At 36.4% G+C, this 72,089-nt stretch overlaps 3 protein-coding genes across 5 annotated transcripts; all 3 read left to right on the plus strand.

Annotated features, from left to right (window-relative positions):
* Positions 1-23,045: 23,045 nt before the first annotated feature.
* Positions 23,046-25,631, plus strand: LOC131662022 (F-box/kelch-repeat protein At1g22040). 3 transcript variants are annotated; one of them, XM_058931698.1, is made up of 3 exons: positions 23,046-23,343; positions 23,481-23,568; positions 23,854-25,631. In XM_058931698.1, the coding sequence occupies exon 3, from the start codon at positions 23,875-23,877 to the stop codon at positions 25,327-25,329; it is 1,455 nt and encodes a 484-aa protein (XP_058787681.1). In that variant the 5' UTR covers positions 23,046-23,343; positions 23,481-23,568; positions 23,854-23,874; the 3' UTR covers positions 25,330-25,631. The 3 variants fall into 3 exon arrangements, with proteins under 3 accessions (XP_058787681.1, XP_058787680.1, XP_058787679.1); XM_058931697.1 differs by having other exon boundaries at positions 23,046-23,301; XM_058931696.1 differs by lacking the exon at positions 23,481-23,568 and having other exon boundaries at positions 23,047-23,301.
* A 667-nt stretch (positions 25,632-26,298) lies between these two features.
* On the plus strand, positions 26,299-28,567 carry LOC131662023 (protein MAIN-LIKE 1-like). Its single transcript, XM_058931699.1, has 3 exons — positions 26,299-26,885; positions 26,978-27,640; positions 27,711-28,567. Exons 2-3 carry the CDS (start codon positions 27,041-27,043, stop codon positions 27,942-27,944), a joined length of 834 nt encoding a protein of 277 aa, XP_058787682.1. The 5' UTR covers positions 26,299-26,885; positions 26,978-27,040; the 3' UTR covers positions 27,945-28,567.
* A 5,199-nt stretch (positions 28,568-33,766) lies between these two features.
* On the plus strand, positions 33,767-34,657 carry LOC131658399 (uncharacterized). The gene is made up of 3 exons (XM_058927695.1): positions 33,767-33,892; positions 34,016-34,261; positions 34,406-34,657. The coding sequence occupies exons 1-3, from the start codon at positions 33,767-33,769 to the stop codon at positions 34,655-34,657; spliced, it is 624 nt and encodes a 207-aa protein (XP_058783678.1).
* Positions 34,658-72,089: the final 37,432 nt, after the last annotated feature.

Here is a 72,089-nt window from a genome sequence, read left to right on the forward strand (position 1 = left end):
AGTTGAAAGCTTATTATGTGAGTGTTTTAGGGTAGATTATCATAGCTGGAGGAGTAATCTTATACATTGTATTTTGTTTGATATTAATTAACTGTTGAGTTTTTGGTGTTTTTGACATTCTTAGAGTAGATGAAACCAGTTTGATTATGTGTTAACTTTTGTTAGTCTTTCAAGTGCGTGAAGGATTTTTTTCGGTTGGTAATAAAGTTATTTGATTTCTTTAAAAAATAAAAACTATCACATTTATTTTACATGTCTTTTTTTTGTTATATTTATTTATTTAACTTAAACTAATTTAAGAAACTAATAAATAATTAATTAAATACAAAAAATTAAAAATTAATTATGTATAAAATAATGATATAAAGTCAAAAATTAAAAAATCAATAATTATCTTTAAATAAAATAAAAAATTAAAAGAGAAATGACATTTTCTTTAAAAAACTTTATGCTGAAATCAAATTCAAATTAAACAATTATTAAATTAAAAGATTGAAAATGGAAATAAATAAAAAGGAATAAGAGAAAAAGTTCATAACATAAAGAAAAAATAATGAAAGTAAAGGAAAATAAATTGAAATGAATAGAAAAAATCACCATGTTTTTCCCGCATATTTAATTTGCTGCTGCAGAATATCATTAATAATATTTCTATTTTATATTTTTTAATAATAATAATATCTATTATTATTATTATTATGTCTCATTCCTCTTTCAATTTTATATTTTTTATATTATTTATTAATTTTTAAATTAATATAAGTTAAATAAAAAATTTTAAGAAAAATGGAAGCAGGTAAAATGATATGTGATAGTTGGTACTTTACATGTCATACAAATTGCTCGAATTTATTAAAAATTAAAATACCACATTCAAACAATCTTATCTCTATTTATAAACACTATTAACAATACATTTTTCTGCAAAACATTGTACAATACTCTGTATATTATTTCAGACTTACATCATTATTACTTTAATAATATTAATACTATCAAATGTTTAAAATATACCATTTACTATTAATTAATAGTAAAATTTAAAAAAAATTAAAAAATTGTACATATAATGGGGAAATTATATTCTAAAGTTAGAAGGAAAAACATAAGAATTTTTTTCAAAAGAAAATCAATTAAGGAGATAATAAACATTTATCTATGATGATATTAAGTAACAAAATTATTTTAACTCAACCTACACAAATTAAAATTTAAATAATTATGAATTAAATTATGGGTCATGCTAACAAGAATTCTAGAAACACTATTTTCTAAAAAATAAAATATTTTTTAAATAAATAAATTATTTTTATTTTTAATACATTGAATATAATTATTTTTAAGAAAATATATATTTTTTTAGAAATATTAATCATTTCAATATTTAATGTGTTGAATTCAAATATTTAAATAAAACATACTATTTTAAGATCCTCGCTATCATTCTCTTTAAATTAAAATTTGAACAAGAAATTTAGCAACATAAATAAGTTATGGCAACAACAAACATAGTTGAAAAAACAGAAAAAAATTGAATTGCGTTAATTTCGATTAGGTTGTTCTCACAAAAAACTTGCCTGAAGTTACAAATGCTGAATAAAATATGTAATACTCAATATTTTAAAAAAAATATAGATATGTTCTTAATTTTTGTTGTTTCGTATTTTTTTAATTGTAGTAAAAAAATCTCACAAAATGAAATTAAATTTTTTATTTATTTAAAGGTCAAATTTTTAAAAAAAAAACTAAATGATCAAAATTTTATTTTATTTTACCATCATAATTATTCTTGATTTATATTGTAAAAAAGATTTATTTTAATCTTTAAATTTAATTCATCGTCATATTTACCATTTGTTTTTAATCTTATCATAAAAAATTTATTAAAAAAAAAAAACATGCATTCAAAATTATAGTGTTTTCTAATAAAAATTTCAAATCAAAGGCACAGGAAAAAAAACTTTAATCATGATCAAAGACAAATTAGAGATTTATCAATTAATTTTTAACATTAATCAAAGAATTTTTTGTTTGATGTTAGTATTTTTTACTTTCACACTTACCCTTCTTTTGTCTAACTATTTTGATGATACATTTATTGTCTTGCATGATGCATTTTGGATGATTTAGGGACCAAGTCTTGACAACTCTTTTACCTTCTCCAAACCTGCATTTTTCACCTCCATTGTTATCTCAAAAAACTAACAAAGTTTGTCATTATCTTCACCCAAAATTCTAGTATTGCACTATAAATAGAGGTAATTTATAAGAAAAGGGGGAACTTTTTTAGAGTAAAAAGTACTGAAAAATTTGAAAGAAAAAGAGTCTCTTTTATTGTGAGAGTTAGAGGAAGAATTCATTGATAGGTGTTGCAAATAACCCCAACATCCTCCATCTCCAAAGGCTTTACTATTAGGAACCTCCTTTTTCACATTTTGTATTGTTATTCTTTTATGTGTTGTTGAGTTCTTGTTCTTATATGTTGCTATACTCTTAAATATATTGTGTTTTTGTTATGTATGCTAGTTGTTTGAGTTAAAATTTTAAACACTTCATAACTTCATAGCTACATGTTTAGGATGATAACTAATAAACATAGAATGATTGCATTTCCTAAAACTCTGTGCTGCCCGTGGAAATCGATTTCATAAATTTTCAATTCCCTTTTTTATCTTGGTATTATCTAGATCTTTTTGTTACCATTCATTTGTCGATGGTCCAACCTCAATACGAGTTATAAAACTCAATATATGATCAAATTACCGAACATATGTCACGATGTATGTGCACTATTGTTGGTTGTGTTATGTCTCTGGTACTAGATAACATATCTTTGTTGTTTCATTTTTCATTATTATTGGAACTAGCTAGCTCTTTTTGTTAGCTCTTATTTGTCGTTGGTTTCATCTCAATCGAAGTTACAAAACTCAATATATGATCAAATCATATAAGATAACGACTCAATCGTTTTAATCTCTTTTGTTATAACCAAAATTGGATTAAAAATGATTAATTAGATGTATATCTCATTGATCCCCAAGCATTCAAACACAAGTCGTATAGCTTGCATGTTCGAACGTTTGTCTTCCTTTTAAAAATAATAATTAATAACTTGATCATTTTGATTTTGTTGTCTTATCAAATTAAAAATGATTAATTGAATGTCTATCCTTTTGATCCCCGAGCGTCCAGACACAACTCATATAGATTTCTTATTTTACCATCTGTCTTCCTTTAAGAAATTACAACTCAATTTGTGCTAAACATATTCTTTTATAAACAAAATTAGATTTGTTTTGGCCGGTCATACCTCCCTTGATCCGACCACCCTGAGACGGAACGCTCAGGAACCAGACATATCAATCGGATACTCAATCGGCTTCTAGAACATTCTCCATGCCACTAGACTATCATACACCGAGCTGCATGAGATTCATGCCTTAAGCACATCAAACGATTTCCCGCATTCCACGCCTAAAAAAATAGTGAGGTCGTTATTTCTCTTCCCTACATATATGGAAAACGTCATTTCACATGACAAGTTTCAAACACGATTTAATTATTCTCTCATCACTCACATACTGACTCGAGTGTTGGAGTGTTAACCTTGTAGGTATACCACCACTCCGTCGCACCGGAAACTCTCCATCTCCACAACTTTTGCAAGTCTTTATATTTATGGTTTCAAAATGGAACAGTGGAGCCTTCTATGGGAAGAGATTACTAATTACTGATTTTCATCAAGAATAACTCATTCTCAACCCAAAGAAAGTTTCCTACTAGAAACCTAAAGAGAACATGCAATAACCTTTATGAAGATGCTCAAGAAGACAGATTCATTTCTTGCTCCTCACTTCTCATGATGGATCGAGGAATTTTGAAGCATCACAACATCCAACACTCTATTACCTCTCTATTGTTTCTTGTTAGACATCGACTAATAGGTTCACCAGATCAAACTATTAAGGTTAGAATCCCTAGATCGATAAAAGAATGAAAAAATTGCTAAGTCCAACTTACCTCTAATTATCGTGATTGTTATCGTTGATCTAACCCCGACATTATTTTTAGTAGAAGTTGGAAGCTCATGTAATTTCCTTTACAAAGACGTGTTGGAATCGTTGGGCCTCATGCGAATAAACCTGAGTCCTTTTAATGGAGAAGACTTGTTAACCTTTAACAAATTAGTCACCCGTCCTTGTGGAGCAATATATCTGACATTATCGATTAGAGGGGGTGAGTCAAAAATAATAACTCTCTCGTTTCTCGCGGTACGGTGTAGAAGTACCCATAAAGGCATTTTAGAAAGGTCATTCTTAGCAAAGCTAGATACAGTTGCTTCTACGGTCCATTTGAAGATAGCCTATTCCAACGAAAGATGAGTGTCGTACACTGAATATAAATTTATGAGAAGCAAGTAGAATTAGGAAGATAATCCACGTGAATATTTTGACATTAGCATTGGGAAACTATGACGTGCTAGATCTCGATGCGCGCAAAAGCAAAGTTAGACCTACCTCGTACGGCGAGTTCAAGTCCGTGCAGCTAGGAGGAATCCGGCCAGGTCAGTAAAGATTAGATCCACGATTTTCCCCAAGGTAAGGTCCATTTTAATAGAATTCCTCCAAGAAAATTCCGACCTCTTTTCTATATCACCGCATAAGATGTTCAACATTGATCCCCAAGTGGCTTGTCATCAGCTGAACCTAGACCTCGGTTTAAAGTACGTGTCCCAATGAGGAAGAAAACAATCTCCTGAAAAGGAAAAGACTACAAATAACACAGTGAGAGGCATGTTAGATGCCAAGTTCATTTCAGAAGTGAAGTATATCGAATGGATATCTAATATGTTTGTAGTTAAGAAGGCCTTAGGAAAGTGAAGGATGTGTGTCGACTATACCGACCTCAATCGAGCATGTCTGAAAGATTTATATCTACTCCCAAACATTGACCAACTTGTTTAATTCATCCTATTACCAACTTCTATCCTTCATGGACGAATACTCTGAATACATCCATATACCAATGTTCAGATCTAATAGAGTAAAAACCCCATTCATGATCGAGCAAGCCAACTACCAATACAATGTTATGCCATTCGAACTAAAGAATACCGGAGCAACCTACTGGAGAATGATGAACAAAATATTCCATGAATAAATAGGATAAAAACTTAAAGAATACATGGACGATATCATAGCTCTCAGATATTTAAAATTTTATGGTAATACAACATGAGACTTAACCCCGAGAAATGCACTTTTACTGTAAGGGCCGATAACTCCTTGGGTTTCTATTTGATAGAACCAAGGATTGAAGCCAATCCTGACAAATGTGAATAAGTTATCCAGATGAAGACCATAACCTCGAAGAAGGATATCCAAAGAATAAATGGGATGTTGATTGCCTTGAACATGTTCATCTCAAGATCCATCCAATAGGCACTACCTTTTTACAAGTTGCTGAGGAAACGTGTAGAATTTGATTGGAATGTCAAATGCGATAACACATTTGAATTCGTAAAAATAATTCTAGCTACCCCTCCAGTACTCACCTCACCATCAGTGGAGGAGACATTATATCTCTACCTAGCGGTCGTTAAAAAGGCAGTAAGTGTCATCCTCATAAGGGAGACAGATGTTGGTCAAAGCCTGCTATATTTGGTATCAAAAGCCCTAGCCAGAGCATAGACACGATATCAAAATATTGAGAAATCTTACCTCGCCATGGTAGTGGCATTACAAAAAATCACGAGATATTTCTTGACACACTCTATAGCGGTTCATATAGATTTATCATTAAGGTAAACACTTTACTGGTTAGATCTGACTGAGAGATTAACGAAATGGGAAATTTAATTATTTGAGTTCAAAGTCTCTTTAGAAGCTAGGAAGGCACTAAAAGATCAACTATTTTCCAACTTCCTAGCACAAATAACATCAACATCGTCGACTTCGGACCACCCTTGGGTGTTTTTCATAAAAGGATCATCTAACTGCCTCGGGAGCGGATCTAGTGTCATTCTAGAAAATAACTGTGGGCTCGTGGTAGAAATCTCGTTGAGATTAAAATTTCCGACCACTAATAATCAAGTTGAGAACGAGGCAATTATCACAGGAATATCATTAGCAGAGGAATTGGAGGCAAAATGCCTCAAATTGAGGACGGATTCCTAATTAGTCGTCTCTCAAATTTGTGGTGAAGCACAAGTCATGTACCCATTGTTGCAAAAATATCTTAAATTGACCAAGGAAAAATTTGTGAACTTCAAAGAGTTTGAAATATCCTACGTTCCCTGTGAGGAAAACACTCGCGCTGATGTGTTATCTCGACTAGCCAGTACATGAAGTCCTGGAATCAATCACTCATTTGTCTAATAGACCAAGAAAATATCAAGCATAGATCGAGTAGGGGAAATTGTAATGGTTATAAGCGCACCTACCTCTCTTTCTTGGATCACACTTATTAAAGAGTACATTTAGCACGGTAATCTACCTTCAGATACGTTAGAAGCCACACTCATAAAGAAAAGGGCCAATGGGTATATGACACGAGAGGGGTCCTTTCCATGCCCTTATTAAGATGCTCAGGAAAGGCAGAGGCCGATTACGCCTTCCTAAAAGTATACAAGTGGGATAGTCAGACAACACTTGAGAGCTACCGCTTTAGCCAAAAAGGTCTTGAGGGCGGGATATTTGTGGCCAACTATGATCTAAGACGCATGACTTGAGTCAAGTGAAAATTATGATTCGAGTCATATTGTATTGTGATTCAAGTCACTTGTATTTTTTATGATTCAAATCAAATATGGCAAAGCCAAATTCTTGCTTTCATGGAAAGTTGTGATTCAAGTCGAGTTAAACTTGTGATTCGAATCAAAGCACGCAAAGCCAAAATCTAATTTTCATAATATGTATGATTCGAGTCATACAATATACATGATTCAAATCAAGCAACTTAACACCTTAATTCAAATGTTCTAACTTGTGATTCAAACAACATTTGATGAAAAGACAAAAATTAACATGCAAGGCCAAAATAATGTACAATATCATGGACCAACATTATAATTGATTGAATAATGAAGAGACTAAAGGTATAATACTGCATAGTCAAGCAAACATAATATATGTAAAAACAATCAAATTACAAACATGCGAAAAATAAAATAACACATACACGCAAATTAACAAAAAAAACATCAAAACTAAAAAAATGATACCATACGATAATGTGATTGTAATTTCTAGGCGTTATGCCAATCATCCATTGTCTCATACATAAACCATGTTTGACATTTACTCCCATCCAAAGCACAAACTTCATTGGCAACAACCCCCCCCCCCCCCCCCCAAATCCAATTTCTATTGGCATCCACCAATTTTAGTAGCATAAATCCAAATCTTCATTAGCACCCATCAAAGCCTAATAGTCAGTGGCACCACAATCATTTATTTTGTTATGAATCTAAGTATTAGCAGTTCGACTAATGACAATCATTTATTTTTATATCGATCTAAGTATTAACATTTTGGCTAATGACGATCATTTACTTTTCATGTTGGTCTAACTAATAGCACTTCATCTAATGACGATCAGTTATTTTATTCTTGATCTAAGTATTATCATTTCTTTTTATGACGATCATTTAGTTTCTTGTCGATCTAACTATTAACATTTCGGCTAATGACGATCACTTACTTTCTTGTCGATCCAAGTATTAATATTTTGGATAATGATGATCACTTACATTTCTTGTCGATCTAAGTATTAGCATTTCGGATAATGATATGATAATTTATTCTCCTGTCAATCTAAGTATTAGCATTTTCGCTAATGAAGATCATTTACTTTCATGTCAATTTAAGTATTAGCATTTTGGCTAATGACAATAATTTACTTTTTCTATCAATCTAAGTATTGAAATTTTGACTAATGAATATCATTTACTTTTTTTGTTGCTCTAAGTATTAACATTTTAGCTAATGAAGATCATTTAATTTACCGTCGATATAAGAATTAGTATTTTGGCTAATGACGATCATTTACTTTTCCTATTGGTCTAAGTAATAGCATTTCAGCTAATGACAATAATTTATTTTCTTGTCGATCTAAGTATTAGCATTTAGGCTAATGATTGTCATTTAATTTCCTGTTGATCTTAATACTATCATTTTGGTTAATAAAAATCATTTACTTTCTTGTCGATCTAAGTATTAGCATTTCGGAAAATGGAGATCATTTACTTTTCTTGTTGATCTAAGTACTAGAATTTCAAATAATGACGATCATTTAGTTTCCTATCGATCTAAGTATTAACGTTTTGGCTAATGAAGATCATTTAATTTCATATTGATTTAAGTATCAGCATTTCAGCTAATGATCATTTACTTTTATTGTCAATCTAAGTATTAGCATTTAGGATAATGACAATCATTTATCGATCTATGTATTAACATTTTTGCTAATGACAATCATTTACTTTCATGTCGATCTAAGTATTAGCATTTCAGCTAATGATGCTCATTTGTTTTTCCTGTTGATTTAAGTACTAGCATTTAGTCTAATGATGATCATTTCCTTTTCTGCTGGTCTAATTATTAACATTTCGTCTATTAACATTCATTTAGGTTCTTGTTGGTCTAAGTATTATTAGCATTTTGGCTCATGACAATCATTTACTTTCATGTATATTAGTTCCTTAAGGTTGAATACAATCATTTTGTTTTCTTGTCATCTCATTTTCTTTTTCTCATTGAAGGATAAAACCTAGGTCATTTATACTAATTATCTTTCACAACAATTATAAGAAGACTTGTGTAATTCATATTCTCTAGTTAAATAAAATTAAATAGGGATAACTATTGTACCTCAATTTGGTTCAAGGAAAGTTTTCAAAAATAAAAAAAAATAAAGGTATGTTCTTAAGTTTTATTGTTTCCCATTTTCCTCAATTGTAGTAAAAAAATCTCACAAATAATCAAATTAAGAGTTTTGTTTATTTAGAGGCCAAATTTCTTTTTTCAAAAATTACTACTCCCTCTATTTCTTTTTAAGTGTCGTTTTAGAAGAAATTTTTTGTTTCTATTTAAGTGTCGTTTTTATAGTTTAATGTTATAATTTGTTAATTATACCCTTACTTTCTCAATAACTCCACTCACATTTTTAATAAAATTAATTATTTTCTCCATTAGTTATTGAAAAAAAATGTATGATTGAATTTATCGAGAAAGAGAAAATAAATGAAATTATAATAGGAAAAATAACTCTAACAATCCACTATCTTGGTTGAAGAACTTTTTGCTAAAACGACACTTAAAAAGAAACGGAGGGAGTATAATTTAATTGCATTTACCATCATGACTATTTTTAATTTATCTTCTAAAAAATGTTTACTTTAGTCTTTTAATTTTATTCATCACCATATTTACCATTTGTTTTAAATCTCATCATGAAAATCCAAAAAAAAATATGCATTTGGATTTTAGTGTTTTCTAGCCAAAAAAAATCCAAATTTCAAATTCAAAGGCAAAGGAAAAATGATAAAATATTTAATCATGATATCAAGGTTAATTTGTAACATTAATCACAAAAACTTTCTCTTTGGTGCTAGCATCTTTTACTTTCACATTTATTTTTTTTGTCTTGCCATTTTAGTGATACATTTGTTGCCTTGTATGATATATTTTGGATGACTTAAGGACTATATTTTGACATCCCTTTTTACCTCCCTAGTGTTACATTATAAATAAAGGTCATTTTAGTGAGAAAAGAGGAGCTTTTTAAAAATAAAGAGCTGGAAAATTTGAGAGAGAAAATTAGTTTCTTTTATTGTGAGAGGTGGTAGAAGTATCCATTGATTGGTCATGCAAATAGCACCAACATGCTTCATCTCCATATGCTTCATATTCGGTAACCTCCTTTTTTCACATTTGACATTTTTATTCTTGGGTTAATACATATTCTCTCCAATCCATTTGAGCCATTTTAGAAACTCCCTATTAAAACAATTTGATAAAATTCCATAACATTCTAAGATTCCATTGTTTTGCACCTTCATCATACCCATTCATCAAAAAGTTGATGTGGAACTATTTTTTTTTATTTTCCATTTAATATTTATTGCACACAAGTACTTCACTTATTAAAATGACCCAATTACCCCACACTTAAAAATTAAAACTTGATTAATGAAATCTTTCATTTTAAAAAACTATAAAATATTATATTCTCAATCGTCCCCTTAATATTCATCATTCTGAACCCTAAAATCTCATATTCTTTAACGTCTCATTCTTCTTCATCGATTTGAACCCTAGAAAAGCTTAAACACCTTGAATCCTTGAACGTTTAACATCAAGCTTTTTGTTCCTTGACCAAATAAGTGATCAAATCGATTAGATAATGCAAATGATTGATTATTGTTGCCCAAAATGGAAGGTTTGGATATAGAGTTGTTACCAATATTTAAGAGGTTGTCACAATCAATTATATATTCAATTATCCATCATCTAATCAATTAGGGAATATATCTAATCGATTAGACAATTGCAAAAAGTCTCATAATCAATTAAACAATTTCCTAATCAACTAGCTAGGTTCAAAAACATTTGTGGTGATTTTAATTAAAAAGGAACGCGTTTAAAATACTTTTTGATGTGTGTGATTTGGCCATAATAATTCCAAAAATTCTCTTATGTTTTTTCAATACACGGATCACTCAAACGAACACAATCATGCAAGCTTTCATACTTGTTCTCTTTCACAACTTTGAAGCTTCAAGTCTTCTTGATGAGGCTTGATATTTTCCAATGTTGGTTACCATCATGTGAGATGTTGAAAGTTTAAACTACCAGTCATCATAAACCATAAGTCTTCACTAGAGAGTCCTTGGATTGTAGTGTTGACTTTAAAACACAATTGATTCAGGAGGATGATTGATCAATCATCTTGTATATCTTAGACCACTTAAGCTAACTTCAGCAATTGCTTGACCTTAAGTGTTATCACCATCAAACCTAAGAAGTTGTTGACTTGTATCTTTCTATCCATGGGTTTCACTATCTTGGATCACTTCTTAATTGTACCTGCAAGCATATAGATCCATATTCTCCTCCGTTTTAATGATGACAACACATATCTCAGGGAAGTGGAAAAAGAAAATTTTGGTAGATAATATTTTGAGTGGTTAAAATCCTCTAACATGAGTAGAGATTATACTTTACTTCTATTGAGAGTATACTTCTTACCCTTTTGCATAATCAAAATGGATGGTAAAGATGCTAGACAGAATTGTAAATATAAGTAGGCACATAGATGAAACACATTTTGCAAAGAAGGGAAAATAATTATCTCACTAATTTGAAAACAAGAATTCAAATTAAAAAAAATAGGATATTGTGGGAATTGAAATAATTCTTAGGAAGTGATAAAGACAAAGGTCTTTTGCTTGTGTGATAATAGTGACTGTTGTGAAAAAACGATGTCAAGAACAAAGTACAATAGGGAATTAGGGAAGACAAGAAGAACAACAAGGATTGGTTATAATTGTTGTTCTTTTACTTTATCTTTGAACAAGATTACAAGTGTTACAAGAATAACAAATAACCCTCTCACCTTAAATTAGGATTTGTAGTATGCAATGATGAGAGACTAGTATGTTATTTGTAATAAAACCTAACATACTAAACTAATGGGCTTTTTCCACAAAGCCCATTACACAAGCTAACTTAACAAAAAAGGGTTTAAACATAAAAACCTAATTTAATATGCTAACAACCCTAGTATCTTCGGCACCTGCATGCTAGACCCATCTTCGACTACAACATGCACATTTCGACACCAGTTACCATTCGATCATACTAGAGTTCGATCCAATATCTCACAGTGATCATAAGTCTTTAAATCTTTGGAAGACTTGGAATTTTTTGTACTCTTACATGAGTTGTGTAAGTTTTTCGAAGGGACCTGAACTCGTTTAAAATGATGGTTAGTATTGTAAATATTTCATCTATTGTCTCGTCTTCCTTCATTTCAAAAGTTTCAAACTTGTTTACTCTCATGTGAATTATTTCCTCCTTGACATAGTTGGCTCCCTTATGGTGAATTTTGATAGCATCCCATATTTCTTTTGAAATTATGCTCTCTTCTATTATATCATATTCTTTCATGCTCAAAGCACAAGATAAAATAATTTGAGCTTTAGAATTTAGGAGTACATTGTCATTTTCTTCTTAGGTCTGCTCAGTTTGTGATTTAGGAATTGGTGTTGAAGTTTCTGTTTGAGTAATCAATGGTATAAAGTTATCATTTTCTACAATTGACCACTTGTTATTGTCTTGAGAAAGCAGAAAATGTATCATCTTCCCTACTAAATAGTAGTAATTTGAGCCATTAAAGTATGAAGGCGTGTGTGATGATCCTCTTTCAGCTATGAACTTAGTTTATTTAGACTTTTCAACTTTGATTTTTCAAAATTTTCTTCTTAGATCATTTCACTCTAACATTGTTAAGTGTTCTTTTAAATTTAGATCTCTTAACTCTGATAAAAATTAAAGTAAATAGAAATGTCACGAGAAGGAGGTTGAACTGCGACCCATTTAAAATTTAGCTTTTCCAAAAAAAAAATCTTAAGAAAACCTTGGAAAAAAAGTTGTACAAATATATAAATTTATTTTTATTGTGTGTGTGATTATGAATCATAATGAAATAAATAAAGAGATAATGAGTTATGAGAAGTTACAAAAGGGATTAAATGGCTAGTCATGTCCTCACAATCTATCATATTTCTTTACTGGTGCTCCAAGGTTTTCTTGTTATGAGCACCTTTTCAACTATGTATTATTTGAGACTCACCAGGCTTACAATACTGATTAATATAACTTCAACAAACTTACAGTCAAAAAAATAAGTATTGATTCTTGATATGTAATGAATTTTGATAAGAAATAAAGTGTATGAGTTTTTGGAGTGTTTAATGTTTCTTTCTCTTTTTCTATATTCAAGCCACGCGTTTTAACAACAATGAAGTGTTCCTTTTATATATGAGATTTGGATTAAAATACTATTGCAATTTGTTGGAGATGAATATGTCTGAGTTTTACTTACCATGATGTCATTAATGGTTTTGGCTCCTCGAATCCAAAGACAAGAGATCATGTTGTCTTGAAACTAGTGACTTAAAAAGACAATAGGTATTATTCATTGAGGAATGCTACGGTCAAACACTCTAACACACTCCTACAACACAGTCCAATTATAATGATCCACGTCATCACTATATTTTAATGTTGCACTTGATACCGGTTAGTACATTTTAACAAGTGCAATTATTATTTCATTAATTTTTATTTAAATTTTAACTTTTCATCTTCTTCTTCACATTTGGTATTTATTACTTTAACCTTCTACCAAGACTCTCCCGTCACTAATAAGGTCAAGTTCCAGAAATGAACATTCCAAATTATTGAAAAGTTACAAAAATCCAAAACTAAAGTCCTTTCAAAACCATTTTTAAGAGATGTAAAAATGATATTATGGTTCATAATACCCAGATCCAGATCTACCTGTAAATAAATTGAACCAAAATCAAAAATTAAAATTGGAACCCAACTCAGTTATAAGAAATGAAACCTAGTTATCAAAAGCAATTTAGATTGAAGAAAAAAACTTGGAAAAGATCTTGATAGAGATATGAAGTTTACTAACACAATGTGCTTGGAACAGAGAAATAGAAATAGCATTATTTATTTGTTAAACAATAGTGGCTAATAACTTGATATAGATATGAAGTAGAGGCGTGTAGTGTAGCTATGGAGATGAAATGTTACAATTTTTGTTTTTTATTGTTTTGTTTTGAGAATATTGCAGATAAATTTTAAAAACTAAAATAAATTTTAGCTATCAACTTGTATAACCAGTTACCGGTAAAAATATAAAAATAGTTGGATTATATGGCTAATTATAATTGGAGTGTGTTAGAGGAGTGTGTCAAAGAGTTTGACGCTAGCATTTCTCTATTCATTTAGTATTTGTTTTTATTCATTATGTATCATATGATATAAAGGGCATTATGTCTATTCACATCAATGTTGATTGTATTTTTCTTGGTGTCCAATTTATTTTTGTATCCTCGCGCTTGTATCATAAGTTCTTGTATCCTCGGGTACAAAATCTCATTTCTTTTTATAATGATCAACATACTTTCTTCAAAGATCTTTATGATCTTTAGCAGAAAAAAAAAACTTTATGATCTTGGATAGTGTTCTTTGAGTGATTATATCTTATTTTATTATCATTGCATTGGCCAAATATTATCATTGCACTGGCCAAATATTATTCTCACTAGGAATCAAACTCCGTATTCTCCGAACCTTCGTTCTTTAGCAGAAACTCGTTTACGACTAGAGTCAAATTGCTTGATTAAGTGATCGTGTCTTATTTTGTTAGACTTAAATAGACACGAATTTCGTTAAATAACATTTAAGTTTAGCATTAAATAGTTTGTTATCTTCAAAATATTTAAAGTATGTTTCAACAATAATGAATGATATTATGTTATATGATTTATTCAAGAAGGTTCTATATAATAAAAAAAACTCTAGAATCCATCTATGAAAGGGGGAGAAATATCAAAATCAAGCTACACACTCTTTAAAACCTAAAATATTCATTTCTTCCTCAAATTTTCTTTGACTTGGGTATTATAGTATTTGCAGGTATCCCTCCCTCCTCGTCGGACAAGGCTTCATCCACCAACGAAATTAATATAATTCACCATCTCACTAATACAATAACATCTGACATCAACTACTTCAAGTATGAACCATATCAAATGTGATTAGTGGGGCTTTATGACATGTTTAGTTATTGTGTTACCTTATATTTTTAATTCCAAGCCTGGTCAACTTAGTGTTGAATACCATTTTGTTAAATTATGGAAATGCTTGGAAAATGAATATAAAAGACTAATACCATTAAATATTTAGTATACATACCTGATAAGTGCCACATTAAAATTATTTTTATATATAATTTTTCGGCACTTATCGTCTCTTTTTCTTCAACTTATGTGTGAATGCGCACGTTTTTACTATATTTGTACATATTACATATTTATCGAGTTTTTGATTCGTTTATGTACCGTTTAATAATTTTCTATTCATTTTGTAAGTATTGATACATATTTGGAGCTCGAGTAATAAAGTGTCCAAAGCACGGCTTCGATTACGCGATTTTGGAGAAATAAGGAAGAAAATATTTCTGAAGACTCCGCTTAGCGCGCAAAGGCGGTTTGATAAAAATAAAGGACAGCCCGCTTAGCGTGGTAGTTACGCTTAGTGCGGTCTCCGATTTTAAGTTTTGTATAAATAGATTCATTCATATTTTTTTAGTTATGGTTTTGGGGATTTTTTGTGTCCCAACTCCATCACTTCTATTTTTAAGGTAAATTAGCTTAGAAAACAACTATGGAGCTTGCATTTGGATGATCGGAGGTGGAATGATCGTCGATCGGAACTGACAAACCGGGAGATTTTCGGTTCATTTCTCTCCGTCTTTGTGTATTTTCTCTTAGTTGGGTTTGTATGTATATTTACTTTAAACTCATGTATATTTGTCGCCCGTGGCGTTATATTTAATCTATTTTACAAATCTTTGTCGATTGTTATCTTAGATTTTTGTTCTGTGCTTGGGGTTTGGGGTTGTTATAGACATATACTGCTCGATTCTTTATCTAGGATGATTATGTGTTAGTTTCTGGACTCTAGAGATAGATTTAGAGCTAACATTCACTGGGTATATATGCTTAATGCCTCTGTGTTGGTTTCATTGTCCTGAGAGATCTCCGACGCGAGTAGCACGGTTGTCTCCTGTGTTTTTGAGGTTATGTTGAGAGATCACCTTTGAGATGATACAGTGCGTGTTATGGTTGATATGTGATGACATTGAAAAGTATTGTAAATTGAGTATAAATGGTCGATAGGTTTAAGTTTGTGACGAGTGAGTGTATTTACATGCCTAATAAGTTATTTCTTTCCAAAGAATGTATTTATTTTTCTATTTATAACTTTTTATTTTTATACCATTTAAACCCAAGCTCGAAAGCATAGAAACCGTTGAATGGCATTCTAGCGACCGTTCTCTGGACACGATAATTTTCAGAGTAATACTTCCAAAACTTTTGCTTGTCGCTTTACCGCTTCAGCAATATAATGCATACTTAATCACTTTAGATATAAAGGATTAGGTATGTAGTGGTAAACATTGTTGAGAAACAAGCGTGAGTTGTATTGAGAAACAAGTGTGAGTTATAAGTCTCACATTGTTTAGAAAAGTGAAGGTTGAACACTTTATAAGTGAGAGAACCCATACACCTATCACCTTAAGGTTTTGGGCGAATATGTGGTGTCTTTTTCACCTATTTGGTTGAGTATTTAATCTTTAGGTGAGCATTTAACTCAATGTGAATGCTTTCTTTCATGATGACCCATCAGTTGTAACAAAATATAGTTCAAGTAAGTAACTGACTCATTGTGTCAAAAGTCTTCTTGACATGGTGGTCAGACGGCATTATCCATTGAAGTGCCCATGACGAATAAGGGTGTATGTGAGCAGCGGTACACACATACGGATGAAAGAGTTTCCGTATGTTAAAGATGGAAAACTATTATTTATCATAGAAAATTAAAGGATCGACATGTTCAGAATGGAAGAAATTTGGAGCAATATATTTTTTCTACTAAAAAGAGATTAAATGTGATGGATCTAAAAATGAGGATGCAACTTTGGAAGATATAGAGTTGGTCGAAAAACGTCTTATATCTTCCTAATTATTCTTCTTGTCTAACAATAATTGCAGTATCCAGTAACTCAAGTTGTGACTTTTGTGGCTCAATGAGGAGATGCTAACTATTATTTCTTTCATGGAGCATTTTCTAGATGAAAATATCTCAATAATATTTCTTAGTCTTGAAGCCATTAGAGTGTAGATTGTTGGGGTCGAAGGGATCAAAAACTTAATTTTCAATCACTTAAGTAATCAAATTTTTTACATAGGGCGATGTTGATGAACCTCTTGGTTTGATGACTTTATTTCCAAGGTTGTAGGAAACGAGATTTAACTTTGCTTTGACATGATCATTAATTTTAGAATGGCCCTACGAGATATAGATTTTTGCTATATGTAATTTATCTCTTGGTATAAGGTGATGTTGAAGAACAAATATTTTTGCTTGGAAAGAAAATTTCTTGTCTGAAATATACTCAAAGTTGTCTAACATTCTTTTGTCGAAAACGTTTTTAAACATGTAGGTCTCAAGACTTATCATGATGAGACCTTCTTTGTTAAAGACACATATAAATAGTTCACCTAGCTGAGCTCTTTTTTAAGGATTTCTCTTTTTCTTAAAGACTATTTTGAAATAGACTACCTACAAAAATCGACTTGTATGATCTTAGGTATTAGTGGATCGATCCTCTTTATTGCTTAGATTTTTAGCACATCGATGCTATTAAATTTGGTTGTATCAGTGATGTATATGAGATTTGATTCAAACTCAAGTTTTCGACTCAAACTCAAAGTAGTTAAGAGTTAGTTGGCTATGTTACAAAGGTTGTTAGCATGAGTGTGAAGTTAGTTATGGATGAATAACTCACTTGTTTATAGATGTGTTAGTATATAAGTATTTTACTATGTGTAAAGATTTATGAATTCTCGTTATAATAGAAAATCAATCCTTGCATCATCTTCATCATCTCTCTAATATCTTATTATAAAATGGAGACTTTTTTCTTTTATAACATGGTATCAATCACCTAAGAAACCGATTTTATGCCACACGCTAAGCTTCATCCTCCTCGTTGTGGTTAAAGGTTCAAGATTCAGAGAAGTTGTGTTGAATCTATCTGTTTTAGAGAAACTTGAAGATTCAATCACATCGCCATTGTTGAAGGTCACAAGCTTTAGAGAAGATGCTCAGTTGTGCAAGATCATAAGCTTCAGAGAAACTGCTCAGTAGTGCAAAGTTTTAGAGAAACTTGTACATTCATTTTCTTAATTTTAGAAGTTCTTGCACACATCAATGGTGGACCTGGATCAATCACCAAATATTGGAGTGCATTCATCACCTCTGATTGTGAAAACCTCATAAATAGCCACGTCTCAAACAATATTCTCTGGTGCTTCGAACACGTTTACACCAAAGCTATCCATCAATCTTCAACATAACAAATTCTTGATGTGGAATTAGTATGTAGAAGGAGTCATCATCTCTCACAAGCTTCATAAGATGGTTGTGAATCCTTAAATACCATCAATATTCAAGACCGAACTTGATCAATTTTCCAACGTTGTGTCTGAAGAATATGAGTCTTGGATTGTGCAAGAGCTAGCTCTCTTTGTATGGTTATAGTCCATGATTAAAGAAGGTGTTTTACCATGTGTGATGTCCTACAAACATGCATTTGAGGTCGGGGATAAAGTGCATAAACACTACAAATTACAGATGGAAGCTCGAGTGCATAGGCTCAGGTCAGAATTGAAGACAAGCAAGAAAGGTAATATGTCAGTTTCTTAGTATGTGTTGCGTATTTGTACCATTGCAGATTTTATTCTTACTATAAGGGGTCCAATTTCTGAACGTGGCCAGGTGGATGCCATTCTTCAAGGACTAGCTTAAGAATACAACACATTCATCATGATGTTGCATAGTAAAGGGGAACCTAAAGACATTTATGGTGTAGAGGCACTTTTGTATGTTCAAGTAGCTCAACTTGACAAGTACAAACAAGAACTAGTCATACCTAGTGCAACAGCTAATATAGCTCAAGGTATTTTTCGGGCACAATCTACTCACAAGGCTAATCATCATGGCACTGTTCAGTAGTACACTTGTGGCAGAGGAAGACCTACTAGTGGAAGAGACCGTGGAGGTGGACTAACATACATCACATAATATTGTCCTACTTGTTAGTTGTTCAACAAGTATGAACACTCAGTGCTTGAGTGTTGGCATAGATTTGATGAAATCTTTGAATAGACATCAACAAAATTATAAGCTCGAGGTTCTACATATGATAGCAAAAGTGAGGCTTAGAGTTCCAATCATCAAGACACTACTCCACCACAAGCATCAACCTATATTGCTCGTCGTGAACAGCTGAAAATACCACAGCATCTTGAGGCACAATCCTGGTTTGCAGACTTAGATGCTTCTCATCACATCACATATGTTAGATCTTGTGCATGTTCAAATGAAGTTATCATTGTTAATGGACAAAGTGTATATGGCAAGTCTTTAGATTGCTCAATTTTTTCTTCAAATCTTGTACCAAATCACATGCTACCCCTTGATGACTTACTTTATGTTCCCTATATCACATTAAATTTGATCTTAGTCTCAAAGTTTGCTAAAGATAATAATGTCTAATTTGAATTCCAATATAACAATTGTTTTTTTAAATCTCAAGCATCTAATTAAGTTCTCCTTGAAGGCTTACTCGATGAAAGTGGCATGTACTACTTCCCAAATATTGCTTTGGAGTCTTCAATAAATGTCTTGAGTCATAAGTCATGTAGTCTTAGTTCAATAGTTAATAACACTTTAGTAACTACTTTACATGATTCTTGTCAGCCTTCTAATAAAAGTGTGGGCCCTCATCCTAGTGCAATGTGGCATGCCAAGTTGGGTCATGCAAACTCTTGGTTTATGCAATGTATTTTTCAATTGTGTAACATTTCTATCAAGAATAAAAACTTTACGCATTTTTGTGATTCATGTTGCTTTGGCAAGTGACATAAGTTGTTTTCTCCTTTGTCCAATACCAAGCATAACACTTTATTTAAACTTGTTTATGCTGATTTATGGGGTCCGTCACCTTCACCATCAAGATTGGTTACATCGATCACATAGCATTTGTTGATGCAAACTCAAAGTATACCTGGATTTATTTTTTCAAATATAAAAAGTAATGTTATCCCAGCTTTCATCTTGTTTCAAAAGTTTGTTGAAATACCATTTCATAGAAAAATCAAGTTCATCCACTCTGATTTTAGTGGTGAATACAGCCTTTTCACTCGATTACTTAATGAACAAGGCATTGTGCATAGAGTCACGTGTCCTCACACTTTAAACCAAAATGTTTCAATGGAAAGAAAGCACAGGCAAATAGTGTAAATGGGACTTACTCTGCTAGCTCATGCAGCCATCCTAACTTCCTTTTGGGATCACAGTTTCACCACTATTGTGTACTTAATGAGTAGACTTTCTACAAGTTCTCTTCATGAGTTTTCATCACCCTTTTCTGTTGTGTATCACAAGCAACTTGACTATCACTCACTAAATACATTTGAGTGGGCTTGCTACCCTTACCTTAGAGCTTACAATCAACATAAAATGGAGTTCAGAAGTGCTACGCGTATGTATCAAGGAGTTTCACCAACACACAAAGGCCCAAATGCATGAATATGGTAGGTAGAATATTCATTTCCAAAGATGTAGTCTTTATTGAAAATGAATTTTCTTTCAAAACTGATTTTGAAGGGGACACTCTAGCCAGAAGTTCACAAAATCACCAAGATCTTAGCTCACTCACTCCCAACAACAAGGTTCCCACACTTGAGCTCCCTAGGTATACCTTTATTATTAATTCTACAGTATCCAATGTTCAAAACAAAGACCTATCCTCATCTAACCATTACCCACCAGTTCACACTACTAACCTCAATATTAGCCCAACTTCCTTTATGCAACTTAATAACCACCATATTGAGGTATTACATGATGGTTCTAATGATGATCCTTCACATATCCCATCTAATCCTACACAAATAAATTTTCTTAATCCCATTACACTGCCACATGTATCTCATGTGTCTGATAGTGAAGTCTCACTATCAAGTAACAGGCAAACCCTTCCTTGCATACCTTTGTACATATGTCACACAAGTCAATCTTACCAAGTACAATCAATAACAATCTTATCCTTTATGAGCTATCAAATTCCACTAAACCATTTTCACCTTTATTTCATAGTATTGTGGGTCATGTCTCACTTCCTCTTGTTCATAATAACCATCTTATGCTCACTAGAGCTAATTCCTTATTTACAGTCAGCCAACCACCATTAAATAAGCCATGTCTAGTCTTCAGTGGGACAAAGCCATTAAGTCTGAGTATATAAATCTTTAATTAAGATTGAGACTTTGACCCTAACCACTCTTCCTCCTCATAGAAAGGCCATAGGTTAAAGATGGATTTTCAAAGTTAAAGAGAATCCCGATGGAAGTATCGACAAGCACAAAACGAAGTTAGTTACTAAGGGCTTTCAGCAACAACATGGCTTTAATTTCCATGAAACTTTTTCCCCAATTTTTAAGCCTACAAACATACGGGTTATTCTTACTTTAGCCATCACATACAAGTGGGAGATATAACAAATTTACATAAGTAACGCCATTTCTCGATGGTGAACTTCAAGAAGTGATGTATATGCATCAACCATCAGGCTTCATTGACTCCAATCTATTCTTGGTATGCAAACTCAGTAAAGTCATTTATGGTCTGAAGCAGGCACCTCGAGCTTGGTATGAAAATTTACATCATGTCTCATTCACTTTGGTTTTGTGTCAAGTCGATGTGATCACTCCCTATTTGTGTATAATCATCACAACATTGCACTTTATGCATTAGTCTATGTCGATGATATTATTATTACAAGATCGTCTTCCATGTTAATTGATGACTTGATCACCAAGCTTCACAATACGTTTGCACTAAAACAATTGGGTACGCCTCAATAATTCCTTGGTATTGAAATGCTTCATCAACCTAATGGATCAATGTTGCTGACATAAACCAAGTACACTCATGACCTACTATCCAAAGCCAATATGAAATATGCTAAGGGAGTGCCTACACCTATGGTTAGCACATGTAAACTCAACAAGCATTGCACAGATGTGTTAACTGATCCTCTTCTTTATCGTTCAACAGTTGGAGCATTGCAATATTCACTTTAACTCGATCAAATATTGCATTTTTTTGTCAATAAAGCATGTCAGTTCATGACCAACCCTCTAGAATCTCATTCATGTGCAGTTAAATGCACCCTACATTACTTAAGTGACATGACAACTCATGGTTTAATGCCTGCTCTAGCCAATGCAACTCACAAATTCTCTCTCTGTGGGTACAATTTTTTCTGATTGGGCCAGTGATCCGGATGATCGTCCTTCTACCCCAGGATGGTATGTATACTTTAGTCTTAACCTTGTGTCATAGAGCTCGAAGAAACAAGCTTTGCTAGCTCACTCAAGCACCGAAGAAGATTATCGGGCATTGGCTCATACAACCTCAGAAGTTTTGTGGTTTGAATTTCTTCTTGTGGAGCTGCACATTCCTTATTTAGTTCCTACACTACTCTGTGACAACCTCAATGCTGTCTCACAACTCCATACTTCATGCTAGGACGAAACATATAGAGCTTGACATTCATTTTGCCCGGGAAAAGGTGTTGGTGCAACAACTCCTCATTCAACATGTCTCAACTCATGCTCAGATATCTGATTTGCTAACAAAACCTTTATCTACTGCTTTGTTTTCAAATTTTTTACTTAAACGCAAGTTTTCGACTCCAACTCAAAGTGAATTCTTTGACTCCACCATAAGTTTGTAGGAGAGTATTAGTAGTGTATATGAGATTCGACTCAAATTCAAAATAATTAAGAATTAGTTAGCTATATTTCAAAGGTTGTTAGCATGAGTGTGAAGTTATTTATGGATGAATAACTATCTTCTTTAAAGATGTGTTAGTATATAAGTATCGGTTATCTTGTATAAATATTAATGAATTCTCATTATAATAGAAAAGCAATCCTTACACCATCTTCATCATATCTCTAATATGTTGTACCTTTATCTAAATCATATTGCATTTTCTCTTTTTTATTTTTCATACACCTAAGTTAAAATATTCTTTTAATACATTTTCAAGCAAACAAAAAAACAAAAAGTGAGTCGCACAAATATCTCTTATCATGTCACGTTGAAATTTCAATTCCAACACACACACATACAATAAAAAAAAACAAAACAAGTTTCTTCGATAGTTCGATAGATTACTCTATTTATTACCAAAAGAATTGTCTCTGCTTCAAATTCAACTTCGTGTTTTTGAAGTTTTGAAACAAAAAACTACACATGATGCGGTTACGATGATGTTTCCGAATGCAATGCCACTTTGCCTCATTTTTACGTTTCCTTCATCCCAACATCGATTCATCTTTTCACCAACCCCTAATAGGTACCAAATTTTACACTTTCTTCATCTTCTTTCACTGTAACTGTGAGTATCTTTTTTATTTTATTTTCTTTGCTTTTTCATATAATTTTGATTGTGAATTACTCAATTTATGGTTCTGATTTTATTCTTGAATTCAATTTCAATATACTCCTTATAAATTTTACTATATATTTGCTTAGTTAATCACCATGGGAAAAGGACAAAAAAATTCTTGTTTGTGCTGCTGAAAATTGAAGATAATTGTTGTACTTTTTGAAGTATAGCAAGGTAGGTTTCAGTTCTGAATTGTCTTGGATCTAGATATGATGATTTCATGAGTGAGGTTATAGTTATTTTCTTATTTTATTTTATTTTTTCTTGTTTCTATCACCTGTTTCTGGTTTGCACTGTGGACAAGGTTTTATGAGTTTCATTGTTATTTGATTCTCAAATTTTCTTTCTGATTATTGAATTCTGAGGAATTGTTTGGAATTTTTTTCTCTTGATGTTTAGATTAGATGCTTTGAATTTTGAGAAGAAAATTCTTCACTAGATAATTTGGTTTTGTTGCAGATATTGAGTTTTTTCGCCAAGATGGGTTCGGTTTTTAGTGTGGCGAGGGCGAGTAATAACGATTCGGATAAACGTGAGTGGGATGGAGATGGAGTCTCTGCAAATGATACATGTAAGAGACAAAGAATGTCGTTGCCTACGGTTGACGAAGAGAATCCAAGACTATTCCCGAATCTTCCTGACGAGGTATCGATTCAAATTATTGCTAGAGTTCCGAGAATTTGTTATTTCAGTGTAAGGTTGGTGTCGAGGAAGTGGAAATCGACTATTATGAGTTCGGAGCTATATAAGATAAGAAAAGAACTAGGGTCGACGGAAGAGTGGCTATATATGTTGGTTAAGGTAGGAGAAAATAAGCTTTTGTGGCATGCTGTAGATCCTCGGTCTCGGATATGGCAGAGACTGCCTACTATGCCTAGTGTTGTTGATGAAGAGGAATCTAGAAAGGGTTCTTCTTCTAGGCTTTGGATGTGGAACATGGTGGAAGGTATGAGAATTGCTGAAGTTATTAGAGGCTTTTTTGGACAGAAGGATTCGTTTGATGAAATGCCGTTTTGTGGTTGTGCTATTGGAGCTGTTGGTGGATGTCTCTATGTTTTAGGTGGATTCTCGAAAGCTTCGACTATGAGATGTGTCTGGCGATTCGATCCGATACAAAATACGTGGAGCGAGGTGACTTCAATGTCCACAGGTCGGGCATATTGTAAGACAGGAATCTTAAACAACAAGCTTTATGTTGTTGGAGGGGTTAGTCAAGGTTCAGCTGGATTGCTACCTCTTCAATCTGCTGAAGTTTTCGATCCTTCGACAGGTACATGGTCAGATGTACCTAGTATGCCATTCTCAAGAGCTCAGGTCCTTCCCAACGCCTTCTTGGCCGACATGTTAAAGCCGATTGCCACGGGGTTGACACCATACATGGGAAGGTTATGTGTTCCGCAGAGTTTGTATTCTTGGCCCTTTTTTGTCGATGTTGGTGGAGAAATCTACGATCCTGAAACAAACTCGTGGATAGAAATGCCAACTGGAATGGGCGAGGGTTGGCCCGCACGGCAAGCAGGTACAAAATTAAGCGTCGTAGTGGACGGCGAATTATACGCTTTTGATCCTTCTAATACTATGGACAGTGGAAGAATCAAGGTATATGATCAACGAGAAGACGCTTGGAAAGTTGTTATCGGAAAAGTCCCTATATATGGTTCCGATGATTCGGAGTCTCCTTATCTACTTGCTGGTTTCCACGGAAAACTTCATGTCATCACGAAAGACGCCAATCATAATATTTCTGTTCTTCAAGCTGAGCTCCGCAATAATTTACATTCTTCACCGTCGTCGCCTTCCTCGAGTCTGTCACAAAGTTCCGTGCATGAATTCGTGGACCCGCCAGTCGAAACCGATGCAGTTATTTGGAAAATGATTGCAAGTAGGTGTTTGGGACAGGCGGAACTAGTTAGTTGCCAAGTTATTGACATGTAGCTGCAAAAGAGCCAAGCAATAAATGTGACAGAAAATCTGAGAAGGGTTTGGTTTGTTGGAAGGTTAGTTACCTGGTGGTAGGACTGAGGACACATTTGGGCATTGATTAAGGTGCCGGCGAATTTAAGAGTGCTGTTATAGTTTGGTTGTGTACCTATTGTTTTTTTTAGGAGGTAAATAAGTCCTATAGGAACTGTCAGATTGTACACTGACACCATAGAATAATATTACTGAAAGAAATTCATTATTTGTCTTTCTAGATACATACATTAAATAATATAAGACTCTTATATTGTAGCCTCCTTTCTAGTTTTTCAACAAGAACAGCAATCAAGCATTAGTGTACTAGGTGGGTCATGTATCTTAATTTTTGTTATAACAGCTAAAATAAAAGAAAAGGAAAAAAATAAAAAAAATAAGTTAGATGTTGTTCAATTTCGGAAGAGGGGAGTTGTGAATTTGGAGAGTAACATAAGTATATGCATCAACCTTTGCCTAAAATTAGCACTTTGATTGCATATGTCAAGGATGTGAGAATTCTATTTGCCACCCCAAATATTAACCCAGGTATCCCCCAAAGAATTGATTGAAAAGACCAAAATACCCGACCAAAATCATTTATTTCATTTTAAGAAATCTGCGGAGAGCACCGGATTTTTTAAATTTTTGGGCGATACCGAAAATTAGAGCAGTGTACCAGAAATTCTGCGAAAAGAAGTAAGTTTCCAGTATTTTTATGAAATTTCCGGTATTTTTTACCAAAAATTGTGAAATTTTCGGTATTTAGTACCAGCAATTTTGAAATTTACGGTATTTTGTACCGGAAATTTCGAAATTTCCGGTATCTTTATAAATTTTTAAAATACCGTAAATTTTGAAATTTCCGGTATTTTGTCAGGTACCGGAAATTTCGAAATATTTGAAATTTCTGGTAGTTTGGTTTTTTTTTTAAATTATATTTTTTTATATTTTTTCCATTGAGGACTAGAGGCAGGGATGATATAGTTGCGGGTCAGACCATCGATAGAGCTGAGGCTCGTGCTCGGGCTGATGCTGATACGTCAGTCTTACGTGTTGGGCGCGTTGCTCCGACCGGTTCTAACCAGAAACAGAGGGCTGAGGAGGCGCAGGCGGGTAGGGGGTTCCATGCACCTCGGCGCAGGGGTGGTAGAGTTTCCACTACTGTGGACGGGCAGGCTGAGGTTGGTGCGGATGCTAGGGTTGAGGTTGTTGCTCGGGAGGATGTTGCTAGGGTTAGGGATGTTGTTCGGGAGGATGCTGCGGAGGATGTTGTTAGGGTTGAGTCGGTGGTTGCTAGGGTTGAGCCGGAGCAAGCTAGGGTTGAGCCAGAGGTACATATTGCTGATGAGGTGGTGGTTGAGGAGTGGGTGACTGTGGTTGTTGAGGAGGTGGTGGTGCATGATACGGATACCACCACAGGTGCATCTACAGAGCCATCAGTACACATTGATGAGGCTTATCCAAGAGGACCTTCTAACAGGTCTGTTTTGATAGGCTATGCTAACCATGTCGCTTTTAGGATATGGCAGGGCGAGGTATGTAACATTGCTTAATTTTTATTATGCAATTTGAATTATACTATTGTGTTTTAATTGTATTTTTTTAACTGTATTTTTTTTTGTTACAGGAGCGTTCAGTGCTGAAGCTCACTTCTCACGGGTCGAAGTTGAAGAACTTCACCGAGGGACCGATGCCTGAGGAGGTGGCGAGGATCGTTCGGGACTTCCATTTGTTGGACTTTGCTGGATGCTCCCTGACGATGTTGGACGCCCTTCTATTACCAGCTTTTGTAGAGAGATGGCACCCAGAGACATCATCCTTCCATCTATCACTCGGGGAGATGACAGTGACTCTGGATGATGTGCATGCCCTATTTCACCTTCCTATTGCTAGTACATTTTTTACATCAGTTCACAGGGACCAGACGACGGCGGTGCAGATGGTGAGGGATGTGTTAGAGGTTGATGAGATGGGTGTGCTCAAGGAGTTTGGTCACACTCGGGGCTTTCACCATAGGATGTCTTGGCTAAGGAAGGTTTATCAGCAGCTGGTCGATGCGGGGAGGTACGAGGCTGTCGCTAGGGCGTACATGCTACATCTAGTGGCATGTACTCTCTTTGCGGACAAGTCTGCATATCATATAGATGTCCTCTATCTGACTCTCTTCAGCAACCTTGATACCCCGTGTTGGGCTTGGGGAGTGGCTGCTATGATGATGCTATACACGGCGCTTGGTGCCGCTTCTAGTCCTGACACCAGACAGCTTGCTGGTTATCTGAGCTTGCTACAGGTATATATTGTTACATGGTTTTTTGTGTTTTTTATATTTTACATGGGCTTGATTATTTTTATTTATACAGTGTTGGATCTACGAGCACTTCCCTCGCATCTGTGAGCGGAGGACTTCCCGTTGTGAGGCTTCTGAACCTTGTGCGATGAGGTGGAAGGCCAGACAGGCCCTTCTAGGAGAGACACCCTTGATGGAGTACAGGCGGAGGCTAGATGCTTTGACGCTGGATGATGTCATCTGGACACCATATACAGGTCACCGTACTCATCATCCTTTTTATCCATCCTCCTTATATTCAGGGTAAGTCAGATGGGAGAGCCATGTGGCTAGACACTTTCCTGAGAGGTGTCTACGTCACTTTGGTTATATACAGGGCATCCCACGGCCGGTCCCGGAGGCTCCTGCTGGTGGCGTTGATCGCTGGTTTCAGAGTCACATCCTTAGCTCCCCCGTGAGGTTATGGATACAACTGTTACGGTTCAGCAGCCTGGGCAGTGTCAGGATGGATACCTGGAGTGGTTCCTCAGAGTGTCACACCCTAGGATCATCCCCCATCTGCCGCTGCATCTGATGTTCCAGGGCCTTCAGCTACCAGAGCTTCTTCACCACCACCTCCACCTCCCGCTGGTGACTAGGACACCCACATGCAGTACATCGCAATTCACTTGGATAGCTTCATGGGTCTGGTGACCCCTGATGGTGAGGTCCACAGTATTTTAGCTAGGTTGGCTGATGTTGCCCGTGGAGGACCTATATGATTTATTTTTTTATGATTGTATTATTTGTATATTTTTTACGAACATCTTTTTCATTACATAATCTTTTTTGCTAGTACATGTTTCAAGTAGATAAAGAAAATAACATCAATAACAAACAAATATCAGATGACAAACAACAAGCATAAAATTGACAATCATACCCTCCAAAAGTGTCGCCAAAATCTCAACCGTTTAAAAAACAAAAAATTTAAACATACCGGAAATTTAGTTTATTTGAAAATTCCGGTATACCGGAAATTTGAAAATTACGGTATACCGGAAATTTTAAAATTCCGGTATACTGGAAATTTTAAATAAACTAAATTTCCGGTATGTTGTACCGGAAATTTAAAATTAACTGAATTTCCGGTATTTTTTACTGGAAATTCTTAAGTGTATACCGGAAATTTTGTTCGGAGATTCTTTATTTTTCAATTTTTTTAACAGGGGTAAATTTGGAGAAAAAAATTGGGGGGGGGGGGGGGGGGGGGGGGGGGGGGTGGCAGATACATTGTTTAGGGTGGCAAGTTAATTTCTCCAAGGATGTGAATAACTCAAAACATAGTGTTTTCAAGAAAAATGTATTTAATATTTTAAATCAACCGCGCATGTTTATGATGCTTATTCAAGGGAGTTTTAATGAGGGTGATAATGAGGGATGAGTTTGTGTAATGTAATTTTATGTGATAATATGTGTTATGTGATTTTATGTGATTGATTGAGATTTAATATAATTTTACTTGAATTATTTAATAGAATAATAATTAAATAATAGAAAAATAAGGAAATAGAAATAGTGGGACTGAATTAAGAATTATTTTAAAATAAGTAAAAGTGAGAGTAAGTGGATGGGTAAGAGTGTAAAAAAGGGAATTAATAATATTAGGACAAAATAAATAGGAATAGAGAGAGGAGTCATTCTACTTGTCGGTAGAAACTTTGGGAGTTTGGAGAAAGATATGCTAGTGAGGCAAATAGGAAGAACAAGGCTTGGGAAAAGGAAACCACCATGGATAGAGATTGAGGAATTGCTGGAAATTCAGGTAAAAGGGAGATTACTCTACTATGGGTATATATTGAATGAAGATTAGAAAGGGATTCTCACTCTCCTCTAGGTTTCTTTCTCCATTGTAGTGTTTGAAAGGTTTGGTTTATGATTATGAATATTTGATGATGATGATGATGATGATGATTCTTGTTGTGAATTGATTATGTGTTGTTATTACTGAATGTATGTTGCAAAACTGATGAATTATATGTGATTAATTTTGATCATGATGTTGATGATTGATGTGTTGCATTGGTGATGATGAACATGAAGATGATTCTTATGGTAAAATCGTTGTTAATGCAGAGATTGGTGAAATTGTATGTTAGTTGGTGTGTATATGATGTGGTAACAGTGGATAAATGGTGTATGGTGTTAGATTGTTGAAATAAGTTGTTTAGGTATGTTAGGGCATGTTCGGGTGGGGGTTAAAAGTGATTAAAATTGTTGAAACGTAATTAAAATAGGAATTTTTGGAAAAGTTGCAGGTGTCAATCAATTGACACCCTGGACCAATCGATTAGTCCCTTTTGAAAATCGAAATATAAGAATCGTGAAGGGTGGAACAACCGATTGACATTATATGTCAATTGATTGGTTCCTTTGAAAATTGGAAAAAATGAGAAACAAAAGACCTATAACAATCGATTTTCCTCTTGGTGTAATAGATTGGTTCCTTAAGAAAATTTAAAAAAATAGAGTTAGGGATTTAAGGACACTCGATCGGTCCTCGATGCCAATTGATTGGTCCATTGCAGCAATTGATTGGTTCACTTGTTGTTGTGACGATAACTTGAGTATCGTGACTCTGTTTCAGGCGTGGTTTAAAGCGTTGAAAAGCTAATGTGAACTATTATCCTATCGGTAATATAAGTCTGATGTCAAGATTGGTACCATATGCATATAAAGTAGAGGTGTTGTCATATTGCATACATATTCGCATTGTGATTTGATGATTGTTGTGTGAATAAATTATATGTTTGATAATTGTTATTGTTGTTGCTTATGCTACCCTTCCTGGTCGTTTGCACCGCCAACATATTTGAGCATATTCCCATCCCTTTGTTGTTTTACTTGTGTGTTGATGTACGTTGCATACAAATACTCAAGAATAGGAGTAGTAGTTGTTGTGAGTTGGAAGACGGCATAGAGATCTTACTTCATCTGTTTATCTTTCTACGCATTTATAATTCCGCTGCTCTGATCTGCAACACTTAGATACGGATCGATCATTTGATTTTGTTAAGTTTATGTTTGAGTTTATTTAATTTCTTTAAGTACGTCAATTGACGAGACAATGGAAGTTTGTGTTATTTAATTAAATTCCGCTGCGAGTATTTGAATTAATTGAAAAGTATGCATGTTCAGTTGAGTAAAATCTTAAATGTCCGTTTATTCTTTAAAACAAGAGTCATGGGTTTGGGTGTTACATAGTTGTATTAGAGCAGGTCGGTCCATTCAACTGGTTTTTATATTTTTTTCGGTTCCATGGTGTGCGACTTCTGTATGAAAAATGTCGATGAATGTTTCTCCTAATGGATATTTGTTGGTGTGCAGAGAAATGAATGGAGGTAGAAACAATGATGCGGTTGTTAAGGATTTGGAATCACTGGCTCAAGCAATGGCACAAGCGAACCAAAAGAATCATAGCAATCAAAATGGTGAAGCTATTAATGAATTTCATGGACTATGGAAGTTCCAGAGAAACAATCTGCCTACCTTCAAGGGCAGTTATGATCAAGAAGGTGCTCAAACATGGCTCGGAGAGATCGAGAAGATTTTTTTAGTGATGGCTTGCACTGATGACCAGAAAGTGCTATTTGGTACTCATATGCTATCATAGGAGGCTGAAGACTGGTGGGATAATTTGCATCAGAGAATGGACAATAAGGGTACTGAGGTTACTTGGGTTGTGTTCAGAACTGGATTTCTAGAGAACTATTTCCCAGCGGACGTGTGCATTAAGAAGAAGATCGACTTCCTTGAGCTAAAACAAGTGAATATGGCAGTTGCTGAGTATGCTACTAAATTCAAAGAGTTGGTGAAATTTTGTCCATACTATAATAGTGTGGCGGCTGAAGGGTCGAAATGTATCAAGTTCGAAAACGGCTTGTGTCCAAAGATCAAACAAGGTATTAGGTATCAGGAGATTCGTCGGTGTTCTGTGCTGGTAGATAAATGTAGGATATATGTTAAAGATAGAAAGGCCGATATGCTCACTATAAGAGTATCACTGTGAAGAAAAGGAAGGACCAGAATCGTGGGAGGCCTTATGAAAATCTAGCTTATAAGGGGAAGCAAAAGACTGATCAGAAATCTGCAAGTGGGAAAGAAAAAAGTGGGGGAGGAGTGCATAATTCTGTGAGATGTTATAATTGTGGAGAAATAGGTCACCGTATTATTGAGTGCAAGAGCACAATTGTGAATTGCTTCAAGTGTGGGAAGCCAGGTCACTAGGCTGCTGAATGTAAAAGTAACGTCATAGTTTGCTATATTTTGGTGAACATGCTCATATTAGTACTTAGTGTCAGAAACCAAAAAAGGCACCAACTACTACTGCTCAGACTAATGGCAGGGTGTTTGCTTTGAGTGATGCATATGCCTCAAAATCAAATAATTTGATTTGAGGTACGTTTTTTATTCACGGTATTGAATTGATTTCTATGATTGATACTAGTGCTACTCATTCATTTATTTATTTTGATTGTGTTAGTAATCTGAAACTTAAAGTGTTCTTTATGAATAGGAGTATGGTTATTAATACCCCAACTAATGGTTCAGTGACTACTTCGCTAATGTGTTTGAATTGTCCTTTGACAATTTTTGGTAAGGACTTCAGGATGGACTTGGTGTGTTTGTCATAAAGTCATACAGATGTAATTTTGGGGATAAACTGGCTAGAGTTTAACCATGTGTACATCAGTTTCTTTGAAAACACTGTGTTATTTCTCGAAACTTAGAGAGAATGCAGATCTGAGATTCTTGTCTGTCGGTCAAGTTGAGATGTATTTCATGGAGAAAGATCAGGTTTTTATGACGTTTACTTCTCTAAGAGTGGAGAGTGATGTGGGTGCTAGAAATATGTCGGTGGTGTGTGAATTTCACGATGTGCTTCCTGAAGATATTTTTGACTTGCCTACAGAGTGTGAAGTTGAATTTGCCATAGATTTTGAACCTGGTACTAGGCATGTGTCGATGGCTCCCTACCGTATGTCAGCATTAGAGTTAGGCGAGTTGAAGAAACAATTAGAAGACCTGCTTGAAAAGAAGTTTGTTCGACCTAGTGTTTCGCCTTAGGGAGCACCAGTGTTGTTGGTGAAGAAGAAGGATGGTAGCATGAGGTTGTGTGTTGACTATCGAAAACTGAATAAGGTTACTATAAAAAACAAGTATCCTCTTCAGAGAATTGACGACCTTATGGATCAGTTAGTGGATGCTTATGTGTTCAGTAAGATTGATTTGAGATCATGTTATTATCATATTCGAGTGAAATTTGAAGATATTCCGAAGACTACATTAAGATCTTGATATGGTCACTATGAATATTCAGTGATGTCGTTTAGTGTGTCTAATGTGACAGGTGTGTTTATTGAATACATGAATAGGATCTTCCATCCCCATTTTGATTAGTTTGTTGTGGTATTCATAGATGATATTCTGATTTATTCTAAATCAGACGAAAAGCATGCGAGACACTTGAGAATTGTGTTACAAACTTTGCAAGAGAAGAAGTTTTATGCCAAGCTATACAAGTGTGAGTTCTGATTGAAGGAGGTCAGTTTTCTTGGCCTTGTGATTTTTAATGGCGTTATATTAGTTAACTCATCATAGGTTGATGTAGTGTTGCAGTGGGAGACTCTGAAATCTATCACTGAGATCTTAAATTTTCTAGGATTGATGAGTTACTATTGCAGGTCTATAGAAGGCTTTTCGAGGTTAGCTTTTCCATTGACTCAGTTGATTCGAAAAGGTCAAGCGTTTGTGTGGAGTGTTCAGTGTGAACATAGGTTTCAAAACTTGAAGAAGAGGTTAACGTCTACTCTAGTTTTGATTCTACCAAATGCCAGTGAATACTTTATGGTATATTGTGATGCTTCAAAGATGGGCTTAGGTGACGTGCTTATGCAGAATAATAATGTGGTAGCTTATGCTTCAAGACAACTTAAGGTTCATGAAAGTAATTATCCTACCCATGACTTAGAGTTGGCAGTTGTTGTGTTTGTTCTTAAGATTTTGAGGCACTATATGTATGATACGAGATTTAAAGTGTTCAACGATCATTAGAGTTTTAACTACATGTTCGATCAGAAAGAGTTAAACATGAGACAGAGAAGGTGGCCTGAGTTTTTGAAAGACTATGACTTTGAGTTGAGTTACCATCTGGGTAAAGCTAATGTAATGGCAGATACATTGAGTAGGAAGTCCTTGCATATGTCGACATTGATGGTTAGAGAGATGGATTTGATTGAGCAGTTTTGAGATCTGAGTTTGGTATGCGAAGTGACTCACCAGAATATTATGTTGGGTATGTTGAAGTTGTCTAACAGTATTTTGGATGATCTCAAATAGGGCCAAAAATTAGATTTGGGATTACTTGATCGTCCAGTGTTAATCAATCAAGGTAAAAAGGTGGATTTTAGAGTTGATAAGAATGGTGTTATGAGGTTCAGAGATAGAGTTTGTGTACCAGATTTGTTAGAGCTTAAGAAGAAGATTTTTGAAGAAGGGCATAAAAGTGGGTTGAGTATTCATCCAGGTGCTACGAAGATGTATCGGGATCTTAAGAAGATGTTTTGGTGGCCAGAAATGAAGAAGGTGGCAGGGTTTGTTTATGCTTGCTTGATTTGTTAGAAGTCGAAGATCGAGCATTAAAAGTCGTCGGGATCGATGCAACCGTTGAGTATTCCTAAGTGGAAATGTGACAACATTTCTATGAACTTTGTGATCGATTTGCCGAAGAAAACGAAAGGAATTGATTCTATTTGGGTGATTGTTAATAGACTGACTAAATCGCCTCATTTCATTTCGATTAAAATCAATTATCAATTGTATAAGCTAGCAGAGGTTTACATCAGTGAAATTGTGAAGTTGCACGGTATTCCTTCAAGCATTATATCGGATAGAGATACGAGGTTCACATCGAGGTTTTGGAAGAGTTTACAGGAAGCTTTGGGAACTAAGTATAGGTTGAGTTCAAATTATCATCCATAGACAGACAGTTAGACAGAGAGGACTATTCAATCCTTGGAAGACTTGTTGAGAGCTTGTGTTCTAGAGTAAGGAAATGATTAGGATATCTACTTGTCGTTGATTGAGTTCATTTACAACAACAGTTTTCATTCTAGTATTAGAATGGAACCATATGAGGGTTTGTATGGAAAGACGTAGGTGTATGACTCCTTTGTGTTGGTATGAATCTTGTGAAAATCAAGATGATTCAAGAGAAGACGGGGGCTTCACAGAACAGGAAGAAGAGTTACCGTGATAAGCGGAGAAGGGAACTTGAGTTCCAATGGGGAGATCATTTGCTTTTTAGAGTTACTCTAGTAACAGGTGTTGGTCGAGCCTTGAAGTCGCGAACTCTCACGCCTCATTTCATTGGTCCTTATCAGATTTTGCAAAGAGTGGGAGAAGTGGCCTACATAGTTGCCTTACCATCGTTTCTTTCGAATCTTCGTGATTTCTTTCATGTATCTCAGTTATGGAAGTACATTACTGATCTGTCTCATGTAATTCAAATAGACTATGTGAAAGTTAGAGAGAACTTATCTATACGCATCAATTACATGCTCTAATAACTTGTTTTTGTTAAGTAGTCTAGGAGTTAGACTTAGTGGGCTTTTAATTTTAATCTTGAAAAATTGAAGAATATGTTCCAAACATTAATAGTCCATATATAAGTCTTTGCAGCTAAGAACTGTATTTATGGACAGTATGCTTCAATGATTTAACTAATTAAAATAAAAAAATAAAAAAATTATCTGAGATTTGGGTACGGGGGGTTTGTTATCCAATGGGAAGATTTTAAGCGCCCATCGCATCTACGGTACTCCGTAAGAACCTTTTTATTGCTATTATTGTTATAAAATTCCATTGTGTTTTTTGTTTAAATAGAGTGGGGGATGAGAAAAGAAGGTTTTAAAAGTGAGCTCGATAAGATATCGCATCTTAGGCATACATACCTCTTTAACAATAGGGAAGTCAGAGATTTTGTAGTTCCTCTTAAAAGGAAAATAAAAGAGCCAAGTGGCAAAATCTTTTTGGGTGTTGAGCTTTAACAATACTCAACGGATTTTTAAAATGTTAAGCTTTAAAATACTTAACAAGTTTTTAAAAGGTGCCAAACTTTAACAATACAAGGCAAGGGTTTAATAAAAGAGGTTGGTTGAGCTTTAACAATACAAAACCAAAGGTTGATTTAAAAAGGTTGAGCTTTAACAAAACAAAACCATTTTCAAAACAAGTGGGGTGCAAAGTTTTAACAATGCTAAGCACAAAATAAAAGAGTTTGGAAAAGAGATTGAGTACCTTGACAATTTTAGTCAATACCATTCTCATTCCTTTGGAGTTTAGGCAACATCTTAAGCAATCAATCATGGTGAATATCTCAAGTGATATGTGTGTGATAACATGTGTATTATGGATACAATCAAGGGTGAGTTCAACAATATATCAAGGTTTATACTCAAAGATAAAAGTCGAATGAATAAAAGGATGACATACCTCAAGACTATTTCGTGTATGAATGAATATGATGTGATGGCGGATAGATAAATATCTCATGCATGTAGGTTAGTAAACAAAGTATATATATACAAAGATAAAAATCAACAAGTATATGTACAATTATAGGAGGGGGAAAATCAAAGCTACAAGTTATGTAAACATGATAAAGCTAAGGATCAAAGAAGTTGCAAATTAGGAATTTGAAATTAGGGTTTTGAAACACGCCTAAACCTAATTGATTTTAAGATTGATTAAAATACCAAACCCTAAAGGAGAGTTGGTTTAAGGGAACATAGTATTATTAAGATGATTTTAACCTAGCCCTAATTAATTCACACAAATGTATTAACAAGTTACTTGGTGGAAAAAGTCAAAAGAAATGATTTAAAAAGGTTTTAAAACATATAAAAGACTTGTTTTTGATTTAATTTAAAAATGATCAAATAAATAAATATTTTTGGATTTTTAAAATATATTCATAAAATAAACAAATTAAATAAAGAGTGTGCAAAAAATTAGATCAAAATACCTATTTTTGCTATTTTTAAATGATTTATCAAAGTAGTAAAATAAAGTGAAGAAAACAAGTGGTAAAAAATAAAGTTGGCCCTAGCAAGGTTTGAACCCACGCCCTCACTGGGCCAAGTGTCATTTGGTGATCATAAGGCGCCTTCGGTTCATAATATATGAAGATCAGTTCTGAATGGTTTTGAAAAACAAAATTAAAAAATGAAAGTGGTAAAAGGGTGGTTCAAACCCGCACCCTTATACACACGCCTCAAACACACACACACACACACACACACACACACACACACACACACACACACACACACACACACACATACACACACACACACACACACACACAAACCAACTGAGCCAAACGATTTAGTCATTTATGAAAGGGTTATCAATCAAAATAAAATAAACTAATTTTCAAAAATATTTTCACTTCATCTTCAACCTTCGCTCTTCACATTTTCAGAAAAATCAATCAACTTCAGACCTCAACCATTTTTGAAAATTTAAACATGAAAGCTGTGCAGTTTTTAAATACGAAGCTAACCATATATCATTCAAACGTTTATATTAACTATAGCTCTTGAATTTCTTGAAAAAAGTTATGAACCCTAAAATTTCAAAACAAAATTAAATGGTCTACATGATGAATAAATGAATGAAACCAAAGGGCTTTTGATCCTCACATGATTCTAAACACAATGGTATCGAGCTTTGTTAAAAATGGTACCTTAATCAAAGAGCTCGATTTTGAAAATGTTACATCTAAAACTGGATATTGAATCCTATGTTAGAGGTGTTACAGAACTTATTTGATGATCTGAATAGCTTCCTGGCACCTTATAGAAGCTAAATGGATGCTCACTCAAACCTCAACACTCTTGGAATAAGCTGCTCGACTGTACCTGCAAATGGCAAAAGTCGGAAATAGAAATCTATATTCGAGGTGTTATAGAAATGATTTATGTGTTTGGATAGATTCTATATGATGTATATAAGGTGTCTGAAATGAGAGTTTGGACAATGCTTGAGCCAAATGGATATTTGATGGTTAAGGTTCAAAAATGTGTAACAATGGAGGATTAATGGTGATTTTAAGTTGAAGATGTTTCTAAAGGTGATGAATATGATAGACAGCTTCCAAATGATGTTTAGAAGCTACCTCAAAGGTTGTTTGACACCAGGAATACTCAGAACTCAAAATGGCTATGTTTATGCAAATGACCAATTTTTGGATTTTCAAGTGAGGGGGTGACTTGGAGATTTCTGGTGTGTATAATTTCGGAGGAAAGTCCCTCTATTTATAGGCAAAAATTAGGGTTTGTGGGTGAAGGAATATGATCATTTGTCTGTGTGGTATGAAAGTTGTACCATCTTGTTTCTCCATGAAGAAATGAGAAAGTTATGGTTTCAAGAGTGAGGTACAAGTTCAAGCATGCTTGGGAGAGGTTTCTCTACATCATAAGAGGTTGCTTGTTGTGTTTGTAATGCTTTTGATGCAAATAGAACCTTGTAGTGGCTTAAGAGAAGTTAACTTGGTGTATAAAGCTTCTTTTTCAAAATGGAAGTCATAACTTTTGGCCAAAAATGGAATGATCACTTGGATAATGCATAGAACACTTGGATTTCAAAAGCAAATGTGCTCTTCTGATTATGGTTCTCCAAACAAGTTATAGGACCTTTAATGTTTGATTCTTTCAGATTTGGATAAGCTTGGATCATAACTTCTCATTTTCATGGCTTGAATTCAAGTGTTATGGTGCCCTATTCACAAATTCATATCTCTTTGCTCAAGCATTGAAATCTTATGCTAATGGTCTCTTTGGAAAGCTCTTGCAACACTCTTCAACTCCCTTGTTTGGTGTTTCTTCGGATTCATCTTCCATCTTGGTGAAAAATGTTTATAAAGTTAGGGAAAAACTAGGTTAAAACACTTAGAAATTTTCAAAGTGTTTTGCTTGAAACTTCATGATCCCATAACTCTCAAATGATTCATTTTTTGGGAAAAAAATTATATGTGACAAAGTTGTTGCATGGATCAAGATCTATAACTTTCATGTTGGAGGATGTTTTAAATCTTTCTTGAATTTTGAATTTACTTGCACATGAAGTTATGGCTAAAAGACTTGAAAAACACTATGAAATTTTCCAACTTTGACTTTTGTTGACTTTTTATTCTTGATTGATTTCCTTTATTCTTCTTGATCAAATAATTTCAATAATCATATGTTAATAATTTTTATCTTCAAAAGTCTATAGTTGATCAAATTTCTCAAAAGTCAAAGGTAGTCTTGGACAGTTGACTTTTCCAAATGAATTGCATTCTTGTGGATTTCAATTGGATCGAGCTCTCTTCTTCAAATGAATGAAATGAGTGGATAATAATAAGGCATTGGAGATTCATGAATCATGTTTTGAACTATGGAGCTATGTCCTGATTGAAAGTCAACCCTCTAGAGGAATTAGTGAAATTCTGGTATGACAGACTCGGATGTCATTCACGATGTCAAGACATCTGATCTGTTATTAATGTAGCAGAGGCAGAATAGAAAGATCCCTCATTTATTAATTACTCCTAAACTGGAGTCAATGAGACCTGGGATCACACATGTTCAGTAAACATAACCAGATTGAAACATTTATATGGTTCTGTTCAGGAACAGCTAACACTTCTGAACCTGATGTTATAAACGATGTCATAACATTCATAACTGAACAAATAATGCAGAAGATAAATAACACAGTTAATTGTTAACCCAGTTCGGTCTAACTACCTACTTTGGGGGCTACCAAGCCAGGAAGAAGATTTCACTATCACTAGTACTATTTTATATAAACAACCTCTGATTTACATAGTCACTACCCAATGCAACCTTTATCTCAGAACTCCATCCAAGACAAGAGAACCTCTGCTCACTCCCTAGTGATACCTAACTGTTACAACCCTGCAACAGCTATTTACACAATTAACAATGCACAACAACTTGATCTTGCTTCATAGCTTCGATCAAGAACACAATACTCAACTCTTACCTACAGGTTTCAAGTGAGGACAATCACTTCCCTTGCCTACAGGTTTCGAGAAGGACAAGGCAGCCATCCCACAACCTGGGTGGTCTACCTACAGAAACCCTAATGACTACTGTTGAAGCGGTAAAGCGGCAAGCAACAAAAGTTTTGGAAGTATTTATCCGGGAAATTATCGTGTCCACAAAGATTAGTGCTACTGAATCGCCGTTCGACGGATTCTTAGTTCTTGAGTTTGGGTTAAAATGGGTTTAGACGGTAAACAACGGAAAATATAACATATGAACATAAAAAGAAAACATTCTTGATAGAGAATAACTTATCTGGTTTAAATCTAAACTACTCCTTACAAACTTAGATTTATCACTCCGCCGTACTTAATCTACAATACTCGTCAGAATCACCACATATCCCTCACATCAATGTCCATTTCTGCAACACCGACAGAGTTCAACTATATTGCTCTTTCGACGATGTCTCCACCGATCGAACAACACAGAGGCATTAAACTCAGATATTATGTGGATGTTAACCCCAATCCTATGTCTAGAATCAAAAGCTAACAGATATCCCTCTAATCAAGATTTGTGATCTCTATTTCTACAACAACACAAATCCAAAGCATTTAAGCAAAAAGATCAGAAAAACACCGATTAAGATTTATAAAGCAAACTTTATACAACTAGTAGAAAAAGCAACAAACATCCATGGGTTTAGAGTAATTTACATACAAACTCACCAAAAGAGAAATACAAAGAGAAGAGAAGAAGAGGAACCAAACATTTCTTGGTTTGTCAACACCAATCGATGAGAAATTCGACCTCCGATCATCCGATTACAAGCTTCAATGGTGTTTCCAAGTTAAATCTACCCAAAAATGACCTAGGATGAGTTGGGGTTCAAAAATACCCAAAACATAACCTAAAAAATCTGATTTTCGCCTATTTATGCAATTTTGAGATCTATACAGCGCGTGTCACGCCCAACCTGCTGTCTTGAAAAAACAGCTTTTAGTAAAAATGGCGTAACTTGAGAACCGTAACTCCGATTTGCACCCGGTTTGAAGCGTTGGAAAGCTTATTCAATTTCCTATCTAACAATGAATAAATGGCAGTCAAATTGATGATTCTTATCATCCTCATTTTGAGCCTTAACCACCGAATGAATTGATTCCGTCGCTCAAAATTGCGCGTTTGAAACCGTGTCTTCGACACATTATTGCTCATGCTCCAAATACGCAAGAATACCTACAAAAAGAGTAGAAAACTATCAAAAAGTATTAAAGTGTATGAAAATACAACAATTCACAAAGTATACGTATTTATACACAAAACGGGGTATTATTCAAACGGTATTAACAAAAAGTATCGATAAGTGCAACAAAACATATATACAAAATAACTACATTTTGGCACTTAACAACTACATCGTTTCTAAACAAGGTTTTCTATATCAAACTAGGTTACAAAGATTCCTATTTATAACCTGATCCCAATTGGACTTGGGCTTACAAATCGCAGCACTCCTTGCTGTTACAAATATGCAGAAATATTCTGCTACAAATAAGGTCTTTTAATCATGAGTTTCCTAATTTATCTCCTAAATTAGAAACTGCTGAATCTTCAATCTTCTGATCTGATTCTTCCTGAATCTTCAATCTTCTGATCAGATTCTTCAAATATTCTTTTGACCTTTAAATTTTGCCCCACATAGGATTACAAAATATTCTTCGAATATCCTGTATCTATTGAGTACAAACTGAATCTTCCTTCCAGTTCTGTAGGTGCGATGTCATAAGTTGATGTCATGACATTCCATATAACATCTTGCTTGTATATGTTTTGTTCATTTTATATTTGCAAGATTCACAACTATATTATGTTTCACTGCTATTATTTTTAGCCAAACATAGATGCCAATTAGCCAATAAAAGCACTAACAATCTCCCCCTTTGGCATATTTTGGCTAAAACTAAACATTTATTGAAGTGCAGCAAAACATAACTACTTCAACTTTCAAGACACCAAGGAAGAACAGAATTTTACATTCTCACAATTGAGCTTTAATCCATACCTTCTGTTCTTCAGGACTTGAACCACATCATAACATCTTCAGTCTGCTACAAAATCCTTTGTTTCTTTTTACAGTAGCAATATCAGAAGATGATATTCTCTCCCCCTTTTTAGACACAATATTACAAAGACCGATGTCATAATATGCAGTGGAACACCTTCATGCAACACTGATGTTCACGAGGAAGATGATGGGAGAAGACCCGTGTCTTGAAGGACTAGTGGTGGCATAAGGGACCCCTTCCTTAGTCTTGTACCAGAAACCGAATCCTAGCATAGACCTAGAGAGAGGACTTGAGTGAAAACTGTCCACCAGTCCTAGTAACTCAAAACACAAATCACAATTGTGTTCATAACTCAGATCACAAATCACAACGGAAATGATTCCTATACTGAAGGTTGTATATGATGGAACATCTTTGTTGTTATTGTAGAAAAACTCTTGGTAGAGACCATCAACATCCCCAGCCCGTGTTTTTCTTTTTCTGAAGAGATTTTGGTACAGCAACCCATCACAATACCAAACCCAGACACAACTCATAAGAACACACACGAACGACATTTTGAGAGAGTTTGATTTCTGCAACTCATGGAGACGCTATAGCCATTGGAGATTATAGGAAATAACGATGGTCTTTGGTCTTGTTCAATGGTCAAACGGTTAATTAGGAAACAGTTCCAAAAGCAATTACTCTTTCCAAAGCAGTTTTTGACTGTTTTTCTGATAGGAGTTATCTTGAAATACCAGTGCATGCATAGTCATTGATTGTACTTTACACCGACCACTGATGTGTATATAAACTTCAAGTCAGATTTCCTTGTTTGACTTAGAAGATTCAATGTCTTTAAACATGTCATGACATCCTGTCAGACATTGTCACTTTTCTTTCCTTTAAGCACATAGCTCAAGATTCTGTAAAAGATTGAGACAGAGCATCTTTTGGACCAATTAACATACTCCCTACTTACTCACTAGTCATAGACATAGACTTCTGTTGTTCTGAACACCTTGAGACTGTTAGACACACAGCTACCTCATTAGTGTTTGAGAAGGAATCGTGGTTACCAGTTGCACATGGTTAGCTTGAACCATTCACAAATAACTGACAAAAGCATCACATTTTCTTCATGATGTTGAAGTATTTTTAACAAAGAAACTTTTCTTGACAAAAGAAGTTACTCCCCCTATCTGAGATAGTCTGAGCTTCCCCAACGGAATAAGCTTGAAATGATGAATGGAAAATATTAGACTCATTTTCATATCTTCAAGAGCCGCACCCTCTGTTCTACAATCCTGCTGAGCACACTCACTATAGCAAATTTGTTCCTTACAATAAATACTTACACTAGAAGTAGAATGTCAAAACATTATGTCTGACATTTGCACTACCAGTATTCTCCACAAGTTTCATCTCTTTCTTCAACAGATCCTTGCCTAACAACTTATCTCCTTCAAAAACGATCAACTGATGACCTCTTGATACTAGAAGCACACACAGAGAGGTTGCCACAATCTCAACAAACAGAACTGCCACTCCTTGAACTTTGTTGAGCATAACCTTACCGTGTTTCAATCAGATCATGGTCTGCTTAAGAAAATTCGACATCCTTCTTGATATGGTGTTTTTCAATCTCACACATTGATTAACATGCTCATTGATCAGAAGAGATTCTCCTTTGTCCTTAGTTGTGTTGATCCGATCATAGAACTTTTGTATTCATAGTCATCTTCACTAAGTGAAGTCTTCATCATGAAAGTAATTATGTATTTCCATAACACATTACTTACATCCAGATCAGAACCTACTCATTCTAATCCACATTATGTTTGAACTGCCACTTTAGACAATAATGTTGCTTTTTCAAACTTCTCATGTATATTCCCAGTCCTTCTTCCAGGAAATATGACCTTGTGATGTTGACACCACTCAAGACACAAGTTCATCTTAACTCAAACAAACTCTGACTATCCATAGAGATAACACTTATCTATAGAGTACTTGGAATACAAGAAGCAATTTGTGTTCACGACACGAAACAAGACTCTTTATTCTTTACCAAACAATTGTAAAGAATGACCTCAGACTTAGCAACGTATGAACACTACCCTTAAACCCTATGATTGACTCAAGTAGACAATCATAACCTAGACACTAGACACTTCTCATATCCGAAAGAAGAACATGAGGGACTCAAACAAGACTCAAACAAAATGAAAAGACTCTATAAACCTGAGCAATTTAAACAACATACCTATACTTTAACCAAAGTCTTTATCAAGAGATGTTATTTGAAGACAAACTGCACCAGGTGGACTTGTGCATAGGTTGGATCATGCACTAGATCATAACAAGTGATACACACCATCAATTCATGTCGTCAGATGATAATGCAAAGAATATTCTTTGCTGGTCTTTGAGAATAAACATGACTTGAGTTATGTTTTGAGGTTTTGTGTGACTTTGTTCTTCTTGCTTCAAGATTAGTCTTTGAAAGACTTTGCAAATGGATAGAAGCAGAACAACATTGTCTTTGTTGATCTTCATACTCTTTTACTCCCCCTGAGATATACAACTTTAGGACACCTTTGATGTTCGTCCTTGAAGTTCCCTTCATTTGGAATTTGCCACAGTTTCCAAGTTTTAGAAACCTCAATTTGCTTGCTACACAAGATTCAGATTGCCACACTCTGCAACTTGAAATAGAAGAAACTATGATTGTATAACCATAAATTGATCTCCAATATACACGTCTGAGTTGTTTTATACAGATATTGCAAATATCCAGCTCCCAACAAGATATTTAACAGAATCAGTATGCTACATCAGAGACTCTTGCCTTCTTCTCTGATGTGTAGAGATAATTGAGAACTCATGGCTAGAAGAACTTCTTCTCAGTCCAGCATCCAGGTTCTAAACCTAATAAGTACTTGTCATACCCTAATTTTTGACCCCCCTGAGATGACATATCTTCAGGATTTTCATCAGGTCAAAGCAAGTACCCAGAGCAGTCACTTCTTCATTTGGCATTTAATCAAGGATGTTCAAAGACAAGAAAACTCAGGCAAAGGATCAATCAGTAGAAGGATTAGTCTCTAACATAATCATAGGACTCAAGAGCTTCATTTTTTCACCTATGATTGATTAGACACCCAGTCCTCTGAGTACAGATTTACTCAGGTCACCAGACTAGGGTTTTTGAGCCTATCAAGGAGTGAAATCAGGGATCACCTTTGGGAAACCCTAAAAAGCTCCAGGACATCTATTAAAGACTTCAATCATCTTCAAATGATCCATACAATAAGATCCACTAGACATCACACCTCAATTCAAGATCGACAGCCACCAATTTCATCTGGTCGACAATTAGGGTTTTTAACCTAATTCATCTGGATAGTTGACTTTTAATCAGGGCATGGATCCAAAACTCAAGACATGATTCAAGAACCTCTACTACCTCAATATAACCCATTTACATCACTCATTTGAGGAGAAGATCTTAATTCCACACAAAAGTCCAAAATCTCACCTTATCTGGAAAAAGTCAACTGTATGGGATCACCTTTGACTTTTAAAATTTTTGGTCAAACCATGACTTTCAAAGATCAATATCATCAATATATGGATATTAAAGTCATTTGACCAAAGAAATTCAAGAATAATCATCAAGGAGCAAAAAGTCGAGAATTAGGGTTTTTGAGGGCATTGTGGGAACTCAAAATTTCACCTACACAACTCAAAAAACTTCCAACATGAAAGTTGTAGATCTTGCAAAATAAAACAACATCTTACAATGGAACTTTTTTCAAAAGATCAATCATTTAAGAGATTTGGAAATTTTGAAGTTTTAGGTCATAAACACTTAAAAAAATTTCTAAGTGTTTTTAACCTAGTTTTCATCCAACTTTGGGCTCATTTTTCACAATTTTCCCAAAGGATTCTGAAGGAACCATAAACTAATGATTTGAAGTAGATGTTTAGGGCTTTCCAAATTGTGCTCAACCTTCTCCAAATTCATTTTGAGCCAAGAGTTATGCTTGTTCAAAGTTGGCACCATGAAGTAAAATTATAGGTCATGCATCATTTTTGAACTTTGCAATTTTGTGCACATGACCTCACTTATGGATGCTACACGACCCATAACACATCTGAAAACATGCCATGCATTCATTTCCACCATGACATGAGAATTGAGGAAGATTCCCAAAACAAGAACATGTGATTATGTAATGATTACATTTGGGAATTTATGGCAAATTGATGAATCACCCAAGGAATCTTCTCACCAACCAATTAGAGCTCACTCTGCATCAGAAATGTTCCCTAAGATCAGATAGGATCAATGGATGGGGGGGCTGGCTCGAAAATGCAATGATCACTCTTGGATATTCCTTGAAATTTCTTCATGGCTAAGAAACCAAACTCACTTCACTAAGCAAGCTCACTCTCTCAATCAGTACTGAACCATTTGCCTATAAATAGAGGGCTCTTTCTCATTCAGAAAACACACCAAAGCAACCATATTCCTTGCTTTCTCTTTCTCTTCTCATGCTTATGGTTTTTCAAAGTTCTTTGGCAAGAAGAATCGTTTTCTTCAAACCAGAGCTTATCTTTGGAAAGTAAGCATTCTAACATCTCAAAGGGGTTCATTTGAGGTGATCCAAGCACCTGGATCACTTCTGTAAGTGGAGGAACGCCATTGTTGCTCTCACTTTGGAGCTGTTACAGTTGGAGATCCATAGAGCAATTCAGAAGGTTTCCAACAAAGCCAAGCATCCAGACGTGTTCCTCAGGTCATAGTGAAGCTGTTCAGATGGCTGCAGCTCATCTGTAACTCAAGATTCATCACTCTCCATGTTCACTTGAAGCTCAAATCGAGGGAGGTCCATAGAGCAATTCAGGAGAATTGAAGTTACAATAAGCATTCAATTAGCATCACTGAGTCCCAAGGAAGCTTTTGGGATCATTCATACAAGCCCAGGTGCTCTCTATCATCCTCACGACCTCCATTTTCAGAGGTAAGTTTCTGAACTCTATCTCTTTAATTTAAGTACTCTTTGTGATAAAGCTCGATTCTATCTTGTTCAGCATCATCAGAGGATTGAAAACCCTCTATCATCATTCATTTATTCATCTTGTTTGTCATTTAATTTCAAATTTAGGGTTCATGTGTTCTTAGAGTTCTCTGAGAAATTAGGTAGCTATAGTTAATATAAATAAATGTTAGTTACATATCTGGGTTCGTGAGGAAATTTAGAGCAAAATTGATGTTTACATCATGCCATTTAGTTGAGAAACCAGAGAGTTAGAAATTTGAAAATCTTTGAGCTCGAGGAAGAAGATGACTATGGTGGCGCGTGAAATTCAAATCCATGGGCTAAGTTTATTTTATTTTGAATGGTATGCGTTTTACAAACGAATTCATCGTTTGCCCTAGTGGCCTCACATACGCCCTTAGTCTCCTCATGCCTCAAGTCTGGGGTTCGAATCCCCCTCGCCCCAGACTTTTTGATTCTTTTATTTTTCAATGATTTACCACTTGTTTTGAAACATAACCAAATGGGTGTGTGTCATTGTCACCAAGCGCGCGTTGGCTCAGTGGTGTTGTTTTGGGACTGGTAACATATAGGGCGTGGGTTCAAACCATGGTGAGACCAAAACATTATTTTTACCACTAATTTCCTTCATTTTTCTCACAACTTCACACAATTAATTCACCTATCAAATTAATTCATTTTCACTTCATTTTTCACACACTTGTTATTTAATATACCTATTTCATGAATAATCAAAAAAATCATAAAAAATATTATTTATTTCATATATTTTAATTAGGTTTAAAATAGTATGTTTTAAGTGTTTTCTTAAATACTTTAAAAAATATATATTTTCATTTTTGTTTTAACCTAATTATCTTGTAAATAATTTTATGATAAAACTCTAATCATTTAGGTCTTAATTAGGTATAGATTTTATCTTTACCTTGATTAAGTTGACTTTTGTCAATTTGCAAAAACTGTTTTCAATCTCCGATTAAACGGATGATTAAGGTTTTCAAACAACAAAACCTTATATCATTTCAATCATTTTCAACTGTTTCTCATAAATAGTAAATCATTTTTAAGTGGGCCTCTAATAGAGTGTAAGTCCCAACACCTTCTTCTCTTCTTAGCTTGTTTTCAAAACTGTATTTACAAAATCTCCTTTCTGTTTTCAAAACATTCTTCTGGTATTTGAAGGGCATTATTTCCAGTGAAACTCTTCAGATACCTATGTGACCTTTGTCCATCTTCACTTCTTCTGTTTTCAAAAAACCATTAACTGTTTATCATATATATATTCAACTGTTATCCATCAATTGCTGGTAAGGCTTTGTACATACTTCTTCAAAGGCCTCCACTCCATCCAGGTTAGGCTTTACAAGCTTTCAATTTACAGTCTTTATTTAAATTACTGTCAAATATAAACTGTGCATATATATTAGTTTAGAACTACGTTTGAGTATAAACCTTAGGACAGTTAAACTATATATATATTATAGGAATATGACCTAGAATTGAGAATGTCTTCCCGGTGAAGGCTCTTTCCTAATTAGAGATCTATAGTTCAAACCCCCAAGATGAATTATTCCCGGTGAAACATCTTGGCAAAAACCTTAGAATCCAAAAAATAGGACACATCCACCCAAAGAGGAATTATTCCCGGTGAAACCTCTTACCCATTTGCTTAAAGCAAAAATAAGTTCAAAACCACATAGCTTTCTCTTGTGCTATAACAAGGACCCTCGATGACCCTCGATTAGCCTCCTCTTGGGCTTTGTACAAGGACTCACAGGCTTCTTAAAAGCATTTCCAGCTTCCTCTTGAGCTTGTATACAAGGACCCATCAGGTTTCTTATAAACATAGGAACAGGTCTTTAGTCACCTTTTAACATACCCTGGTGAGTTTCTTCCAATTTAAACCAGACTTTAAACAAGCTAAGTTTGTCTCAATTTCACATTGAGTACACCTTTTGGAATGAGAGACATGGACAGTCTCTGTCACCCTTATCTTCATCAATTTTCCTTAGCAGAGTCTAGGATCCATGTTTGCTTATCCTCAGCAAGTGTCAGCCTTCATCTTGGGCTTTAAACAAGAAGTCTCCACTAGATAATCTTTCTGCCATTCATTTTAACAAAAACCCCTGGAAAGGGTTAGCCTCCATTTCATTCTTTCATTTTAACAAAAACCCCTGGAAAGGGTTAGCCTCCATTCATTCTTTCATTTTAACAAAACCCCTGGAAAGGGTTAGCCTCCATTCATTCTTTCATTTTAACAAAAACCCCTGGAAAGGGTTAGCCTCCAAAATCATTCTTTCATCTTAACAAAAACCCCTGGAAAGGGTTAGCCTCCAAAATCACTCCTTCAAAAAACCAAAGATTCATTTCTCTTAGGAGATAATTTCCCCAAAAGAGTCAAAACCCCTGGAAAGGGTCAGCCTCCAAAAAACATGACAAAAATCAGTCTTTTAACAGACAATTTCTCCAGCTAAGTCAAAATCCCTTGAAAGGGTTAGCTTCCAAAAAAAAATCGGTCTTTTAATAAATAAATCCTTCAATAGAGTCAAAAACCAACAAAAACAGTTAGCCTCAACCTTGGGCTTCATACAAGGCACCAAAACAATAAAACTCCCCTGTTAATAGTCAGCCTCAACCTTGGGCATTGTACAAGGCAGATAATAGAGTCTCCCCCAGTAAGTCCTTCATTTTTCAGTAGCCACAACCTTGGGCTTTGTACAAGGCAGATAAACCATATTTCATATGTCAAAGATTCCTAACATCTAGGATCTTTTCCCTATTAGAGTCATTCATACTCAGTCAGCCACAACCTTGGGCTTTGTACAAGGCAGAAAATAATATTTCCCCTAGCTAGAGTCAGCCTCAATTCTGGGCTTTGTACAGAACACCAAATAAAATCCATCAAAATAAACACTCCCCAAGTAGAGTCAGCCTCAATTCTGGGCTTTGTACGGAACATAAAAATCCCTTGTAAATTAATCCCCAGTGGAGTTTTCTCCCAGAGTCATAATAATAATCAATCAATCAAAAAGCCTCAAGCTTGGGCCTCATACAAGCCAGCTAAAAAATCAAATCTTTTATACAGTAGATAGACATAGCTTATCTCTATAGAGAGATCTTTCCTCTATCTCACCACATTCAAACAAACAAACATTACACATTTCAATTTCAATCAAAGTCTCCCATTTAGGACTCTGAAAGACATGCTCTGGCACATCCCCAGACTTGTACACTTTCCCTAATTTGGACGAGCATCTTTCTTTCATTCAAGAGATACTAGCATACTTGCAAACACACAAGTAAGGTCACTCTCTTAATGAAATGAATTCAATCATTCTGTCACTCTTTTAAAATGTTTGTGGTGGAATAGTAGAAATACCTCTCTATAAAGATGACTTCATGTCTCTTTACCGTAAACAGAGATTTAATTCAAGCTTCAACCTTGAGCTTCAAGCAAGGCACCAAAAAATCATTAATAATTAATTATTTCCCCGAACTACATTAAGCTCTGACTTCCATTAGGGATATGTAGGCATGAGGTTCACAAGGAACCTCAGCGAGCTAATAAAATACCAAAAATAGTCAGTCTGTCTGTCTGTCTTTCTTTTATTCAATTCAATTCCTTCTCCTAACACAAAGGAGAAACTTTCCCAATAATCATTAGCAGCACAAACACATTTAGACACAGAGAAGGTTCCTGTAGAGTACTACAGATATGTAGGGTGTTTAAACACTTCCCTATGTATAACCGACCCCCCGGACTCCAGAATTTCTAGTCTAGGTGAAATCCCCACACTTAGCAAACTCCTAGGGTTTAGTTGAGATCTTTTTTCCCCTTTCCTACTCGTAGGACAAATAAGAAAGTTCGGTTGATATCGTAGGAAGAACTAAAATAAAATTCATCCCACCACGGGCGCATTCTCCTTCCAAATTTCGCGTGAAGGGTCTAGCGTGCCGTCCTCCCAAGTGAAACGGGGAGGTAAAAAAAACGAAACCCACAGAAAAATGGCGACTCTGCTGGGGATATAAGTGTTAAAAACCTTGGTTTTTCATCCAAACCAATGGTTGACCTGTTGCTGGTCCAGCCCCAATGAGGAATTAGGGATGCCAAATTCCCCCTCAAACAAGAGAGGTCCTGCCTAACCTCTGTGTCATTTCATGTGTTTGCTGCATTTATATTTGTTTATTTTGTTTATTCTGTATCGGGAAAGGGCTTGATTCCCCCTTGTGGTGAGAAATCCTATACCCGGATTTGAGTGCAACATAAGATAGGATGGAGGATGTCTTCCCGGTGAAGACCCTCTAATCTTGGTTCACAATTCTACTCTTGGGATTTGCCTGGCTGGTTGTGATTAACTGCGCCAATGCATTCCGAGACTGATTTGTACCAGGAGGACCTAGAAACACATTAACCCCACTTAAAGCCTTTTTTAGGACGTAGAGCGGTGATTACGGAAATAATTGTCACACAGATACTACACTCAGAGAAAACTCTCTTATAGATACCAATCAACGTATCTTTGAGGTTGAGCAAAAACTCTGAGACCCCTAGAACCCGTTCTACAGGTACAAAAATCCTTATCCTTAGTTTACCATTGGGGCGAGGTTTGCGTTTTGACTTCATGACCACTATACCCTTCAACGCCATGTTTGTTTAAAACTCTTGTGTGTGCATTCATGCATTCATGCATCATTCATTAATAACAACTAAAAACAAAAAGAGTCTTTTTCGAGTCGTTTTTCAAGGAAACTAAATAACGAACGTTTTGAACCTCAAAGAAAGAGAGAAACAGAGAAAGGACTTAAGGATCTATACCATGGATTATGGGAGAAAGAGAGCTAGGAAATACACCTTCAAGATTCCCCAGGTCGAGGAACTGGGAAAGCTCGGAAAACTGGTGGTCAACCCCCAGGCTTTCAAGGAGAAGTATGGAAAACTTCTGCCTTTGCTCAATACTAACATTGTGGATGGGATCCTTCCCACCTTGGTACAGTTTTACGATCCAACGTATCACTGCTTCACCTTTCCAGATTATCAGCTCATACCTACGTTGGAGGAGTACTCTCGTCTGATTGGAATACCCGTGTACGCGCAAGATCCGTACTCCGGTTTGGAAAAGAATCCTGACGACATTATCATCGCTGCAACTACTCCTTTGAACGTAGTCGACATCAGAACTCATATGGTGAGTAGAGGAGGAATTCAAGGATTGCCCTCCAAATTCCTGTTTGATCAAGCTCGATACTTCGTCAGCATCCAAGATATGAGCGCTTTTGAGGAAATCTTGGCTTTGCTTATCTACGGATTGTTTTTGTTCCCTAACATTAACGATTTCGTCGACATCAACGCAATTAAGATCTTCTTAATTGGAAATCCAGTTCCAACCTTGCTTGCGGATGCTTATTACTCTGTGCATTCAAGAAACCTGCAGCGAGGAGGATTAATCACATGCTGCGTACCGTTGTTATACGAATGGTTCGTTTCGCACCTGCCAAAGTCTAGCACTTTCTGGAATATGAGGGATGGCCTTTACTGGTCACGGAAAATCATGTCTCTCACTCATACAGACATTGATTGGTGTAGTCCTGACAACGACGAAACCAAGATCATTTTCAGTTGCGGATGTTTTCCCAACATACCCCTTATTGGAACTAAGGGAGGAGTCAGTTACAATCCAGCTTTAGCCCGTCGTCAATACGGCTATCCTATGAAAAATATACCAAGTAACATCCAATTGGAAGGTCTGTTCTTCAAGAACATCGACGATCATGGAAACATGCTGAAGAAGGAAATTGTCCAAGCCTGGCGTCTTGTTCACAGCAAAGGGAGAAGATTGTTAGGAAAACATCTTTGCATCTCCCTAGATCCTTACCTTCAATGGGTACGCGTCAGAGCATTCAAGCTCAGGATGCCATATCAGCATCAAGAACCCATTCCCCTAAGGGAACCAATATACCTTTTCTCCACCGATGTTGAAAAACTGCAAGCGGCATTAAACAAGGTATGCCAAGAAAGGAATGCTTGGAGGAACAAGTATCGAATCGTCAACACGGAAAATGTTGAGATTCAAAACATCCTAAGAAGGAAGGATGAGTTACTTGAAGTGCTCGATCGACAAGTGACACAAACGTCACTTTCTCATCATATCCCTCCTACTTCCTGGATCATCGATCAGCTCACGTCAGAAAACGCTCAGCTCAAGAAACAGAAGAAGATGTTAGAACGTGAAGTCGGCTCTTCGTCAAAATTTTAGAGTCCTTTCTCTCAGTTTCTCTGTATTTCTTTTTCAAAGTGTGTAAAAACGGCGTTTTCGCTTAATTAATAAAAGTTTGATGTTTCATAACGTAATTATGGTGTTTCCTTGAAAAATATTAACTTAATTGCATATCATACATCGCTTTAGTCGTACGCACTGACACGAGAATTGTCGCGGATCTAATAGTCACTTTCCTTTCTCCAGAAAGAGAGGAGGAGAAGGAGGTGAACCAAGACTTTCAAGCTGTCTCATCCATACAACACTCGTTCAAGTCGCAAGAAAAGAATGGAAGACTTTGAGCAAGAGAATGGAGAACTCAGAGAAGAGGTTAATACTCTCAAAGATGCTATTGAAAGACTCAATAGTATGGTAGAAGCCCTGGTAGTTGCACAGAATCGACCAACGCCAGAAGAACCGCAAAGGACTGTGGTTTCCGAGATTGTTTCTACTCCTATTCCTCAGTATACCATGCCACCCAACCGACCTTGGGGCATGCCGTATAACTTTACTCCAAAAGGGTACATACCCCCAGTTTCTGAAGTTCCAAGAGCTACAATGGATATGCAACCGCCGGAGGGTTACAAACCTCTGGAAATTGAAGTTCCAAGAGCAACGGCAATGGGTTTCACACAACAGAATGCTGAGATTCCAAGATCTGCTGTCATGGCTTCTCCACAGCCCATTATGCATACTTTTCCTCCACAGGGCGGACAAGTATATCATCACGCTCCCAGTGAAGACGCTGGCGTGTATGAAAGATTGGACGAGTTCCAGGAACAGTTTCTGCAAATGCAGAAGGAACTCAAGACTCTTCGAGGACAAGATCTATTTGGAAAGAATGCTGCAGACCTCTGTCTGGTTCCAAATGTTCAGATTCCTCACAAATTCAAAGTACCAGATTTCGAGAAGTACAAAGGGAATTCATGCCCACAAAGTCACCTCGTAATGTACGCTCGAAGAATGTCAACTCAGACTGATAATCAACAACTACTCATTCATTATTTTCAAGACAGCCTGACTGGTGCTGCACTCAAATGGTACATGAACTTGGACAGTTCAGAGATTCGTACTTTTCGAGACCTCAGAGAGGCCTTCGTCAAACAATATAAGTACAATCTGGATATGGCTCCCGACAGAGATCAACTCCGGGCCATGACTCAAAAGGATAGAGAAAGCTTCAAGGAATACGCTCAGAGATGGCGTGAAGTTGCTGCTCAAATTTGTCCACCACTTGAAGAGAAAGAAATGACAAAAATCTATCTCAAAACTTTGAGTCCATTTTACTACGGACGAATGGTTGCAAGTGCACCAAGTGACTTTACTGAGATGGTAAACATGGGTGTACGTTTAGAAGAAGCAGTTCGAGAAGGACGCTTGAACAAAGAACCAGAATCTTCTATTGGTCCAAGGAAGTATGGAAGTTCTTTCCAGAAGAAAAAGGATCAGGATGTCAGCAATGTCTTGCATAAAATCAAGAAGAAATTTCAACCTCAAGTTGCAGCAATAACTCCGGTTGTTAACTCAGCGCCAGCTTATCAACCTCAGGTCTCGCAACAACAAATTCAACAAAGGTTGCAGCAACCTCAGCAGCAGGTTCGACCTCCAAATTACAACAATCGGGCTCCAAGGTATCCTGCCTTTGACCCCGTACCAATGCCGTATGCGGAATTATTTCCAACATTACTGGCAAAAGGACTCATTCAGACAAAGAGTCCTCCAAATCCTACAAACAGTTCCTCACCATGGTATAAGGCTGACCAATCTTGTCCCTATCATCAGGGGGCACCAGGTCACAATATTGAGAACTGTTTCTCTTTCAAGATTGACGTCCAACGATTAGTGAAGAGCGGAATGCTATCCTTCAAAGATACTAGTCCAAATGTCCAAGCAAATCCTTTGCCGCAGCATAAAGAAGCTTCAGTAAATCTGATAGATCAGCACCCTAACGTCATTCAAATCTACGACATTCGTCAGATAGGGGAAAATCTTGTCAAGATGCACGCTGAACAAGCTGGGTACGGCCATGTACCACCTCACAACTACTTCACATGCGATATTTGTCCAAAGAATAATCAAGGATGTACCGTAGTTCAAGCTGCATTACAAGAACAAATGGACTTAGGATGGATTCAACATATCCGAGTCAGGACTGAACATGACATCAACATGGTTCAAGGATGTCCAGGAGAATACAAAATCTACAAAGTTGAAGATCTTGAAGGATCGGTAGTCAGGTTTCATAAAACTTTAAATGGACTTGCCTACTTTGGAACAGATTTTCATGCTTACAGTAGATGCAGAATTTGTTGAAGAAATTCACGAGGATGTTTGCGTGTTCGCAACGACATTCAAAACCTGATGGATGACAATACCATTACTGTTCTTGCCAACAGAGAAGATGATGAAGTCTTTACCGTATCTCCTCAAATTAATCAAGTTGAACCAATGCAAGTTAAGTACGATAGCAAGAAGACAACAATTGCTCCGTTAGTCATCTACTTACCAGGTCCTGTACCGTATGAGTCCAGCAAGGCTATACCATACAAGTACAATGCTACATATATTGAAAATGGTAAGGAAATACCATTACCGTCTGTTGTCAACATTGCTGATGTTAGTCGAGTCACCAGAAGTGGACGAGTCTTCAACAGAACAACAGAAAATGTGGAGAAACCTTCGGAGGAAGTACCACATAGGCAAGACAATCATCCGACCAATGCTGTTCAAGCGAAAGAAAATGATGAGATCTTGAAGTTAATCCAGAGGAGTGAATACAACATTGTAGATCAATTACTACATACTCCGTCTAGGATTTCTGTTCTTTCCCTGCTATTGAGTTCTGAAGCTCATAGGGAAGCTCTACAGAAAGTTTTGGAACAAGCTTTTGTAGAACCTGGCGTTACAATAAGCCAATTCAACAACATCGTTGCCAACATCTCCGCGGGAACTAGCCTTAGTTTCTATGATGAAGATCTTCCTGAAGAAGGAGTAGACCACAATCTTCCACTTCACATCTCAGTTGGCTGCATGGGTGACGTACTCACAGGAGTCCTAATAGACAATGGATCCTCTCTCAACGTCATGCCGAAATCAACATTGTCAAGATTATCTTTAGAAGATTACCCTCTAAGAAAAAGTCATGTCATCGTCAAAGCATTTGATGGATCAAGAAAGTCAGTTTTTGGAGAGGTAGATCTTCCCATAACTATTGGACCTCAGACGTTCAAGATCACTTTCCAAGTTATGGATATTCCAGCACAATACAGTTGTTTGCTAGGTCGCCCATGGATTCATGAGGCTGGGGCAATTACTTCAACACTTCATCAGAAACTGAAGTTCATAAGAAATGACAAATTGGTAACCGTATGTGGAGAACGAGCTCTGATCGTCAGCAACCTGTCATCATTCTCCGACATAGAACCAAAAGAAGTTGTTGGAACTAAATTCCAAGCACTTTCCTTGGACAAAGGAAAGGAGAAAGCAGCGTCTATTTCTTCCTACAGAGATGCAATCCAAGTTGTAAAGGATGGCACTACCAGTGGTTGGGGGCACATTAATATTCCTACCAACAACAAGAACAGAACAAGAGTTGGATTCTTTCCAACATCATCAAAAACTATTCCAGGAATTGAGGTAGTTCTTCCAATTCAAGAAACTTTCTGCAGCGGAGGTTTTCTTCAACCTGTTCAACAAACGGTCAATACCATCGGTACGGAAAACACCGATGAAGAGGAATGGCTATCCTATCTTAACAAAGCAGGATACATATCCCTATCAGAGTCTGAATCACCTTGTTGTTATCCGACTAAAGGATCTGAAAATAAGACTCAACCAAGCAGTGATGAAGTTACTAACAGCTTCGCCACCAGAAGTCATGGTTCATCAGAAGAAGTTCCTCCTATCCCCGAAGAGACCTGGGATACATTAGGAGAACCAAGCGGAAAATTCGACTACATGGTGAAATACTCCGCTCCTGAAAGTTCAAGAATCTCTCTTGAAGATATTGTTCCAACTGGATGGAACAGTGATTTTGAGTAACTCTCTCAGCCAAAAGAGATGTATAACCCTTGCTATTCATCATCATCGACTGGTGAAATCATCATTGAGGATTATATCCCCAAGTCACCTTCCGAGGCTACGGATCTAGAGTTCACATATCTAGTCAATGCCATCTTGGGAGAAGAGCAAGATCAAAATACAAAAGAGGATGATCTCGAAAGTGTTTCCGACAACGAGTCTCTCCATTCAGAAGATTGGAAGTTTCCTCAAAAGAAAAACCGACATACTCCACTTGGAAATGGGTATGCTCACACCGCTCAGTCTGCTGAAGTAGAAGAAGATCGTCTGAGTGTTGCAAAGACAGTGGTTGGTAAATCAAGACCTACCACAGGCCAGCTTAAGCCTAAGGTTCCAGATTACTTAGTGCACAATGGGGTTCGCCACTATTGGACAGCTGTTGAAGTTACAACTGTTGTTCGCACTCCTAAGTAGGAACTTTCACCGTTATTTTGTCCTCTAACCATAGCCCAGGGTGAAGAGATGTTTCATAGGGCTTTGCATTTTACTATTTCTTAGGAAAATGTCCCTCTTTGCTTCGCCCAAAGCAATAGAGTTTTGTTTTATAGGGTCTTTGTTTCAAGAAATGACTGTCAATAAATAAAAATGTCATTCTGTTCCTTCGTTTAGTTTTTCCTTTTCTTTTTTCGGAAATTGGTAATCCTAAAAAACACCCTTAAAAAACATCAAAAATTTCATTAACTGCATACACCGAGTCTTCCCTCGTTGTCTAAATAAAACTTATCACACATATGCAGATTAATCATAAAATACCCCGTTGAAACGTGCGACCGTATGACTTCTCCAAGCTTTGAGTTTCCTGTATTTGAGGCAGAGGAAGAAGAAGACGAAGAAATATCAAAGGAAATTTCACGATTACTTCAACAAAAGGAAGAGGCCATTCAGCCATACAATGAGCCTCTAGAGATCATTAACCTTGGTTTCGATGGAAACAGAAAAGAGGTTAAGATTGGAGCTTCGCTTAGTTCAGAGATCAAAGAGAGTTTGATACAACTACTCAAAGAATTCTCAGATGTCTTCGCTTGGTCTTATCAAGATATGCCAGGGTTGGGTACCAGTATAGTGGAGCATCACTTGCCATTAAAAGCAGAATGCTCTCTGGTCAAGCAAAAATTAAGAAGAACTCATCCGGAGATGGCCATGAAAATCAAAGAGGAAGTTCAAAAGCAGATCAACGCAGGTTTCCTCGTCACTTCAGAATACCCTCAGTGGTTAGCTAACATTGTTCCCGTTCCTAAGAAAGACGGAAAAGTCCGCATGTGCGTCGACTACAGAGATTTGAACAAAGCTAGTCCTAAGGATGATTTTCCTTTACCACATATTGATATGTTGGTAGACAGTACAGCAAAATCCAAAGTTTTCTCATTCATGGACGGATTTTCAGGATACAATCAAATCAAAATGGCACCTGAAGACATGGAGAAAACAGCTTTCATCACCCCCTGGGGCACGTTCTGCTATCGTGTTATGCCTTTTGGACTAAAGAACGCAGGGGCAACTTATCAAAGGGCCATGACTACGCTTTTCCACGACATGATGCATAAAGAAGTGGAAGTCTATGTGGACGACATGATTGCCAAATCAGAAAATGAAGAAGATCACATACAGAATCTGACAAAGTTATTTCAACGCTTACGAAAGTTTCAGCTTCGCCTGAACCCCAACAAGTGCACCTTTGGTGTCTACTCAAGAAAACTCCTTGGTTTCATTGTCAGCAAACGAGGAATTGAAGTAGATCCAGACAAAGTCAAGGCAATTCAAGAAATGCCTTCACCCAGAACCGAGAAACAAGTTAGAGGATTTCTTGGACGTCTGAATTACATCTCGAGATTCATATATCTCCTGACTGCAACTTGTGCTCCTATTTTCAAACTTCTACGGAAAAATCAAAGTTGCGTCTGGACAGACGATTGTCAGAAAGCGTTCGACAGCATTAAGGAATATCTGCTCGAACCACCCATTTTGTCTCCTCCAGTGGAAGGAAGACCTTTGATAATGTACTTAACCGTCTTAGAAGATTCCATGGGTTGTGTCCTTGGACAGCAAGACGAGACGAAAAGAAAAGAGCATGCCATTTACTACCTGAGCAAGAAAATTCACTGACTTTGAATCCCGCTACTCCATGCTCGAGAAGACGTGTTGTGCTTTGGCCTGGGCTGCCAAGCGTCTCCGCCAGTACATGATTCGACATACTACTTGTTTGATCTCTCATATGGATCCAATCAAGTACATCTTTGAGAAGCCTGCCTTAACCGGGAGAATTGCCCGTTGGCAGATGTTGTTATCAGAATATGACATTGAGTATCACGCACAGAAAGCCGTGAAAGGAAGCATTCTAGATGAGCACCTGGCTCACCATCCACTCAATGGTCATGAATCAACCAGTTTCAACTTTCCGGACGAGGACGTCATGTACCTCAAGATGAAAGATTACGACGAGCCACTACCAGACGAAGGACCTGAGATAGGATCCCAATGGGGCTTAATCTTTGACGGAGCTGTCAATGCTTATGGACGAGGAATTGGGGCAATCATTGTTACACCTCAGGGTACCCATATTCCATTTACTGCCAGATTAACTTTCAAGTGCACAAACAATGAGGCCGAATATGAAACTTGCATCATGGGTCTCGAAGAAGCCGTGGATCTAAGAATTAAACACTTGGATGTATACGGAGATTCTGCTTTGGTCATCAATCAAATCAAAGGTGAATGGGAAACACGCCAACCAGGGCTAATTCCTTACAAAGACTACGCGAGAAGATTGTTACCATTCTTCGACAGGGTAGATTTTCATCACATTCCTCACGAAGAAAACAACTTGGCTGATGCATTAGCCACACTCTCTTCCATGATTAAGATAAATCATTGGAATGACATTCCTCAGATCGATGTTATGCGCCTGGATAGGCCCGCTCATGTTTTCACAGTAGAAGCAATCATCGACGACAAACCGTGGTATCACGACATCAAGAACTTTCTTCAAAAGCAAGAGTACCCTCTTGGGGCGTCAAAGAAAGATAGAAAGACTTTGAGAAAGTTAACTTGTAGATTCTTCCTGAATGAAGATGTTCTGTACAAGAGAAACTTCGACATGGTTCTGCTCAGATGCGTTGACAGAGAAGAAGCAGAAATACTCATGAGAGAAATACATGAAGGTTCCTTTGGTACTCACACCAATGGACATACCATGACAAGGAAAATACTGAGAGCAGGATATTATTGGCTGACGATGGAGTCAGATTGCTACTAGTACGCAAAGAGGTGTCACAAATGTCAGATCTACGCCGATAGAATTCATGTGCCACCATCTCTTCTCAACATACTCTCTTCCCCTTGGCCTTTCTCCATGTGGGGAATCGACATGATTGGAATGATCGAGCCAAAAGCGCCAACGGACATCGCTTCATCTTGGTAGCTATAGACTATTTCACCAAATGGGTTGAGGCAGCTTCATATGCAAACGTTACAAGACAAGTTGTCGTCAGGTTTATCAAGAATCACATCATCTGTCGCTACGGCATTCCTAGCAAGATAATCACTGACAATGGGTCAAATTTGAATAACAAAATGATGAAGGAGCTTTGTGAAGAATTCAAGATTGAACATCACAACTCATCTCCTTACAGACCAAAGATGAATGGAGCTGTAGAAGCAGCTAACAAAAACATCAAGAAAATCGTTCAGAAGATGGTCATCACTTACAAAGATTGGCATGAAATGCTCCCGTATGCTCTTCATGGTTACCGTACATCAGTACGTACTTCCACTAGAGCAACTCCTTTCTCCCTTGTATATGGCATGGAGGCAGTCCTACCTATAGAGGTTGAGATTCCATCAATGAGAGTCTTGATGGAAGCAAAATTAACAGAAGTCGAGTGGTGTCAAAGCAGATTCGATGAATTGAACTTAATCGAAGAAAAGCGCATGACAGCTTTATGCCACGGTCAGCTATATCAACAAAGAATGAAGAAAGCTTTCGACAAAAAGGTTCGACCTCGCACAATCAAAGAAGGCGACCTTGTACTCAAAAAGATTCAATCTTTTCTCACAGATTCAAGAGGGAAATGGACTCCCAATTATGACGGCCCCTACATGGTCAAGAGAGCTTTCTCAGGAGGAGCCTTAATACTCACGACTATGGATGGAGAAGAATTCACCCGTCCTGTGAACATCGACGCAGTCAAGAAATACTTCGCCTAAATAATTAAAAGAACAGCTCGCTAAGTTGAAAACTCGCAAAGAGCAGCTTAGGCAAAAAAGAGCGTCTCGGTGAATCGAAAACCCGAAAGGGCGATTCAGGCAAAAGTTAGAGACATAAAAAATAAATAATCAATCCCGGTAAACTTAAAACCCGAAAGAGGTAGTTTACGCAAAAGTTAGGGATATATGGAAAGTAACTGTGTTCAGGACAAACTTGATCATTCAAAAATCCATATCGGAGTATTCATCAGTAGTAGGTCATCTTCTACGAAGCACGAATACAGCGCAACTCGGAGTGGAAGGGAAAGATAACGGTCATCACGTTTCATCGTAGCCCTTTTCCCGAAAAATTACCAATTTCCAACTTTGTAAATACTCCATGGAATCAAGCATTTGGCTGATTACCATTCCATAAATAATAATTTGAGCCTTGTGCCTTTCTTTGCAAATCGAGTCTTATTCAGTTTCTTGAAATGCATTTTAAGTTTAAACAGTCATTTTCTTGAAACAAATGTTTTCAAAAAATAAAATGAATTTACTTACAAAAATAAAGGTGAAATTTCTTTCTGAGGTTTACAAACAATAGGAAGAATGCAAACAGTTGCTCCGAGAACGGTTGAGACTCCGGGAACTAAGATTTCCCCATGAGGTCGCTTTGCGAACATCTCCCGATGACGGATCTTCACTTCAATTCATATTACTCACTTCGGACAGCGGACAACTGATAACCAGGTATTCCCGACAGAGTTCGAACTACAAGAAGAGGACATCTTCTGATCAACAAGATTCAAGTCGTATCATAGGATTTTACATCCGCGACAATTCTATTCACTTTCACTTTAAATTTTATATTTGTCATAATATTCATGCATACATTATAACTGCATAGTCGAGTCAGGCTTTGATCATGTGAATGCCCGAGTCATTAAAGCATATACTCAAGATTCCCCTGCAAAGTCGTGAAAGGGTTTTTCTTCTTCATAGAGAAGGTTCATACACCCAAATTCCCCAAGCAAGTCAACAAATGGTAGTCTCCCTCAAAGAGATAGTTTGTTCACTTTTGGAATTCCTCAACTGAGAATCTCCTGCAGAGCGACGCTCGACAATCTTCTTCAAATAAGATAGTTTGTTTTGCATTTTGGAATTCCCCAGAGGGTCGATGAGCGGTTCTCTTCTCTAAGAAGTGTGGATTCCCCGACATAATTGATAAGTGGTAGTTTTTCCTCCTGGAAAACAGTTTGGTATTTCCCCAGCAGGATCAAGAGATGCCACTCTTCGTCAAAGGAAACAGTTTGGTATTTCCCCAACAGGGTCAAGAGATGCCACTCTTCGTCAAAGAAAATAATTGGGAATCTCCCCAACAGATCGACAAATGATCCCCAGCGAAGTCAGTGAATGGCAGTCTCTTTCGGCAAAAGACAGTTCACTCACTTTTTCGGACAAAAATAACGAATAGCAGCCTTCTTCATGAAGACAGTTCGTTTCGCTTAAAGATTCCTCAACAAAGTCAGCAAATGGCAGTCTCTTTCAGCAGAAGACAGTTTGCTCACTTTCTTTCACGACAGGATCAACAAATGGCAGTCTCTCCCAGTAGAAGACAGTTTGTTCCCCTAGCAATCAACAAATGGAAGTCTCTCCCAGTAGAAGACAGTTTGTTCCCCTAGCAATTGGCAAATGGCAGTCTTTCCCCAAGGAAAGACAGTTTGTCTGTTAAACACTCAAGAGATCGACAAATAGCAGTTTCTTCAAATAGTTTGTCTGTTTCTGGGATGTTTCATCCCCTTCAGAGTTGACAAATGGCAGTTTTCCTCCTAGAAAAACAGTTTGTTAATTCCCCTCGGAGTCGACAAATGGCAGTTTTCCTCTTAGGAAAACAGTTTGTTGATTCCCCGGCATGAGTCGACAAATGGCAGTTTTTCCTCTTAGGAAAACAGTTTGTTGATTCCCTGGCATAAGTCGATGAATGTTGGTTTTCACCCCGAAAACAGTTCGTCCGCTTTCAAGCAAAGTCATTAGCCCCTCAAAAGATCATGAGGCCATATGACATTCTTTCAAAGACGTCAAGTCAAAAGGAAAGATGGTGAAGTTTCTTTATTACCATCAAATGGCGTCTCATCTCCAAGTGCTAATGAGAAGTTTGATGAGGAAACAAACCTTTGAAGTTTCTTTATTACCATCAAATGGTGTCTCATCTCCAAGTGCTGATGAGAAGTTTGATGAGGAAACAAACCTTTGAAGTTTCTCTACTACCATCAAATGGCGTCTCGTCTCCAAGTGCTGATGAGAAGTTTGATGAGGAAACGAACCCCTGAAGTTTCTTTATTACCATCAAATGGCGTCTCATCTCCGAGTGCTGATGAGAAGTTTGATGAGGAAACAAACCTTTGGAAATTTTCTCTTTATCTGAGATATTGTCCAAACACGGCTGAGACCAGTTTCGAGATATGGACATCCGAAACAAGGGGGAGGTTGTTTATCTTTTTCTAAGTGTCAACACTTAGTTAAAGAAGATGGATTGAGCAGTCTACACTGCCATCCATTCACCAGAGTCCACATCAAGTATTTCTACAGGAGTTTGTCTCCTCATCCCCCGCCAAGTGCGACAACGGGATCAAATCATGCAAGGATTTTATCGATTACAACATCTCAGGAGCGCCCAAAATTCGGGCATTATTTGATATTTAAGTCTCTTTCACGCAGGAGAGATCGAGATATCAATCTCTCTCCCTCCAGATAAAAGAAACTTAAATAGGGGCATCTGTCATACCCTAATTTTTGACCCCCCTGAGATGACATATCTTCAAGATTTTCATCAGGTCAAAGCAAGTACCCAGAGCAGTCACTTCTTCATTTGGCATTTAATCAAGGATGTTCATGTCATACCCCAAAATTTGTCCGGTCAACGATCATGTCTTTTAATTCATCAAGGATCAAAATTAAGAATCATGGGGTTTGACATTCCTATTGTCAAGCCTGCGTTCTTATAAGATATCCTGAGTCAAAATGGGGGTTAAAATCAGAAAGTGCTTGAGCTCAGTCATCTAGCTCATCTATTCCGTCTTCTTGAGGTTTTTTTAGTCCTTTCTCACAAATTATTCACATGGTTTATTATTTATAATTAGTTTAATCATTTTATTATTATAACTAACTATTATTAATTAGTAGTGGTTTTAATAATATTATTATTAAAATTATTATAATTATTTTTAACTATTATTGTTATAATATACCATGGATTAATGGGGTAGTAATTTATTTGGACTAAAAGAAAAAAGATCAATTGGACAATGGGCCCATTAGAAAAAAAACCTAAGTTGTGCACTATGAAGAGGACTAGGGGAGCCGAGGGGCGAGGGGGGCGAAAAAATCTGCAGAGGAAGAATTGGACCGAATGCAATTTTCTTGGAAAAAATCCAAATCGTTCTTGGAGACATAGTCTGATTCGAGCCAAGCCAAGCATCAAAAACGGTTCCCTGAAGTTTTCTGAGTGAATCCCAGTCTTCACCACCAATCAAACGCGCCGGAAAAACATCTGAGAAGTCACGGTTTATGCCTCATTTTTTCTAGCTTCGATTTTACTCATATATGTGTATTTAATATCATTTGATTGTGTTTTTGTGTTTAAGGTGAAGTTTTGAAGCTTCCTGGATAGTTTAATCGGATTCTAAGTACAGGTTTAAAGGTGCACCATTGTTAGGGTTTCCTGATGCTCAAATTGGGAGTCATGGATAGAAGCAAAATCGGCCAAAATTAATAGCACCATCGCGTTCAGAGGGTGCCATTTGGTTTATCTGGGCAATTTAATCGGAAGTTATCGGGATCGTGTGACAAATTTTGCATTGGCAATCTATAGCAACGCATAAAAAACTGTGGGTAAAAGCCTGGTTATTTTCTGAAAGAATCCATCGAGGAAGAAGAAAGGGACTGGGCGCGGGTTAATTCAAACTTTCTGCAATTGGTTTTTTTTATATTATTGATGCAGGCTGTTGACAACCAAGGAAAAGTGGCGCGGTGGTCAGGAGAAGCATCCTGAAGCTTTGAAACGTGAGGGGAGGGGTTCGATTCCCAGCTACCTCGTTTAGTTTTACGAATTAGGGATTTTTTTGGTTCCATGTGCAAGCGTAGGGAGGATTCACAATACATCCTCATATCAACACCATCAGATTCAATACAACAAAAGATCCAACGCATCTGATTGGAGGAGTACCATGGACACCCAAGGAGCCAACGCACAGGATCTCGCCCCAGGTGTCTTTATTTTAGTTGTTCTATTGTTTTATTTTTATTTTTTTGTTTTTTTCATAATTATATTAAAAATATTAAATTGAATTAATTTGTTTAAATAGGATTATTATATAAATTAGGATCATGGCTATAATCATCTGGATTTATTTTCCTGATTATTTCGAGTCTTCGATTTAATTAATCTAATTTTAATTATTAAATCACAAAAAAAGACCCTAGAAGATTGGGACCAAGACATTAGGGATTGACCGATCCCATTGGCCCTTGGCCAAATATTAGGATTTAATTTATTATTTGTTCCGACTAAATCTATTGGTCGCGATGGTTAATAATCGATTAATTTAATTAATCAAATCCTATAAATTAAAATTCAAATAAATTTATTTTGCTAAATGGTTTTAACCATCTTATTGGTTATGATGATTAGCATATTTCTCCTTATCAATTCGTTATTATTTGTAATCGAATCTATCGGTTATGAGGGGTAACGATAAATTAATAAATTAATAATTAAAATACATCAATTTGCTAAAAGTGATAATCGAATCAATCGATTGGAATTGCCAGCAATCCTTTACTAATCTGTTAACTATGGCGATCGAATCTATTGATCGTTGCGGTTAATAGTGCCATATTAAACCAGGGTTGTACGCCCAAACACTTAAAATATATCAAACCACAAACTACGGATTTTCATCCTTTTCAATCAGGCAATTCAAAATGCCTTTCAAATCAAATTCAAAACTACGATAGGCCATTCAAAAAGCCTTCAAACAACTTCATACTAATTCAAAGGCGTACAACCCTGTGCCCGAACTACGTTGACTCTGATTCTCCATAAGGAGATACGTAGGCACTTGGCAACAAGGCGAGTCCCCTTCCTTCAAACCCTAATCATGTCAATGATTAAAATTATTAACCCTATTCTGTTTGTCACTTTTCTTTATATTTTGCCACAAACCTGCATCTTTGAAACGTTAGCCTTTAGGAAAGGGTTGAGGGTGCCTAACACCTTCCCTCGACCTGAATATAGTATCTTACCCTGATCTCTATACTGCGTAGGGTTTCCTATTCGCCCTTCAGAATAGGTGGCGACTCTAAAGCTTAAAATTTTTAGGCAGGTTGCTACAGCTGGCGACTCTGCTGGGGACACACTTAACGGTGAATTACTATGCTCCTAAGGCTTGAGAGGGTTTAGGTTTAGGTTTGTGGCAAACGGTTTAGGTTTTTGGCGAAATTTTTAGGGTTTGGCTAATACGCCAAAAATTAGGGTTTATTTATTTTTGTAAATATCTATTTTTTTAATTTTTTGTTATTCATTTATTTGTGAATATATATTTTTAAATATTCGCTGCTTTAATATATTGTCTAAACTATAAGCGGCCGGATTTCGAGGTTAGTATAAATATTTAAATTTTATTTATTTATTTTCCTCTACGATTTCATTACTGCAATGTAATTAAATATTTATTTAAGTGAATATTCTATTTCTATTGCATCTGTTGGGTATATTATATCGTTGTTAAAACCTAAGTGTGGGAGTTAACTTTGAGACCAAAAGGGGACATGAATCGCCTTACGAGTCTCACTGATAACTCCACTCGGAGTGGGTTAGGTATTTGGAAAGGTCCGAAACGAAGCTTGACTTTGTGGAGGGCTGGACTAGATACTTAGCTGATCTCTCCGGGAACCTACCCAAAAAATTCGAACCTCATGGATAAAATGAGTTGTTCTAAAATCCGAAGAGACAAAAAGTCTCGGAGGCTACGAACGACCCCATGAGACCTTCTAGAACACTCCCATAAAAAGGTTGGCTCCCTAGAGCCCCCTACGTCGAACCTATGAACCTAGTACTTTCGTGCTCATGTGCTTATTATATGTTTGCAACTTATTTGCTTTGGATATCTATGCGTTTGGATTTTGCAGGTATCCCTACGTGGTCCCTAGCCTGTAGGGACTCTAATTTCTAAAAGACCGTGTCTTTCCCACGGAAGACATCACCATCTATGCATCCCCTAGCCTGTGGGGATTTTATTTTTATATCCTTGTATCTACAACTGCGTGTCTTTCCCCGAAGGACATTTCCATTAACACACGTCAATTGGCCTCTCGATGGCCATGCGATTCAGTGACTGTCTTGAACGGTCACCCCGTGCTTACTCCTACGTACTCCCTAGCCTATAGGGATTTTCTTTCACACTCGTGCGTTTTCACAACGACGCGTCCTTCCCCGAAGGACAACTTCATTAGCATGCGTTCGATTGGCCTCTCGATGGCTATGAAATCTAGTGACTGTCCTGAACGGTCACTCCATGCTTATTCCCACGCACCCTCTAACTTGTAGGGTTTGGATCTCCATTTACACATCGCATCCCTAGCCTGTAGGGATTTCTCTTCGTCCATATCGTCCTTAGATAGGTTGTGTTCCGCATAGAGAACCTTCCCACGAGGGACAAATTCATTGGTACATGATTGATTGGCCTCTCGATGGCCATGAGATTTAGTGACTGTCTTGAACGGCCACTAGCCGCTATCTTCTACATACTCTCGAATCCAAGGGATTTCCCTTAGCGTGTCATAACATTTACCCTGTAAAGATTCCATAAGGGTCTAATGTCGCCTCTAAGGCTATTCCTAGGATCATATATTACACGTCTGCATTGCATACACGGAGTTACAATATAAGGAGTCTCTCGCTTACGCGTGCATTGGCATTTTCATGCATTCATACATTCTCATTTGCATTTCTATCTTCGCCCTCATCCATACCAACCGTGCTAGCCGATTTCCCGAAACTCAAAAAAAAATCAAAGGATCGTAGACTATGGAGCAAGGAGAATAAAAGATCTTAGTCTTGCTAAAGAAAAAGATGCCTCTCGCCATGCCAGCCGCATGTCCATGCCTTGTCGTAACAGGATTATGAATGCAACAAAGGTTATTATCGAGCAAGGATTAGTTCAACAACGAAGTTCCCTCATAGATACGCTCAAGGGGTATCTAGTCATAAGGGGGTTCATCTACGAACATAGAAAACTTACAAGGACGTTCTACGATAACCCGGGGGCAAGGATTAATCCAACTGGGGCAATACCCTGAACAAAAATGCATGACTACGATGGAGGGAATGCGACATATGCTAACTCCATACCAAGGGGCAAAAAGACCATAGGTTTTTCTATCAATCTACAAACTTTGAAGGCTGCAAATGGTGTGGTGCTATCCTTAGAAAAAAAGGCAAAAGAGGTTCAGTCAAAGGAAACTCATGAAGTTCCGATACGACGAAAACCCACCGCTTACAATTATTTCCGGCAGGTTTGACGTGCCCAAGGAAAATTCGAGGTTGCCCTTACTTCTACAAGTCTAAAGAGCTAAGGAGTAAAACAAGATCAATGGATTTACAAAGGAGATTGTCCCTAGGACTAATAGGTGTTTATCATGTCAAAATTTCAACCCTTACGATCGCTAAGTGTCACTCAGGATAAAAGTTGTACCTTCGGATTAGCAATTCTAATGGGATGACCACGCAGGTTTTGGAATCAATTCATTCATTTCATTCACTCACTACTATGACTTTCCAGTCACACACTCCTATTTTTAGGGTTATTAACAAACTTGAGGGAGAATGACGAATACAAATGACTAAGTCCAGCTAAGTATATGCTTTCAAGGTAAGACCGAACCGACGATGTACAGGCATTGTTTCAATCCCCAAACAGTGGAGAAATAAGGATGTTAATCCCTAGTTACCCCCTCGAGCCAGGAGTTGGAGTTTGTTTCTACTTTGTCAAATAAACCTTGATTTTAACCAGGGGCAGGGTAGATTTCAATTAATTCAATGGTGTATTTTGGTTGCCAAGAGAATCAGTCAATCCAAGCATAAGGTTCAAGCATATCTTCTTCCTCGCATTCATCCAAGATTGAGGAAGCAATGGAGGTAATATTTACAACACCTTCTTCCTCATTACATCATTCAAGATCGAGGAAGTATCAAAGGCGAAGCTTACAAATCAAAATCAACATAGCAGTCACAACATGCAATATCCAAGAATCAATCTCAAAAGGAGCTTTCAGGAATAAAAAACGCCCGCTAAGTCAAAATGAAATTTCCATAAAAGGAAACAAAAGACTTAGGCAAAATTGGGGCATCCCGATGGGTCAAATTCAAAAGAATTAGCTCATGCAAAAATAAGGGATAAAAACAAAGGCGAAATACAAAGGATAATCTTGTGACTGCTAAACCATCAAAGCTTCACATCAATGCTTGGATCTTTACAACATATGTCATCAAAGTTTGGATCTCTACTAAGGCTTCTGCTCAACATCGAAACTGAAACGATTCTCTTGTAAACAAAGCACATTCATTGGATTAGGCGAATTTTCAGGATCTGGAGAACATCAAGGAGAAAGGGGTGGGTTAAATAAATTTTGAGCCTTATATCCATTGTTTCTTAAAACATGAACCAGGCCAAGTTACAACATTTAAAAGTCCTAATTGAGGCAAGGTTAACCATGAAAGCATGCTAAGCAGGATTTGTTATACTGACTCCTATGTTTGTTAAAACTATCTCTAACCAATGTGCTTCTTCAAGCATTCTTTCCAAAACCATCCAGTCCTAATTCATAACGGACTTCGATTTCAAAACTTGCATACGCATTCCATTGGAGCTACTTCTCAAAAGGTACAACACCATCTACGAGTATACACTCAGCATCGAGGAAATCTCGAAATGGGTTAATCAAAGGTGATCATTTCTAATAAAGACCCTGGAGTCGGGGGAACCACATCTAGGGGGTTCTCCTAAACAGGGGCAAACTTTCAAGGATCGCAGGGGCATACAATCAAAGATCCTATCTACTAGGGGCATTCTTCCTAAGGTTCAATCGACCTGGGTCACATCTCGAAACAATCTCAAACAGGGGCATGTCAAACATGGGAAGAATTCAAATTCAAAGGATAGAATACCATGGATAACCTTCCATAACCTGGAGATCAGGGGCACACCCTTCAATCTAAACGTCGAAGCATATGACAAGGCTATTTCCTGAGGCACTTCCCTCACAAGCGTCTTTTTCCACAAAAATACTGGGGCAATGGATAGCAAATCCATAAGACGCATAACAAAAGGAAAAGGCGTCTTCACACTTTACAACCTCGAATCAATCTTTCTCCTGACTACGATCTTCAAAGTTAAAAAAAAAAACAGGTATTGGGGAATCGCGCTAGCATCCAACAACCATCCAACTCCAGCGAGCTATATACGCTTGGTTATTAATAACCTATCATTGGAGCATCCTACAAATACATACAAATCATGCATTACATACATGGGTTGATACATTACACCGTAACCTTTTCTAGGTGGTCTTCTTTAAGACAAATATCACGATCCTTTCTAGGAGTTTCCTCAAGCAGTCTTATTCAAGACAAAGTGTCATCCTTTTCAGGAGTATCTTCAGGTAGTCTTTTTCAAGACATTCTTTTCCAAGAACCTTTTTAGGTAGTCTTCTTCAAGACATTCTTTTCAAAGAACCTTTTTAGGTAGTCTTCTTCAAGACATTCCTTTTTCTAAGTACCTTTTCAGGTGGTCTTCTTCAGGACATTCTTTTTCTAAGTACCTTTTCAGGTAGTCTTCTTCAGGACATTCTTTTCCTAAGTACCTTTTCAGGTAGTCTTCTTTAAGACATCCCTCTTTCTAAAGTTCCTTTTCAGGTAGTCTTTTTCAAGACGTTCCCTTTTCTAAGTACCTTTTGAGGTAGTCTTCTTCAAGACATTCTTTTTCTAAGTACCTTTTGAGGTAGTCTTCTGCAAGACATTCTTCTTCTAAGCACCTTTTCAGGTAGTTTTCTTCGAGACATTCTTGTCCTAAGTACCTTTTCAGGTAGTCTCTTTCCAAAAAAACAATTCGTCATCCCTCTCAGGAACCTCTCCAGGTAGTCTTCTTTAAGACATCTTTTAACCTTTTCAGGTAGTCGTCTTTAAAGACATTCTTCATCCCTTGCTAAGAACCTTTTCAGGTGATCTTCTTTAAAACAAATTTCTATCTACTCTAAGAGCCTTTACAGGTGGTCTTCTCTAAGACAAATTGCTACCATTTCGTTAAATCATTTCAGATAGTCTTCTTTAAGACAAACATTCACATCCATTCAAAAGACCTTTTCAGGTAATCTTACAGAAGACATTACTTCGTTCCACTCATTACGTCAACCAAACATACTTATATGCATAAGCATACATAAACATTACAAAACCAACATAAGCATAGTCATGGGATAGGTGAAAGCATGGAGTAAACAAGTTCAATAGGTTTAAGGAGATAAAATCTCGGGGTTGCATCGGCATTAGCATACATACATACACATTAGCATTAGCATATACAAAAAGCCCAATTTCTATTGGCAATCCAAATCATTACAAAGTCCAGTTCTCATACTGGAAAACCATCAAATCCAATTCTCGT

The sequence above is a fragment of the Vicia villosa genome, linkage group LG3, assembly GCF_029867415.1.
Source record: "Vicia villosa cultivar HV-30 ecotype Madison, WI linkage group LG3, Vvil1.0, whole genome shotgun sequence".
Lineage (NCBI taxonomy): Eukaryota > Viridiplantae > Streptophyta > Magnoliopsida > Fabales > Fabaceae > Vicia > Vicia villosa.

Coding starts and splice junctions, on each gene's coding strand:
- LOC131662023 (XM_058931699.1), top strand. CDS start 27,041: ATGCCTGAGGAGGTGGCGAGGATCGTTCGGGACTTCCATTTGTTGGAC. Junction 27,641..27,710: donor GTTATCTGAGCTTGCTACAG/GTATATATTGTT, acceptor TTATTTATACAG/TGTTGGATCTACGAGCACTT.
- LOC131658399 (XM_058927695.1), top strand. CDS start 33,767: ATGAGACAGAGAAGGTGGCCTGAGTTTTTGAAAGACTATGACTTTGAG. Junction 33,893..34,015: donor TGCATATGTCGACATTGATG/GTTAGAGAGATG, acceptor GATCTCAAATAG/GGCCAAAAATTAGATTTGGG. Junction 34,262..34,405: donor GGTGGCCAGAAATGAAGAAG/GTGGCAGGGTTT, acceptor GATTTGCCGAAG/AAAACGAAAGGAATTGATTC.
- LOC131662022 (XM_058931698.1), top strand. CDS start 23,875: ATGGGTTCGGTTTTTAGTGTGGCGAGGGCGAGTAATAACGATTCGGAT.